The sequence below is a fragment of the Liolophura sinensis genome, chromosome 2 (genome assembly GCF_032854445.1).
Source record: "Liolophura sinensis isolate JHLJ2023 chromosome 2, CUHK_Ljap_v2, whole genome shotgun sequence".
Taxonomy (NCBI): Eukaryota; Metazoa; Mollusca; class Polyplacophora; order Chitonida; family Chitonidae; genus Liolophura; species Liolophura sinensis.
In genome coordinates this window covers 27,500,683-27,572,771 of record NC_088296.1, presented here as the reverse complement: position 1 = coordinate 27,572,771, position 72,089 = coordinate 27,500,683, and the positions used below count along the sequence as shown (strand labels likewise).

Genomic DNA, 72,089 nt, shown 5'->3' with positions numbered 1-72,089 from the left:
CTCCGTTAGAAGTTTGAAACCATCCTACAGAGCTATCGTCGTGTTTAGTTTCGTACCTAAGAAGCGGTCATATTGACAGGTGAGAAATACCTTTACAGGTGTGACATGAAAAGTCAAAATCTGTCAAAACGTAATGACTACGGATTAATATCGGTGTCAGGGGTGTCGGCATTACTATCTGGGTTACCTACGCGTTAGCTAAAGTCCGAATCGATTGTTTGCTGGGCAAAAATCAACAGTTGTGGAGGGCAAAGTTTTAACAAAGCGAGAGAGGGAGAGACGTAAATCCTAGTGGGAATGACTAACTCAAAGCAGCGTGACTATTTGCCTGTCAACTGACGTGTTTGTGACGGCTCTATTGTGGTCTGTGGCTTTTATGTCGAGCTATTTGCTTATTGCTTTTTTTTTTCTTCTTCTACCAACTTTACTCTAGTTCTCAAATTTTCTCGCAGTTTGTTGTAGTTGTAAAAAGTTTTCATACCGTATCAAAATCTTAAAAAGCTAGGCAAAGTCACACGTTCAGCCCGGCTAGGTTTTATGGCTAAAAATATGCCAACATCGATTTTTTTTCGCTATTTTGGGAACCATAAAATAATAGCATGAATGAGAGCTAGCATGTCGACGTAGATGTAGGCCTACACGTGAAAGGAATTCCGACACATCGGTGTAAATTGGAACGTAAAAACACACCGAGGCCTACTTCATTTAAAATTAATTGGTAAGACAACTAGTGCAGAAATTAAGTTTTTAACATAGTGAGGGGAAAAACACATAGGCCTACAGATGCCTGTATTTACGAGCTATCAAGCTTAAAGCACTATACATACATATAGGAGGCAATGTTTAAAATAATCAGCTGGAATTACAGTGGCTCAAGCCACACATGGGGCCCCTGTGGCCATGGGGTTCAGCATGCCAGTAGGGCACAATGGCCCAGCAGCCTCTCACCAAGGCGGGTGCGGTGAGTTCAAGTCCAGCTGATTTCCTCTCTAGCTGTACGTGGGAAGGTCTGTCAGCAACTTGCAGATGATCGTGGGTTTCCCTAGGGCTCAGCGTGGTTTCCTCCCACCATGTAATGCTGCCGCAGTCGTCTAAGTGAAATATTTTTGAGTACGGTGTAAAATGCCCAATATATAAATAAATATATTAAGCTACACGTAGCTAAAATTATCATTATGCCGTGTACAACATCAGTCATATCGGTCCAGCCTACTTCCATGCAGAAAATTTCTCTGACATCAACAACTCAAACCCACATTTGGTGTGAACAAATTCCCTAGTAAGTCAAAACAAGTGTAGATTTGTCAAAATGATGTGACAGGGTGCTAAATGAGCCCTGTCTATACCGCCAGGAGGGAAACTCCCCAGTTGGTAGTCACAGTAAACATCGGGGATTAGGTGGTTTTTTAACAGGAAAACCCAGCCATTACACATCAAACCATCATTGAATTACTCAGGTTTTCAACACATTAAACTGACCCACTTGATGATATAAGTAAAAAAGTTATTGAACACTAAACAGCAATCAAATAACAACAAATATTTTTTGTACCAATAGGCTCAGGTACTTACAGTGGCGTAGAGCATGAGTAACGACATCAGACCATCATCATATGTGCAAGTGGCAAATGTTTAAACAGCTTTAAACACCAGTTAAATAAGTGAAACGAAATACATATACCCTAATTCCCTCCCTGGCTCAGTTGGTTAGTGCGCTGACGCAGCGTAATGACCTAGGAGCCTCTCACCAATGCAGCCGCTGTGAGTTCAAGTCCAGCTCATGCTGGCTTCCTCCCAACGTAATGCTGGCCGCCGTCATATTGGTGGAATATTCTAGAGTACGGCATAAAACACCAATCAAATAAATAAACAAATCAATATTTTGAAACATTCTGAGAGACTTAGAGATGTATAGAGAAATAATTTGCACGTTTTTTTTTAAGCTTGCATCTTTGGTGACACAAAGAAATCGTTATTAGCATAAGATTGATAATAAATGTGTGCATATTTAACTAAAAAAAAAATGCTTTAGTGTTTCTTTTTCTTTGTTTTTTCTTTTGCCTTATTATCTGAGGAGAACATAAATGATGTGATGAAGTTAGGGCTATTCAAAGTGCCAACCAAAACTGACTCCAAAATTTCATTTGCTTTTTATTAGAATCATTATTGCACCATAAAAGCATAATATAAAGTATAGGAGAATGTACGGTGGCCCTTTCAGACCACATTTATGTGATATGACTTCGCATCACATTATTCATGAGAATTTACATGATATGACTTCGCATCACTTCATTCATGAGAATTTACGTGATGTGACTTCGCATCACTTCATTCATGAGAATTTACATGATATGACTTCGCATCACTTCATTCATGAGAATTTACGTGATATGACTTCGCATCACTTCATTCATGAGAATTTACATGATATGACTTCGCATCACTTCATTTATGAGAATTTACGTGATAAGACTTCGTATCACTTCATTCATGAGAATTTACGTGATATGACTTCACATCACGTTCCGTAAGTGGGAAGGTCTGTCAGCAACCTGCGGATGGTCGTGGGTTTCCCCCGGGCTGTGCCCGGTTTCCACCCACCATAATGCTGGCCGCCGTCGTATAAGTGAAATATTCTTGAGTACGGCGTAAAACACCAATCAAAAAAAAAAAAAAAAAAAAAAAAAAATCACATCACGTTCATGAGAATTTACATATGACTTCACATCACTTCATTCATGAGAATTTACATGATATGACTTCACATCACTTCATTCATGAGAATTTACGAGATATGACTTCCCATCACTTCATTCATGAGAATTTACGTGATATAACTTTGCATCACTTCATTCATGAGAGTTTACATGATATGACTTCACATCACTTCATTCATGAGAATTTACGAGATATGACTTCGCATCACTTCATTCATGAGAATTTACGTGATATAACTTTGCATCACTTCATTCATGAGAATTTACGTGATATGACTTCACATCATTTCATTTATGAGAATTTTTTGTGTGCAGAATAGTTCTTGTTCTATTTTTAGCTCACCTGTATAAGGTACAGGTGTAGCTTATGTCGTAGCCCGCGAGTCTGCGTCCAGTAATAGAGAAAGCAATGTTAAACAAAATGTAAGGGGTGCTATCTTAAAAAGTACTGCAGGTGTTGAGCTCAGGGTTGGCACACATGTAGAGCAAAATAGCACGAGGCGGACATTCCATCGTTGGATGGGTGCATATCAAGTGCTGTAATTAATGATTTCCTGACTTAGTGACTGTATTGTGTGGAAGAATCAGTGTTAAGCAAAATGCTTGGTGGTTTCTTACTGTAAGTAAAAAGTACTGTATGCATTGAGCTCAGAGCTTGCACATAGGTGGAGGGGAGGAGGGGGGGAAATTGTTGGAGGGGGGTGTATTTCATCATTGATTCCGTGTGTACATATTAAATACCATAAATTATTGAATTCCTGATTTAGTGTATTATGTATAAGAATCATTGTTAAACAAAGTTTTTCACACATGTAGAGCTGAATAGCACGGAGGTGATGGGGGTCATTTCCCATCATTGACTCAGTGTGCATGTTTAATACCGTAAATTACTGAATTCCTGACTTAAAATATTGTGTATTAGAATATCTGTTAAACAAAATGCTAGGGTTGGTATTTACAAAATACTGTATGTATTGCCCTGAAGTTTTACATGCATATAAAGTACAATGACACACAGGGGATGTTCCATCGCTGATGCTCTGTATTAATATTAATTATCATAAATTACCAAATTACCAAACTCATGATTTCAGTTCTTCATTCATTGAGCTGAAGTGTTGCGTTCATGTGTCTCATACAGTTGAGCTCTTTGGTAGCCTTGTTACCAGGTCTAAATATAACATACACTGAACTATATCCAGATCAAATCTAGTAATGGATCTTCAGACACTCAAAACAATATCAAAAACTTCTGGATATTGTGTTTCAAAACCCCGCCAAATGAAAACATCAGTTTTGTGGAATTTCTTTTTTTGAGAGAAAAAAAAATACATAAAGAAAATAATTTAAAGTGTTTCTGGACACAGTTCTCTCATTGCCTTTCATTTTAGGCATGCATTTTTTCTGACTTTTTGTACACTTTGATTTAAACATCCAATTAAAAGTTAATTGATACATGAAAATAGGTGTTTATCATGTATATGTTGTTAGGTGTTTATCGTGTATCTGTTACTAGGTGTATATCATGTATCTGTTATTAGGTGTTTATCGTGTATCTGTTATTAGGTGTTTATCATGTATCTGTTATTTTGTGTTTATCATGTGTCTGGTACTAGGTGTTATTAGATTTTTAGCATGTATCTGTTATTAAATGTTTATCATGTATCTGTGACTAAGTGTTTATCGTGTATCTGTTATTAGGTGTTTATCATGTATCTGTTATTAGGTGTTATTAAGTGTTTATCATGTATCTGTTATTAGGTGTTTATCATGTGTCTGTTATTAGGTGTTTATCGTGTATCTGTTATTATGTGTTTCTCATGTATCTGTTATTGTCGATGAATTCATCTCTGTGTATCTTTGTAGAATTTGAACAGAAAACGCTAACAAGAGTTGTTTCCATGTGACTACATCTTACCTGGATCAGGTGACAAAAACCAAGCTTTGGTACAGAGAGGAGGTGCTAGGGGTGGATTCCTGACATTTTGATTGGTAGAGAGCACCTGACAATCACCACACTGGAGGGAGCGAGTTCGGAGGATTTCCGCGAGCTCAGCGGAGAGAGTGACCAATATGACTTCATTTGGAAAGGTAACCTCTTATAGCTCAGTGTAGAGGTAAATTCACCAAGAAATGTCCTGAATTTGGAACATGTAAATATAATGTCGTACAGCTTTATTTGAACATATTTAGAAATGACGTCCTCGATGAACAAACTGAAAATGCTCAAACACACAGAGTTGTTTGGACGGCTATGACAATCAACGTCACCACTGCGGTCTATTTTGATTCCTGGACCGCTGGGGCCAAGGAGAAACTGCTTGTTGTTTGAGCCATTTTTATGTCCCTGGAAGAAAGCTGAGAAGGTTAAATTTTCGCACTTTTGTCAGTTTGGCCACATCTTATTCTGGTCCATATCTTATACCCAGCATTAAAAAATGAAAATCAAGCATTTCACGTATCCTTTTAAGATAAAAAAACTTTATCATGAAGTTTTATGAAACTGGGTCCTTTTGTTTGCTTCACTAAGCAGTTTATCTTTGTTTTAGTTGTGTTGGTCGGAGACTCGGGCGTCGGCAAAACAAACCTTCTATCTCGCTTCACCAGGAACGAGTTCAATGCAGAAAGCAAAAGTACTATAGGGGTGGAGTTTGCCACCAGGTTTGTGTAATGTTTGGTGTATATAGATGTACCATTATATGAAGAGATTATCTGGCCTGTGAGGTTTGAGATTCAAATCCAATTTGTGTTCACCCGTGTGTCATAATGGAGATCCACCAACTTTCATCCACCGACAGGGCCTGTCAGTCTGTCAATCAGTGCTGATGAAAGGGGGGATTTGGTGGGAGGGGTAGAGGGGGTGGTGCTGATGAAAGAGGGGATAGGGTAGGAGGGGAAGAGGGGTGGTGCTGATGAAAGGGGGAATTGGGTAGGAGGGGAAGAGGGGTGGTGCTGATGAAAGGGGGATTGGGTAGGAGGGGAAGAGGGGTGCTGCTGATGAAAGAGGGGATTGGGTAGGAGGGGAAGAGGGGTGCTGCTGATGAAAGAGGGGATTTGGTAGGAGGGGTAGAGGGTGGTACTGATGAAAGAGGGGATTTGGTAGGAGGGGTAGAGGGGTGGTGCTGATGAAAGAGGGGATTTGGTAGGAGGGGTAGAGGGGTGGTGCTGATGAAAGGGGGATTGGGTAGGAGGGGAAGAGGGGTGGTGCTGATGAAAGGGGGATTGGGTAGGAGGGGAAGAGGGGTGGTGCTAAGGAAAGTGGGAATTTGGTAGAAGGGGTAGAGAGGGGAGGTGCTGATGTCTTTGCAGTGTTGCTGGAGTTTGCTGCAATAGTCTGTATGCCACCCCTCCCCCCATCATCCCTTCCTCCCTGCCCCCTAGCCCCTCTCGTACAGTCCCAATTTATCACACAGCCCCCACCTCTGACCTTCCAAAGCCACACCCTATGTCACGCCTATGCCAAAGTCCCCCCTTCCAAAGCCACAACCTATGTCACGCCTATGCCAAAGTCCCCCCCTTCCAAAGCAACAACCTATGTCACGCCTATGCCAAAGTCCCCCCTTCCAAAGCCACAACCTATGTCACGCCAATGCCAAAGTCCCCCCTTCCAAAGCCACAACCTATGTCACGCCTATGCCAAAGTCCCCCCTTCCAAAGCCACAACCTATGTCACGCCTATGCCAAAGTCCCCCCTTCCAAAGCCACAACCTATGTCACGCCTATGCTAAAGTCCCCCCTTCCAAAGCTACAACCTCTGTCACACCTATGCCAAAGTCCCCCCTTCCAAAGCTACAACCTTTGTCACGCCTATGCCAAAGTCCCCCCCTTCCAAAGCCACAACCTATGTCACGCCAATGCCAAAGTCCCCCCTTCCAAAGCCACAACCTCTGTCACGCCTATGCCAAAGTCCCCCCTTCCAAAGCTACAACCTCTGTCACGCCTATGCCAAAGTCCCCCCTTCCAAAGCCACAACCTCTGTCACGCCTATGCCAAAGTCCCCCCTTCCAAAGCCACAACCTTTGTCACACCTATGCCAGAGCCCCACCTTCCAAAGCCAAAACTTTTGTCACGCCTATGCCAAAGTCCCCCCTTCCAAAGTCACAACCTATATCACGCCTATGCCAAAGTCCCCCCTTCCAAAGCCACAACCTTTGTCATGCCCATGCCAAAGTCCCCCCTTCCAAAGCCAAACTTTTGTCACGCCTATGCCAAAGTCCCCCCTTCCAAAGCCACAACCTATGTCACGCCTATGCCAAAGCCCCCCTTCCAAAGCCACAACCTCTGTCACGCCTATGCCAAAGTCCCCCCTTCTAAAGGCACAACCTTTGTCACGCCTATGCCAAAGCCCCCCCCACTTCCAAAGCCACAACCTCTTTCACGCCTATGCCAAAGTCCCCCCTTCCAAAGCCACAACCTTTGTCACGCCTATGCCAAAGCCCCCCCCACCCTTCCAAAGGCACAACCTTTGTCACGCCTATGCCAGAGCCCCCCTTCCAAAGCCACAACCTTTCTCACGGCCATGCCAAAGTCCCCCTCTTCCAAAGCCACAACCTTTGTCATGCCTATGCCAGTCACATGATTATATGTGAAAAAATGTAATATAACAAATAAATATTTTAATTAGCAATATTATCTGTCTTAACATAAAGTTTTTTTTTACTTTCTCGTCCATAGATAATATCATCATGCAACCATACAATGACTGGATTTCCACAGATTCACTACCATTTTCAAAGCCAGTGCAGTATTAGTAGAGACCTTTAGTTTGAAGTTAGAACAGGTCAACTAATTCAGATTTCAAGTGAGAAATTACATGTTACAGTTATTATGTAACTTCTAACTAAAGGTCTCTATTATTAAATCTGTCGTGTCTGTATGACAGATAATTTCTCAGTCAGATTTAGTAAGTCTGCAGTTAGCTGGTATACATAAATGTTGTCACAATAAATCCTCAGCGTGAGGAGAAGACTTGATAGACTCTAAGACTGTCACAAGAACACTTCATCATGTGTGTCTACCATCACTCAACATGAAATATAGGCCCACTCAAAGACATATTGACCCCTTCACAAGATAAGCTACTTGTCTCTAACTGATATATAGAGATAGCTGTTGTTGTTGTTGTTTTAGAAATGTTAATATCAAGGGCCGTACTATCCGTTCTCAAATCTGGGACACAGCTGGCCAGGAGAGGTACAGAGCTATCACCAGTGTGTGAGTAGACACATTTTCGTATTTGAAATCTTTTGTGTCTATTACCATGTGATAACTGCGATGGCTTGTTGATCCTGGATGACTTCTAACAGTCATGCGATCAAACTGGACCAGTGTTTCATTCAGCTGAGCATAAACAAACCTCACAAAAACTGTTAATTGTTACCCTAAATGACCTAAAATTTCATCCTTGAACACGTTGCTCTTTTTTCCACATTCTGGGAGTTCTGTTGAATTTAGAAAGCTGCTCTGAGACGTGTTTGGAAGGTAGGGTGATATCCTTCTGGGAAAATAATATCTGATGACATTTATTATCCTCCAGATGTGTTCTTTGGTGGTCAGATTTTTAGGTCATTTAGGGTAATTCAGGGTATTGTGAGTGTTGGGAAGATGACATTGGTATCAGGGTAAGGTTTTTATTAAGGTCAGCTCTCTAGTTCACTGAAAATTCCACAAGCCCAGAGTGAAGTGTCATGCTTATGTAGATATCAGTACATCTTCTTGATAAACATTGTTTTACTGAAACCAAACTTTTGGAAGTTTTGAAAAAACAAGATATGCTACACAAATAAAGACAGAATAAAGACATCTTCAGCTCTTCAGTTACAAAATAGGGTTTTGGAGATGAAGACCTCTTAATTCTGAGATGATATATGATTTTTGTTTTTCAAAATGACTTTTGACTCCAGGTAGTGGACAGCCATTTTCCATGTACAATATCTTCTGATTTATGAACATGTTTGGACAACCATTTTCTGTGTACAATATCTTCTGATTTATGAACATGTTTTGAACATGTGTACCCATTCAATTTCAAATACCGTAAATCACATAGAGTTTGGGCGAAAATTTCTAGCCGTAAAGTTTAGCCGATTTGAGTTGCCGGAGGAGATGACAGTGGAGAGTGATCAGCCCTTAGCTGTGTAGTACTCCCCAGTGATGGTCTGGCTGCTGGCCCTCGCCACATGGGGTAAACTCCCCAGGCGTGAACTGAGAGAAGGGTGATTATATACCCACTAGTCCACCTAGACTCTCATTGAAACGTCATTGGTGGCGAGGAACAAACCAATAACTTGTTCTCAAGTTTGGGTCCATCATTCGTTGAAAAAAAAAATTTTTTTTTTTTTTTTTGACTCATGAAATGACTTGCCGAAAATGATTTCCCCGGTCGGTTACTTCCACACAGTCTGAGTTGGGGGTGTCACACACAACACACGTAACCCATTTACAGCGAGTAGAAGTAAAGACAATTGCCTGAACATCGAGTGGTCAGATCTGGTCTCTGCTGTGATTGACGGGTCTCCTAAACTATGTTGAAACTTCAAAGACTATACCCAGAGCTGTGCGAAAGGCTGGGATTAGCCATGATATTAATACAACTCAGCCGTTTCTGAATACTCAATAGGTTATAGTTTGGCACGTCCTCCCCCCAAATTTCCATACAATCATCAAGGCCTACACAGGTAAGGTGTGATCATGAGTTCTGATCATCGAGTGCAAGCCTGTAAAGTTTGATCTAATCGCGGTAAGTCAGAGCAGTGAAGTGTTGTATTTATATTTGTAAATTATCTTCTCAAACGCATATGGGTTTTTATTTACATTAGACACATATTTGTTGTTCGGTGATGTTTTGAAAGACTTGCACGCTTATCAAAGTGGGCCTGTTTCTTACCGGTTCACAGTCTAACCTCAGTCCGCCTGTTTTGGCACGACATACTCTCACAGACCATACGTGAAACCATTCTGGTAGAAGATATATAGGGATGGTTTTAGTGCTAACATTTCGTTGCTCGCTGAAGTGCTTTGGGGCAACTCACTTGCCCCACCAGATACCTGTACTCTGTGTAGTGATTCTACTGGAGCTATCAGTTACCTGTTCAGTGAAGTGTGAGGGTGTTAACTGGTCACTGATATGTACAATCCTGGGAACACACACCTCAGACCCCCAGCTGTGTCCAGTTAGCAAGAATCACAACCAGACACCAGGAATCATGGGATAGACTTAAAATCATAGGCTAAATTGCACATGACTTCTTATACTTGTAATACTTGTATATAAATTTTTGAGAAAATGTTATGTTTTGGTCTCCTTGACTTCCGAGGTTGTTTGTTAAAATCTGTGTCAGGTAAGTGTATAACGAGGTACCTGTGGTTGAGAGTTAGAAATTACTACAGGTGTCAAACATTTGATCAACTTAGGCTGCTAGTTGAACCAGGGAACTGTAATCGGTGTCGAACTGCTGGGTTTGAGATGAACCCTGTTATGATGAATAAATCAATGACGCCACAATGTTCTGCAGAGATTTTTAATACAACGTTACATATTCCTATTGTAGAGATTTATATCAGAATACTTTATGAATTATTTTAACGCAGAAAATAGAAGTATTTGAACGTTGACAGCACTTTTTGTCAACAGTGAAAGCATTGTGGTTTGACAAGTAATGACAAGTTTGACATTTTCCTTTAAATGGCGTGTGCTCAAGCATCAAAGGTTAATGCTCAAGCATCAAAGGTTAATGCTCAAGCATCAAAGGTTAATGCTCAAGCATTGAAGGTTAATGCCCAAGCATTGAAGGTTAATGCTCAAGCATTAAAGGTTAATGCTCAGGCATTTAAGGTTAATGCTTAAGCACAGGACATTTAAAGGAAACTGTCCTAACATTCTCTAAAACTCAGTTACAAACTAATTAATCATAATTCACACAAATCAGGTAATTAATTCCTCATTATGATGACAGGTACTACCGCGGGGCCGTGGGTGCTCTGGTTGTGTTTGACATCACAAAGCCTCAGTCCTTCGCTAATCTGGACAGATGGGTACAGGAGCTGCGGGAACACGCAGACCCGTGTGTCAGAATCATGCTTGTGGGAAACAAAACAGACCTGAGACATTTACGGGCAGTTACCCTTGATGACGGCAGGATATTTGCAGGTAAGGCATAAACCAGAAAGTTGTTTGTTTTGGGTACATGAGGAAAACCACCCCTCTCGATAGTTTTCTTGTTTTTTTTTTTGGTCGAGACTATATAAACCGTGCTGTCTGTCCTGAGGTGGGTCGATCAGTGTTTTGATCAGTGGATCGATAAGTGGCTTGATCAGTGGTTCAGAGTTTTGACATCCTGTGCAATATAGACATGAGCCATTCATTTATTGAGGGTCCTTAGAACAAGATGACATGAAATCACAGGGTTTTTTTTCTTTATGGCATAAAATCGGTAATTTCTCTTTTGGATTTTTTTCTTTTAAATGATTTGTTATTATTGGTTAAAAGCTTGTAGCTGGTGGGATATTTGCTCGAGTCAGTTGCTGTGAGTTGTCATGTGAGTGAAGTATTCTGCACAAACACCAGTCACATCAGTACATAATCTCTCAGCCTGTTAGGAAGCTCCAGCTGCCATCACAGTTCAAGTCCAGCTCATGCTGGCTTCCTCTCCGGCCGTACGTGGCAAGGTCTGTCAGCAACCTGCGGATGATCGTGGGTTTCCCCCCGGACTCTGGTTTCCTCCTCCCCCATAATGCTGGCGGCCGTCATATAAGAGAAATATTCTTGAGTACGGCGTAAAACACCAATCAAATAAATAAATAAATATTAAGATTGAGATCAGACTGAATGGCTTAGTTTACAGCATGTATGAGACATCTTTTGAATGCATCTCATGTGATCCTGTTATGATGTGTGCACTCAATGTGACCGTGCCTATATTAGGGTGCAGATCTGATTACATGCAAACAGTTTGTAAGGCCATACATCAAAAATTTGATGTTGGAGGTAACTTAACCCTATCAGAAAAAAATAGGGTGGGGTGGTAAGAATATTAGGACCTCCTTTTTCCTAGTGGTGAGCGTACTACCACAGCAGGGCCGAGGAGCCTCTCACCCATGCCGTCGCTCATGCTGGCTTTCTCTCTGGAATGTCCGATCATTCGTGGAAGCCTGTGGATTTGTGGGGGTTTCCCCGGGGCTCTGCAAAGTTTCATCCTACCACAATGCTTGCATATACATGAAATGATGTTACAATGTTGTGTTTGTGGGTGAGGGTAAATGAGAAGGGGCTGAGGGCGGTAAAGAGGTTCTCAGATCAAATCTCTGTGTCTCACCCACCCTGACTGGCACAGTTGGTAAATCGCCTGCTTCAGGGGTGGTACATCAACAGTCAATCCAGGGTTGTCACACCTAAGATCTTAAAACAGGAGTTTGTAGCATCCTCGCTTGGCGTTCAGCATTAAGAGGGTAGTGCCATGTCTGGTTGACCCGTATCAGTATAATGGCTTGGGTGGGGCGGGTTACTTGTTTTCAGTAAGGCGTCTCTGTGAAGCAGCACTAGATAAAAGAGCGGTAGAAATCCGTCCTGCAACAAGGAGGCATTCTAAGGATTCCTGCATCGTCATATGACTGAAAAATTGTTAAGTACGACGTTAAACCCCAAGCACTCACCCACTCACTCAGTCACTCTAAATATCTCACCCAACCGTCTGTAATCAGCTGTATTGCATAAGAATTGAATGTCATATATGGATAGTTTATATCGCAATTAGTCTTTAAAGGCAAAGACCACTCAAAAATGAAGTATGTATCAGATGAAAAACGATTAAAAACTGTGGAATCATTTTTGTTATAATTTTTCTGACCAAGTAAAATTGTGTTAAATAAGTCAGATTTGACTTTTGTCTGTTGTGACCCAGAAGATATCAGTTATGTCATATCTATACTCTTTGTCTGAAACAAATTGCTTCAAGGTCAAATCAGCAAATGCATTCATAGATATATATATATGAAGTGTAGCATTCTGATGAGTGTTAACTAGCATAAACCTGATGTGATATCACTGGTCCTTTTATGGTCAGAAAAGGCCACCATAGAATAAAATATCCCAATCCATTTTTATTACTAGGTTAAACAAATTAAAAAAAAAAATAAATCCAATTATTTTCCTGGGCAGTTTTTAATGGTCTTTCATCTAGTACATACTTCATTTTAGTGCTTTCTTTTATATACATAAATATACATGCATTGCTCTTTATCTTACTGTTTTCTCAGACTTTAAATCTTGTAAATTCTCTGTTTACAGAAAAACACCACTACTCTTTTATAGAAACCTCAGCTTTGGATTGTACAAATGTTGGAACTGCTTTTAACAACCTCTTAGTAGGTAAGTAATAGACCAGGACCCCATGAAATCAAAACTGTGACCCCATATCGTCAGCAGAAAATTGAAATATGTGAGACTGTCATACCTAAATAGCTTGTCCATTATTCTTCATTGTTTCTTGTTACTTGTTATTGCTCCATGTATATTTATTGCTGTATGTGCATTTATTGCTATATGTGCATTTATTGCTTTATTGCTATATGTGCATTTATTGCTATATGTGCATTTATTGCTACATGATTCATATACATTTATGACAAATTTAAACTTAAACTTATTGTAATTCTACAGTCCACCAATCAGAATAAGCTATATTATTTGTGCTAAATCATCCATATACATCTACATGAATGTATCACTTCTGTATATGAACACTGTTGGTCTTACAAGATCATTCTAAATATTGAAACGTTGTTGGTGTTTTCACTTTGTTGCTACATTAACATTGTTGGTGTTTTCACTTTTTGCTGCATAAACATTGCTGGCCTTTTCACTTTGTTGCTACATAAACATTGTTGGTCTTTTCAATTTATTCTTGCTACATAAACATTGTTGGTCTTTTCACTTTATACTTGCTACATAAACATTGTTGGTCTTTTCACTTTGTTGCTACATAAACATTGTTGGTCTTTTCACTTACTTGCTACATAAACATTGTTGGTCTTTTCACTTACTTGCTACATAAACATTGTTGCTGTGATGACATTTATCCATTTTCTTTCACAGATATATACAAGGCTCAAGTTGAAGATCAACCCAACGTCACCAAGAACGGGGATAAAAGTTTAGACTTGAAGAAACCCGAAGAAGAATCGGCATTTACACCGTGCAGTTGTTAAGACAGAATATATGGCTGCTGTATAACTTTCCTTCCTTACCTACTGAAGAGTGCTATACCTATTCCTGTCACTGTAGGGAGTTTGTCTCGCCTGGTCCCAAACTGTGTACATGTACACGAAGGAGCAGCTAAATGTGCCCAGAATGGGACCAGGGCTTTACCTAGCCGGTCACAGTAAGTTCCCTGTGTAAACACAGCCCTGCTGTTTTTCTCTCCACCAGAGGGCCGTCAGTGGAGGATCAGTGTTTAATTTGACAAATTGAAGTTAGAAGGATTTGATGACGGTTTTTGCCACTAGATGGTGCTCTGCATACACACTGGTGTGCATTTCTTTCGGCGCCATCCAATGGCTTTATTTCATTGCCATTTTTTTTCTCCCATTTGAATACACCAAAATCTTTTTTCCCAATTTACAGTCCATGTGACCACATGTGACAGTATTAAAAGCAACCTGAAATTTGGGACAGTTTTATCAAAACGGTGAGAAGTTCTGACCTCTGTTTTATGTATTCACTGTGAGTCTTCTAAAAATCTGTCATATCATTTGGAATTTTTAAATAAGGCTGGTTAAAAATCTTAGTTTTAAGAGATGGAATTTTTGCACTGATTACATTAGCACTTTTAGTAAATGACAAAAAATTAGAAATCAGGATGGTGTCACTGAGGCAAAACTGACTAAAATTACAGTATTTTTCAAATCTTGGCATTATGCATTGAAAATTGAAGTCTCATTGATAGAAAGGTCTCTACAAGAATAGGCAGTGGTTATTGGGGACTCCATGAGACAGTTCCCCAGTTTGTTACCATGACAATAAAAGCACCTGTTTTTATAATGTTATTTACATAGCTTTGTTTTTTGAGAGAAATCTCACAAGAATGCCAAAGCATGTCAAAATTACGAGGATTTAATATTTAATTATTTTTTCTGGTTTGATAGTATTCCAATATATTAAATTAGACTCTCAAGTTCCCTTACTGTAGGGGATATCTGTCCTTCAACGCATAGTCTGGCATTAACGGTCATCTCTCTGTGACATGGCTTACACTTAAAGGGGAAGAAAACATAAAAATGATGCCAAAATCAGATGAAAGAGCATCAAAAGTTATTTGCATATTTAATCTTTAATATTTTTTTTTTCATTTTTTTCTTTTTAAGAAAAAAAAAAGGTATATGAAAATATTTATGTATGGTGGTGAGATCACCTTTGGGTATTTATCCTTGCTTAATAATGTTCTAAATAAGGATATCATGCATTTCTAATAAATATATTTCAATATGAATTTGTTGTTTATATCCAAATATATGCATTTAATCTGAATTATAATAGTATTTATGAATATGTTAAAAATATAAAAATGATCAAAATCCTGGTTAAGCACAGTTGCTAGCAGCTAAAAATACCAAATTCTAGTGCAGATGTATTTGTTAAGTATGTGTTATAGACATCCTTTACAACATTATGACCCAAAGACTAAAGACTATATAGAAAGGTGGTCCCAAATACCCAGCATACAAAAATATTTTAATGTGTTTTTCTCATTAAAGAAAAATTGATAAACATGTTGAAGACCACATTCACAAAAAACTTTTCGCATTCTTTCATCTGAACTTCATGTGATTTTTATGTTTTCTCCACCTTTTTTTTTTTTTTTTGTTTGCTCCCTAAACAAGCTTGCAAACAAGCTTATGTTCAGAAAACAGTAAAATGAATTCTGGATTTGTTCACAAGATTGTTTTGGAGAGCCCAGTGCCTTTGGCGTATGAGAAGTTTTCATGCTGTACAGATGGGCCAGTTTGGGCCAGATGCCATGTACATGTACACTCTCAGCTGTACTTCTGAATCAATTTGTGCTGCACCCTCCTTAACTGTTTTAAACAAGAAATTGCTTTTTAATAGAGAGATATTAATTCTTGTACATGTATATAGTGATATATATATATATATATATTGACATGTGTAAATATATTTGTATAGTGTTTGTTTACTGAGACTTAAATACCTTTGTATAAATGTTTATTTTTGTGAAGTCACATATTTGCATACAACCTGCACATCATATTCTTCCAACACTAATTATATTTTCTTGCAATTTGCCTAAAATGATATCGACCTTTTTTTTTAAGTATTAAATAATTTATTACCAACATGTAATCGAAATGAAAAAGTAAAAAAAACATAAACATTTTCCCAATTACAATTGAAGGACATCTTGATGCCTTCTAGAACTGTATGTGACCTTTTTATTACATTTAGTCACATCTTGCTTTAACTCGTTTAAAGGCTGAACGTTTCCTGCAAATATGTTAAATTTTATTCAAATTAAATATACAAAATATGAAGTAAATCAAAAATTACATATATCTAAAACATACTCGGCAACAGTTATAATTTATAAGTTGAATTTATATCATACAATCAAAAAATCACAACATTCAGCTAATTTAAAAATTTAAGATTATTCTCATCTGCTATTAAAATTGATGAGCATTTTCATACATGTATAGCTTTATAAAATTTTAATTTGCATAGATCAAGAGTTTCGATGGTACCAATCTTCAGGAGAAATGTTTTAAATAGAAAGAAACTTGTGAAGCCTGACGTTTTCCAGAGACAGAAAATGCCCATGGGAACGGGGTGAAAACGAACTATTTGTGAAGATACATTCTAAGGACAGGCCAAAAAACTGTATGTATTGCCAAAAAATAAAGATAGGTTTCAAATAATTATTTAGCCAAAGCTGTTACCGTATACTCTGGGCAGCCGGTTTTACTGTCACAAGTCTTTTTATGCTGTGTGCATGTTGCTACATGTTGTTCTGGCTGATAAAGTTTTAAGGTGTAGCCTGTGTGTGACTTCACGGTTCATAGCATTTATAAAAACACGAAAACACTGAACCACGAAAACACTAAAACACATGCTTATCAGTTTTGATTTTATATCAACTGAAGTACCGATCACTTTGACTGTGATGATATGCATCCAAGCAGATGCAACCTCAAACTTGAAAATGAAATGTAGAAAAAAATTATTTATATATGTATATTTTTTTTTTTGGAATATATCAAAATACAACCATGACTAAGTTGCACATTTTGCCTGATTCTGGGAGTTCTGTTGAGCTTACAAAGCTGTATTGAGCTTACAAAGCTGTATTGAGCTTTCCAAAGCTGTATTGAGGTTTTCAAAGCTGTATTGAGCTTTCCAAAGCTGTATTGAGCTTTCCAAAGCTGTATTGAGGTTTGTTTGGGAGCATAGGCTTAGCCAGTGGAGTTGACTCAGTGTCTTTGAGACATTACCATGGGAGAGATAGGGAAAATGGGAGGAAATTGAAGATGAGACAGCCTGATTTCAAATAAAAGTAGAGTAGCAGGCTTGAGTTAATGTTCATTTCATCAGCAGCTGTATCTGGCCTATATATCCCGTCAGCTGTAGTACAGGTGTGACATGTGTGACAGGAAACGATAAGACTCAAGAGATATTTGCTGCAGAGTACAGTAAGTCTGAACAAACAGTAAGTCTGAACAAACATCACTGGAAATTAGATTGTTCAGATGTATAAACGAAGTAATCTGGTATTAAATTTGTTTGTTTGGATTGATATATATATATATATATATGTTTTTTTGGAATTTATGATCTGAAATTCTTAATCATGAATGTACTTTAATCACAATTGCATATCCCAGAGACTTCATTTTGCCAAAAGTTATACTGTATGAAAATCATAGTATTTCAGTCCTTCATGACCCTGATACAAAAGGTCACTAAAGCAAAGAATTTTCTGTTGTATGTGTCACAAAAATGCGGATTTCTTACATATTTTATTTTTAAAATATTTATGCAGAAATATTTTGGAAATGTTCAGGGTATTATAAACATCTTGAAAACATTAGCCATACATGTAAACCTGGAAAACAAAATCGCTTCTTTCTAGAAATATTTACAAGTTGTTTGCCCATTTATTCTGGCAACTTTGTAAGAAATTTGTTTGTGCATATTTGTTCGTCAAAATTCAAATATTTTATCCGTGTAGGCCATCCTTAAAACATTCCTTGTTGGGTATAACATGAGCAAATGAAAAAAAAATTTGGCTAAAGAAAATAATAGACATTTAAAGTAAATAACGTTTTATGTAATTTTATGTAAAGGTCATTAAATATGTTTTACAGTTGTGGTACCCTTTTTTGAGAGTTTGTCAGATCCTTCCCAACAAAAATATTTTTGATGATGGCCTAAAGTATATACCATGGATTTACAGCCATGCAGGAGATCCACAAAAGTAACAGTTTATGTATACATTGTGGTCATTCAACAGAATAGCTAGAGCTAGAACAAATCAAATGTCAAAGCTTGACCCAGCGCTTTGAATATTTTGGGTATGTAGTTATTTTTTTTTTTTGTCACTGTTATGGCAGTTATCACCTCCTGATCAGTATTTAGTGTTTTAGAGGCAATGACTTTGGGTAAAATTGCAGAGCTTTATGTTTTTATAGTAATATATACAATAGTATACATTGTACCTGTGCTGTTTGCTAAACATTTATATGGTTGATTGATCACATGACTGTGAGTGATCACATGACCATTGCATGCTGTAAATCTGAATTGAGGAGGAGGAGGAGAAATTTGATAAATCACACATTTGACCTGATTCTGGGAGTTAGGTTAATCTAGAAAGGCGTTTTGAGGTTTGTTTGAAAGACAGGATCGTATCTAGTTACCATGCCTACAGGAAAAATTAAAGTTTCAGCACCAAATAAAACATTTTGTGACATTTGTTTTCCTCAAAAAATGCACGAAAAATTTGAGGTCATTTGCCGTATGTATGTATACAAGCCTGACCAAAACATCGTATGAAAAGGCATCAAAGAGATCCTGTGAGATACAATCTGTGTAAATGGTGCCGGACAAACAGAATATGTAAAAAAACATAGGGAGTCTTCAGTTGTGTTTAATAGGTTTGTGATTTGCCAGTACGAAATGTCATGCATGTTTCGGTGTTAACGAACGAAATTTAAAACCTTTGCTTAACAAATGTAATGAAAGTTTATTAGGGATATTTAAGGGGATGCAGATTCCAATCTGATTGACTTGTGTGAGGGACAGGAAAGTCCAGGCTATGCCTTGTCTAAGCTAAATTTTAGGTATGGTACATTTATACAAGCGTGATTTAGGCTGTAACATTTAACCCAGGAAACCCTATCTCCATTGTCAGCCAATCAGCGTCGATTCTGTACCCCATTTATTCATTTGACATTTTTTATGTAAAAAATCATGATTTGGTATCATTGAAAGAGAAATTTAGTGACATCAGTTAGATTTAATAGTTACATATATGAAGAAGTATTAACAGCTCTGAAAAAATTAAGATATTTTCTATACTGTTCAAGAGTATTGAATTTCTGAATGACATTAAATAAGATTATTGTTAAAAAAAACTCAGTTAATTTAATATAAAGAGATTAAAATTTTTTATTACATCTACAATTTCTATACATTGTGTGCTGTACACGATTTTTAAAAAAGCATATAATTTTAAAATGGAATGTTTGATTAAAGTCACAGTATTTGTGGTAAAGAGATGTGACTTCATCACCTGTAAACCAGACGCCCATGTAAGATCTCCCAGAATAGACATTTTTCATGACTGACAGTGTGTACAGATACCCTATTTATAACCATCTCAAAATAGGGTCAACCCTACTGCCTCAGTGGAGAAGGCAAACAAACCTTCTATCTATACAGCCATCTTGTTTTCACCAATAGGCCTCTGAAGTCCTGGTCACAGCTTATATATTCTCCATCATTTCAATTTGAATTGACTACTTATATATCCAGGTGTCATATCCAGGTAAATTTATTATGTACGCCTGCTACCTTTGTGTGTCTTCAATGCAAAAGTCCCCTCAATATTCCAAAGCCTGGTTAATAGTAGCTTTTTTAATATGTAAATATCTGGCATATGAATCAAAAGACAGTTTGTGAGAATTCGTCACTGCCCCCCATCCCCGTCACCCCCCACACCCTTCCGTGTTCAAGGCTTCAGACATCTGTTTCAAAATCCAAACTGTTGTAAAAGTATAGATCAGAAGGTGAAATTTTCTGGGTTGCCATGACAACTTTATTCATGTAGGTGTTTCTGTGTGAATATTTGGGAATTGCATGTGTTGGTCTGACACCTGTCATGGATGCTAAAGCACCTGTATGTCATCTGTAGCAGCTAGTAGACAATTTCTAACATTGTATTTTTTTGTACGTTTTATTTTTGTAGTGGATTATTTCAAGTTATATACCCTATATTTTAGTTTGTTTTGTTTAGACACAATGTAGCTGTATGTTATTGTTTTGCTATGAAACTTCCCCAGACCTTTACAGAGTGAACAAAGAAAATTGTGAAGGTACCATATACAAAAAAACCCTGCCTGTTGTCGATAGTTTTGTGTTGCTTTACTTTACAGAGAATTTATTGTTTGGTATTTTTTGTTGATGTGTTCACCAGATGAGGAGCTTTTTGACAAAGTGTAACAAAACTGACAAACAGAGAATTTATTGTTTGGTATTTTTTGTTGATGTGTGCACCAGATGGGGAGCTTTATGACAAAGTGTAACAAAACTGACAAACAGAGAATTTATTGTTTGGTATTTTTTGTTGATGTGTTCACCAGGTAAGGAGCTTTTTGACAAAGTGTAACAAAACTGACAAACAGAGAATTTATTGTTTGGTATTTTTTGTTGATGTGTTCACCAGGTAAGGAGCTTTTTGACAAAGTGTAACAAAACTGACAAACAGAGAATTTATTGTTTGGTATTTTTTGTTGATGTGTTCACCAGGTAAGGAGCTTTTTGACAAAATGTAACAAAACTGACAAACAGAGAATTTATTGTTTGGTATTTTTTGTTGATGTGTGCACCAGGTAAGGAGCTTTTTGACAAAATGTAACAAAACTGACACAAGCTTACAGTGAATGTAAGACTGAGAGATGTCAGCTGATATAGTTTTCTTTGTAGTCTGCTTAGTTAAAACTTTTGCTTTTTATTTTTTTTTTTTGCCTGAACTTTAAAAGAATATATTTTTGTGTGGTTTGACAAAGAATTTATTTATAACACTACATCTTGTACTGCATATTGAGGTTGATATGAAATGGTTTGTCCTAATTGTACTAGTATATCATAAAACTGCAGAACATATTCAATCATGTAGAAAAATCAAATATTGCATTGCCCAATTCTGTTATAAAATCTGTATGTTACCTTGCACAGTCCAAATCCTGTAAAAACCCTGATTTCCTACGGATCCTGTTGATTCTGTATGTCACTGAGAATTTAGCAGTTTTCAATTCTGATTGATTTTACCTTTTAGGCATCTTAAAGACTGTTTTGCAAAGTTTGGTTAATTTCTTATCAGAAAACTTAAGTGTTCCACCCAAAGTATCATTTTACGTCTGTGTACTTCTGTCTGAAAGCGCATTTTTGCATACCTCATGTTAGTCAGTAGAGAGTTAATGGCCTATATTACATAGCCCAATTCAGGGAAAAATAACAGGTGTACTAATTATTACTCAACAAGACTTCACAAACCTGAAATAATACAAGTTAGTGCATTTCACCTAAACTTTTTATGTCAGAATGCACTATCAGACGTACCTAAGACTTAAAATGCTACTTTTGAAGCCAACCATTGAGTTTTTCTAATAAGAAATGAATCCGACTTCAGACAAAACTCCTAAATGGCCTTATGTAAAGGTAGATGAATCAAACCAGGGCCATGGAATATTATCACCTATAAAATTTTAAGCTTTACTTTAGATAAATTACCATTGCTGGAAAACACACATGTGCATGTGTTCTTGAGTGACATAAAATTGCATTAAAGTTGATAAATACATAAATTTGTGTATATAGTATTCCTAAAAGAGAACATTCACCTGATCTTTGCAATTACTCATATACAGGTAAAATGAAAGTTTGGAGGCTGCAAATGAGCAATTTAATAGTGAAGGTAACATACCACTCACCTGTGATTATCAAAATTGGTCAGGTGAGTTAATCAACTTATTAAAAGGCATGTTTGATAGTAAAGGTAACCTACCACTGACATGTGATTATCAAAATCGGTCAGGTGAATTAATCAAGTTATTTAAGGCGTATTAAAGGAAAGTGAATTCAGACAATAGAGTACAGACCTATTGAAATATGTGACTTGTCAAAAAAAGTTAGGCAGCTAATTTGGGCCACATTTGTTATAACGTGGATGTCTCAAAAACAGTTTCACAGAAAGTGATTTGGAGTAGACAGATGATGGTGATAAGTGACATGATTGAAGAGGTAAACGTTTGTGACATTGAGAAGTTCCTACATTGTCCAGAAAGGACAGAGGTGTCATTTGTGCCTCTTGGACACTACGTGACAGGTGATTGGTAAATTAATGTTAATTTTTTCGCTGTCTTGTAGAAGCTTGTCAAGGTCATCCCACTCATGCAACAAATCTGGTAATAATCTTTGTACTTTTTATTTTTTTTTTTTAATCAAAGTGAAATTTTGGGTGAATTTTTCTTTTCATCATATTGCTGGTAATGAACAGATTAATGTTTTGAGGTAGTGAATCGTGCTCCAAGTTTTGAGTATCCATTATTCACATTGCTTTGATTGGAATGTGAATATAGACAACTGAATTCAGCTGAACTTGTAAAACAATAAGGACCATATCATTAGTAAATTGAAATAGACTCTCCATGCACAGGTACATTAAAAGATGATTTTAAAAAATTTGGTACATTTTGTGCTTTTTTTTTCTAGTCTTTTCTTTCTCTTATATATTAGTTGAGATATTTAGATGTTTAAGATACATTATTGCTCTATTTGTATATTTAAAATACCTTATAGGTTTGTTTAGTTGACAACGTGCTAAGGATGTGTTAGTTATTTGTATTTGTGGTTCTTTTTCAGTGTTCATATTTCATACATTTATTATTTCTTGTGGAGGAGGGGTGTGATTTCTGCATTTTTTTTTTTTACAAGAGTTGCTTCCCTTTGTAGAAAGTAATGACATGAATATTCATGTCTTCTTACTGTCGTCCAATAAGAGAAAAGGGATGATTGCTCCCTGCACCAAATATCATCCAATCTTCCCAGATGCTGGTGACGCTGTTAGGGACTGATTTGACCGCTTTCTTGCTTGCTTGCTTGCTTGCTTGCTTATTTTAAGCATGCTCGTGCCTCATGATCAAGAATAACAGCTGCTTCTGTATAAAAACTTCCGTGAATGACCAGGCATATGAAAATGTCCGCTGGCATGTCTGTCTGTCTGATACGACTGTTCAGACACTTCTGCTGATTTACTCCTGTAACAAGGAACTTCTATACACATGTACATTTGTAACTACTTTTCTATCATTTTAATAAAAATTTGTGTTTCAAGGCGTGATTTATTGTCTTCCTTTTATTATTTCTCAGCTATCACAATAGTGTAATCAATTAGATAGTTCCCATGTAGTCATGACAACCGGCTGCTGACACCCACACCTCACCAGGTACACGAATAACATGGCCTGTTGAGTTTAGCAGGGCAACAGGTCGTGGTCCAGTGGTTAAAGATACAAGCCATCAGTTGTGAGGACTCGCGAGGCTTTGGCTCAGGGGAGAATCCTCATCTCTCAGTCCTCATAATGAGGACTAGGTGACCGTTTGCGTAATGCTCGTTGAAGACCACACTGTCTTTGACCAGTATGGTGTGCAAATCTGTACATCACTCATGGGAAAGTTCATCTGTAACTTGCCAAAGGTCAAAGGTTTTCTTTAATTGAGCACAAGACAGAACCTGGAGGAAACCATCACACCTGACCAGGTACATGAATAACCTGGTCTATTAAACTTGACAGCCAGGTGTGGTGTGCACAAGACAAAACCTGGAGGAAACCATCACACCTGACCAGGTACATGAATAACCAGGTCTGTTAAACTAGACAGCCAGGTGTGGTGTGTACAAGACAGAACCTGGAGGAAACCATCACACCTGACCAGGTACATTAATAACCTGGTCTGTTAAACTAGACAGCCAGGTGTGGTGTGTACAAGACAGAACCTGAAGGAAACCATCACACCTGACCAGGTACATGAATAACTTGGCCTCTTAAACTTGACAGCCTGGAGGAAACCATCTGACCAGGTACATTTTTAAGGGGTTTTCAATTCATTTAATGCTCAAGGGAATATCTTACTCGGACTGTGAATGATGTAATGAACTGCTAAAATATTGACTGCAAAGATGGTGTCTTTTACACTGCTTTATCTCTACTGATAAAGGGGTCAGTTTAATTTTAGCGTTTAGCGAAATTGAAAGTGTTAAGACAAGAGCTGTCAAAATTTCATCATTTTGGGCAATATTCTGATGCATAGTGAGACAGCTAGTATATATAGAATTCAGCCCATAGAGGTAACACCTGGAGACTGTGCGTTGTGTAAATTCCAGTAGCTTCTAATACATGTGTATGAGTTCATCTGTAATATATATGTGACACACATGTGACACCTGCATGGCTACAATGTGTAGGAGTTCATCTGTAATATGTATATGTGACACACATGTGACACCTGCATGGCTACAATGTGTATGAGATTATCTGTAATATATACTACTGGAATAAAGTAACTGTGCATCATCTGCAGTTATGCCATGTTCTAATGAATTAAGATAAGAATATGATATTTGGTATTCTGTTTAATCACTGTTTAACTGTTGACAGGATAATTTCGAAATCTTTATGATTTGACACTAGGCATCATGACACGCCCTCGAGGAGATGTGGTGTCAAAAGTCAGTTCACAAACTCAATATCGTGTGTGTCCACCATTGGCGTTGATGCAGGCTTGACAACGACGACGCATAGACGACACTAAGCGAGTGAAGAAAGCTTGGGGAATGTTGTTCCATGTCTGAAGCAACATTTGTCCCAAATCAGCTAACGTCAATGGCTGATTCGGGCCCTGACGTAATCGCCGTTCCATTTCATCCCATGGGTGCCCTATAGGGGACAGGTCAGAAGAAACTGCTGGCCAAGGGAGTACCGGAATTTTGTGCTGTCTCAAGAAATCCGTCACAACACGAGCGACATGTGGACGGGCATTATCTTGCTGAAGTGTGATGTTACGTCCATGTCCTTGAGTGAACGCTTGCACATGAGGCAGAATGACCTGGTCCCTGTATGGCAGGCCTGTCAGATTGCCATTCACAATGACAAGTTGGGTCCGCCCATGAGATGTGATGCCTCCCCATACCATAACGCTGCCGCCACCAAACGCTCGACGTTGAACAACGCACGCGTCAGCATACTGTTCACCTGGACGTCTGTACACCCTTGCCCTGCCATCTGAGCCGTCCAGATGAAATCTCGACTCGTCAGTGAACAGAGCACAATCCCAATCTTGTCTCCTGTACCGTAGATGTTGTCTGCACCAGACAAGACGTGCCTGTCGGTGACGTTGGAGCAAAATCGGACGTATGGCAGGACGTCTGGGCCGGATGTTGCGCTCCCGCAGTCGGTTCCGTACAGTCCTGGAACTGATTGGGCGTAAGCCAGGAATGGTCCGAGCAGTCACACTGGAACTCTGGAATCGATTCCTTAGATGGGTCAGCCGAATATGGTTGTCTTGCTGACGTGACGTCACACGTGGACGGCCGGACCGGGGCAAATCTCTCGTGTTCCCATTCTGTTGAAAACGTCGCCATAGAGAGGATATCGTGTTTCGATGGACACCAAAATGTCAGGCAACTTCATTCTGGGCCATTCCAGTATCCAGCATTCCCACGGCTCGGAGACGCTGATTTTCTGTAAGCCATGGCATGTTGTACGCACAGTTTATGTTGAAGTTAACGTGTTTTCCACAACATTTAGAGGCTAAAGAATAATCAACAGTTCTTCAATTTTCGAAATCAGGTGTGTGAACTCCATGTGTCAAACATCATGCAGAATGTGAGTCATGTCATTATACACGAAGTGCACGTGCCACGCGCGATACGTGACATGACATTTCATGAAAAATGCTTGGCTAAATGTTTATTGACGGTTAGGTTTATAACTTTTCAAACATCTTTTGTTTTGTCTCATTTTCTGTGATGCACAGTTACTTTTTTCCATTAGTATATATGTGACACACGTGACACCTGCATGGCTACAATGTGTATGAGTTCATCTGTAATATGTATATGTGACACACATGTGACACATGCATGGCGACACTGTGTATGAGTTCATCTGTAATATATATGTGACACACGGGTTTTGCACATGTATACTACAATGGGGTACACATTGCACCAGTGTATAACACACGTAACAAAGGGTTGTGTATGTATACAGACACTAGTATATGGGATGTGCACTGTGTGCCTACAGATAAGCCTATACAATGCTATTTCTAACAGCTAATGTACGTAACCTACAGTGGGAGGTATTTCAGCAATGTGGAGTCTTGCATTAATAGTTTATTTTGGGGAACGTATATTGATAAATCTGGATTCCTACTATCAAAGCCATCAGTGCATGTGTACTGTTTACAGGCTGTGAGGGTCCGGAGGGTTGAATGATTTGTTTGTTTTCGTTGTTGTGGTTTTACTCTCTGAGCTGTAAGTCTTCTTTTGTATTACACGCGATATTTTCGCGAAAATCATACATCAGCGCAAATTGACCAATAATCGGCAATGAAGCTCATAAAAATTAAAGGCCTATTGCACGTCGCTTTGTAACTTGTTCAAGCTTGAGAAGCATTTTTCAACGCTGTACATAAATGGTACGAGTTTGATATTCTTTGATCTTCAATAATTTTAGCTATGTGTAACAAAGACAAAAAATTATATTTGTTCAGAAAAAATGCATTATTTTGTCTCCGGATTATCTTCTTTAACAACGTGACTGAATATTTCACTGTATGTAAAATGGCGGTCAAGTTTAAGCATGGGTGAATGGATTTGATTTGATTTGATTAGTGTTTTACGCCGTACTCAAGAATATTTCACTTAGGCCCTATACGACAGTGGCCAGCATTACGGTGGGTGGAAACCGGGCAGAGCCCGGGGGAAACCCACGACCGTCCGCAGGTTTCTGCCAGACCTTCCCACGTACGACCGGCATGGGTGAATGGAACCGGGCATGTGGGAAATCGGAACTCCAAACATTGATCTGTTAATTTTTTTCAAAAAGTCTGTTGTCTGAGTAACGCTGTGTCTTATTCAACACCATACCCTGTTATTCTAATACAATCTTCATGTTGAATTAACAGAATATGTGTGTTATATTTATCAGAGTAATCTACTGCAATAACAGAATACATTCTTGCATCACTCAAAATGAACAGATCAATGTTTTGCGTGTGCATTTAAAGGAGTCTATTATATATGTAGAGGCCTATATAATTCACCGGCACACTTTGACCAGTCCGTATACCAGTTACACGTAGTATCATGTTGGGTTACCAATAAAACTGCCTGAACTGTCAATCAAGAACTGGATAGGCCCCAATAGCACAGTTGGTACGCCGTCAGATTCGGTGACGTTAGATCCAGGGTCAGTCCTGGGTAGGGTCACACCTCAAACGTTAAAGGAGGAAGTAACTTCCTCGCTTGGCGTTCACCATGAAGGTGATATGGCAATGACTGTTTGACCTGTATCAGTATAATGCCCGAGGCGGGGCAGCTTAATGCTGACAGCCTTCGGTAAGTCGTCTCAGTGAAGCAACACTAGATAAAAGAACGGTGGAAATCCGTCCTGCAACAAGGAGGCACATGCGCTCTAACGACTCCTTCGTCGTTATATGAGTGAAAAATTGTTCGGTCAGACGTTAAACCCCAAGCACGCAATCAATAAATCAAGAACACGCAGTTGACCAATCATAAGCAGCATTGTAGCAAGTAGGTCAGCCGGATGTCCCACGCATTATTTTTGTCACAAATGTTCAAACTTTCTGTGACGTCATGACATCACACTTGCTTTTACCGGGAATGGAATGAAAAGCAACATTGTCACGAGAAGGGGTGGTTGGATATTGGATACGTTGGACCCATCCATTGTTTCTGTACTGAGAGGCATAGGCCTATACTACAAGACAGATCGGGCCGCCGCACAGTACTTATAATCGGTTTCTCGGGATGTAAAACATTGGTAGCTAAACGGTTATGTTGGCATGGCCACCACCATGTTTAATCATACTGTATAACGAACTGGTAGCTAATCATTTACAACACAAATGCAAGGAACACCTATATCTTCCGACGCGAATCTGTTCAGTAGAACGAATTCGTTCATTACTGCAGAAGTGAATAGTTCTCATCACCGGTATACTAGGTATAAGTTGGCTCTGTACCGCATGCCTTCCACTAATACGGCATAAGCCTACACACTGAGCTTGCCGATGTGATTTTTGGCAATCTGTGCATCAGCTGTGGGAATGTTTGTCATTTAGATTACAGTACTTTGATAAATGCGGCCGCCATATTTACGTGTGAAATATTCTTGCACACGTGTTTGTCTTGTTTAAACAATCACACACGTGAGCAATACATTTTTCATCCACATTTAGCTGAGAAAAGTAACCTTCGACGTCACCACTACAAGGCTGAGCTATGTTTAATATATACTGTATAAAAGTCAACCGCATATTACAAGACAGAACGTCCTGGTTCGCACTTAGCCTAATCTCGTGACCTCCTTGTCTGTCGTCAGCTTCACGATTTGACCGGTCTCCGCTGTCATGTTTTGCATGTGCGTTATCACCGACACGGGATCATGTGTAGCGTCTCTTTCATCCCACGAAGCTTCTACAAGGGATACGTGTACCCAAAATGACCTCAAGTTGCCCAGAAAAATGGATTTTTAGAGGCAAATAAATGTCGCTAAATATTTCTTTCGGTGTTGAAACTATTTTCCAGTGGTATATCATCCCATGTTCCAAGCAAACCTCAAAACATCTTTCTAAAATCAACAGAACTCCTAGAATCTGGGGAAAATGGGCAAGTTAGTCATGGACAAAATTTATCGTCATTTATTGTTGATTTCACACCGTTCTTAAATGTATTTCACCAATACGACAGCGTCCACAATTACGATTGAAGGAAGCTGGTCAGAACAATGGGTAAACCCACGACCATTCGCACGTTGCCGCGAGGCTTAGGTTTTGAAATCCTCTTCACGCAGTTCTCACCTTGTTATACAGGTTGTATGACAGCAGTCAAGTTTAAGTGAACATGGAGGAACCCAAGGGCCCATAGAGGACCGTTTTCCTTGAACTCACCTGGTACCCAATAAACCGTCAGACGTGAAGCTGAACCTGGAGGAGCTACCTGTAGATTTGAGCTTGCAGTGTCACTGGTCAGGTGCAGATCGTCCCGAGACAACAGTTTAAATGCACCAGCCAATCAAGTCGCAGGTATGCCACGTATAGATCTGTTTGAAAGACTTCTTGCATACATCCAAGTCTGAGTTCGCCAGATTTACATGTGGACAGACCAATTCACGTTTTGTTCAGTTTTCTATCTGTATGCAGTACGTCTGTTCGATTGCAAGAAACATTCACTGATCACGTCCGGGTTTGGATGAGTGTGCCACGAAGAGATCAATATACAGTTGTATTTGGACGAGTATGCAAATGTATGCACGGAATGAAAAATGTACAGTTATGTTTGGATGAGAGTGCCATCTGTATGCACGAAATGAAAAATGTAGTTATGTTTGGATGAGAGTGCCATCTGTATGCACGAAATGAAAAATGTACAGTTATGTTTGGATGAGAGTGCCATCTGTATGCACGAAATGAAAAATGTACAGTTATGTTTGGATGAGAGTGCCATCTGTATGCACGAAATGAAAAATGTAGTTATGTTTGGATGAGAGTGCCATCTGTATGCACGAAATGAAAAATGTACAGTTATGTTTGGATGAGAGTGCCATCTGTATGCACGGAATGAAAAATGTAGTTATGTTTGGATGAGAGTGCCATCTGTATGCACGAAATGAAAAATGTACAGTTATGTTTGGATGAGAGTGCCATCTGTATGCACGAAATGAAAAATGTACAGTTATGTTTGGATGAGAGTGCCATCTGTATGCACGAAATGAAAAATGTAGTTATGTTTGGATGAGAGTGCCATCTGTATGCACGAAATGAAAAATGTAGAGTTATGTTTGGATGAGAGTGCCATCTGTATGCACGAAATGAAAAATACACGGTTATTTGGAAGAGTGTGCCATCTCTATGCATGAAAAATATACAGTTGTTTGGATGAGCGTTCCATCTCATCTTTGCAGATAAATATGCACAGTTGTGTTTGATGAGTGTGCCATTTGTATGCACAGAAAGATGAAAAAAAAAAGTATCCCCATATTTGGTTGAGTTTGCCATCTGTACATGTCTGCACAGCGTCAGCCACTTTATTCAGAGAAGACTTTCAGGTATTCAATATTTAGCAACAGAGAAATGAACGGGGTATGAGCAGGGGTTTGCGGACATCTCATTCTTACACACTGAAGCAACAGGTGACGTTCATAACCGCTTCCATGGGCCGTACAGGTAAAATGCTAACGAGCTAACAACTGGAAAAAAACAACAACAACAGATATACAGGTGCAGTTTAATAAACACAGGTATTAAGAATAAGTCTGAACACACCGGTGAGTCGTATTCAAACTAAGCCTGAAAATTTGACCTTTTGCATGAATATTTTTGTCCGAATCATTTAACCCCTCGAACAGTGCATCTAAAAACAGCATTTTGTCGTCCTGAACGGCTTTTTTTTTTAACATATTCAATGCTCATCAACACAACAATTAGCACTGACAACGGAAATTTCCCGTTTTCCCTAACATAAAAATGTTGCCCAACACCATACCATGGAAAATATTTCTTCTTCATTTTGGATTTCCAAAATAGTCCAAGACAAATACACGTAAGGAAAAACAAAATGCATTTTCAAACTTTAACTGGTGTTTCTGTGAACATTTCAGGTTCTTTTTTCCGCATAGTTAAAAAAGAAAAAAATGACAGCACTCGGATTTGAACCGTCACCCTGCAGAACAGTTTGTATCACAAGATGTCCATGAACTCCTGGTGATATAATAACGCCTTGAACATACACACATACACTCCTGAAAAGTGCCAACTGCAAGCCTCAAAGGAGAGCCTCTTTCAATACAAAAACTATTTACAAAGTTCGACAAAATACATCGAGTTATTAAATGATGCTTCATACAAAAAGCTGATAATTACATTTGATCAAACAACTTTTTTTGTTTTCTTTTCCTTTTACGTGTTTTCATCAGGTTAAGTCAAATGATCACACATTAAAAATGACCCCCGGACTACCATTTCTTCGCTGTCCGAATATCATTCAAATATTTTTTTCATTTTTTTTTTCTCCTCAACACATATATTATTTTCTAACAGGTTAATTACACGAGACTAGCATAGTGTGAATGGAGGTACATTTATGTCCTGGATAGCCTCCCTTGAATCTTTCATTTCATCTCTTCACTAGGGGGATAAGATGGTAGTTCTGTGTGGGAACACTATACAAACCACTGAACTAAATTTGCAGTACCTTAACAAGAAGCACTAACGAAAGCCACTTTATCACTCGTCCTAGTTCACTTTCCAAGCGCTTAGGTTTTTGTGTTCTCTATTACAAACAAGATTTCCTTTTGACAAATTATTACATCACTAACTATAGGACTGGTACTTTACTCTATCATCATGCAACGTGAAATACGAAGGAAATGTACCAGTCTACTGACAGGACTGGCTTGTTTCACACAAAGGCTATTATGGTAAAGTGCCAATCAAGGGGCCACCATAGCAACAGCCACTTCCCCAAATCGCTACGTCATAAATTCCATGTGCCAAACAAGACAACCAGAACTTAACGCCCTGGTTTGGAGGAGGAGAAATTGGTCAACTGTCAGAGCCCTTGTTTACAACTCACAGGCCAATGAAATGTCGCAAAAGTCAAAGGTCTTCACTGACAATCAAGAGAAACGGGCAAATTTGGTGGAATGTACATATACACGTGTCTAGAAAATGAATAATGAACACTCTGCTAACACATTTCACTGGTTTGCTATTGGTTCACACAGATCATCACCATTAATTGATGCTCTAGTTTTTAAACCAGTCGCCAGTTATCCGTTGAAACTTGAAAGAGCTAAATTTTGGCGAATTTCGTTATTAATGTGATTCTGGTCTTGTGTAAAGTATCAATTAGGATAATTGTAATTTTCCATTAATAACCATTCTGAGGCCTCCTCACATTAAATTCCATACAAACATTAGCCTGTATGTGATAAATTTACAAGTACAATGCTCATCTCCTCACCAGGGGGTTTCAGTAGAGCAGGAAGAGCGCTTCGTGTCCGCTGTACAGTAAGTGATAATCTCCATTCTAGAAAGCTACAACCACCTGCAGATTCACGTGACTCTGGGAACGGGGTAAAGGGAATGACGTGACGACAATGACAAAGACAGGATGGTAATCTAGCTTTTGACGCAAATACATCATTGGAATTGCATTCGGGATGCTGGAGTACACGCAAGTCTGACAGATTCTGACAACATTCAGCTGACCAGTGCAAACTGTGGTATTCAGCCAACTAGACGCATCAAGGTACTTATGCATGTACCGGTAGTTAACTTTTACGCATCAGTTGCGCTGCTAACAGCCACAAGGAGTGATACAAAGACTAAACTGTCAACTTCCAAAGTAACCAATTTTTGTTTGTTGTGGCGCAAAAATAAGCAAAGAGGCACTGAAAATTCTTACAGTTGCACACTGCACAAAACTTACCTTTAAACTAACTTCACTAACATCTTTTGGTAGCAAAATACTTTTTCATAGACACAGCCCACAGAGACTATATAAAGCTGGTTGAGATTTTGTACAGGGATTGAAAATGTGGCTGTATACAGAGATCTTGTGATGAATCAAAACCACTTTCACAAAACCACGTAAATCAATTTTTTCGTAACTTTTCATTTTCGTAAATCAAGTCGCCTTATAGCACTATAACCTAGAAAACGTCTTTTATGGAAAAGTCACGAGAAATGTGACTTAGGAAGTTTTGTGAAAGTGACCCCAGAAGCCTAACTTCCACTGGCAGCACTATTAGCATTTGCACATCAGACGACAACAGCCAACAAAGACGACAACAGTCGTCGTCACAAGAACATCTGGTTCAAATTCATCCCCAGCTACACAGAAGTAGTAATCTTTCATATATCCAGACACAGTAGCCATGTTTGTCAGATTGTGTCGGGAAAGGACACGACCAAGGAAATCAAAATGAAGCAGTCGAGCAAAACACAAGCAATCGAGCACAATTGCATATAAGCTTTGGGAAAATATACACATTGAATATGATATCAATTGTCAATGGGAGAATGGTGTCCGGACTACACAGAAGGTCAAATGAGAGTAAAACGCATCGTTTTCTCCTGTGACATGCACTGCGTGTGTACTTCATAGATGTTCGTATTTTGTGACATAATAAAGGAAAGAACAAATGAGTTCATAAATTTGGACCGCCATGACACTGGTGGGGGGGGGGGGGGGGGGGGGATTTTTTCGAGCTCCGCATTAGAAGATGATGAAATGTTAGTTATGCGTGCATTTGAAGGCGGGCGTGGGGATGGGGCAGAGAGAGTGGGGGGGGAGAGGAGCGATTGTAATAATACAAACGGTAGCACGAGAGCAGTCTCTCTTAAAAAACAAATTTACAAAAAAAAAACGAAACATGCTAACATAAATTGTATGTCCAACACCCTCACCAACCCTTTCCAAATTGCTGAGTTATCTCCTCTTGGAATTTTTTCGGAATGTTTCTAGAATCTTGTTACAATTGGGGTTTGAACCGTATTACCTCTTTATATTCAAACCCCTTCTATACCCAATTAAAAACACAACACCAAGAGTTGTCTTCCACATGGCAACATCAGCGTTTCCCCCACAAGATGGCGCCTCTTCCACACTACACCGAGATAAAAGACCGATGTTACAAACAAAAACGTTATCCATGGTGGGAGACTTGGTAGACAACAGTTCATAGAGCAACTGTTCTGTACACTGATTGAAGCAGTTGATCACAAAGCCCTTCTACAGAGAGGAATCCGAAACACGGAGTAAATGAGGATACAGAGATTAGAACTAGATACACATTTACAAAACTGTGGTACAAAAAGCATGGGAAATGTACAGGCCAGTACTAGCAGTGACACACCCAGCAGCACTTTGATACAGTAGCGCTACGTGATATGGTCTCAGCATGAACAATTAACGTGGTGCATGTACCTCCCCAATGAATAAACCCTCGAATAAAAGAAAATTCACCCTGCACTGTGAAAGTGGGCTGCGCCCAAGGAATACAAGTCTTAGGTCTGGTGCCGATACATTACCACAGTGTAGGAGTGTTTTTGCCTACTCGCACGCGGAAACTTTACGGACAGAAAGAGAAGAAGGGTCGGTAGAAACCCAATTCGAGCCACAAGGTAGGGCAGTGTGAGTTTGATTCCTGGATCATGTCTGCAGAAAAGCACAGAACATGGACAACACAGATGGTTAAGAATACAGAAGAGCACTGGAGACACACATCCCACTTCTGACACCAAATTTGACAGGTAGCATTTTTTGTCGCCTTTTTTATCTCGATCTGACAGCTTCTCTACAATCTGGACATTGACCTGTTCCACTGAATTACACTACCACTAATATTATGACATTCACCGACGAAAGAAAAAAAAAACCACCAACTCAACTGGACGGCCAAATCTTCAGGTAAGACAAAAGGACCGGGTCAAAAATTGCACTAGTTGAAACTAAGGTTTAGCTTTGTTTTTACTGAATAATTCTGCAATTGCAAGTTACCACTGCCAGCACAGCTCCATTGGAACTGTAGACGAAAAAAAAAACAGTCGTTTTTAAAATCAGGATTTGTTTATCTATCTTCAAACATTTGTATGCTGTCCCCTATTTCTAGTTCCATATACAATTGACAATTGTCTATCAGTAAAATGGCTGGGTATCACAGAGATTGAATTCTTATAGGTTTAAATGAATTCAAACAAAAAACACATTTTACTCCCTTCATGTATCTGGAGTAAATTAGTACGTCCAAGCCTTTCGTATACAGGGTAAGTTTGACTTGAAGCCACATTTAAACCTTAGACTTAGTGCAGGACATTGTGGCAAGCACACAGAGAATAAGTATGGTAAATGGCCTATAAATTTGCTTTCAAAAAAAAAACTTTCAGAGCCAAATAAACTGTCACTACTTTTGGCGCTAAACCTTTAATTTTTTCCACTAGGGTATCCCCTTACCTTCCAAACAAACCTCCAAACACATTTCTAAGATAAATAGAATTCTCATATCCATTCAAAATGTGGAATTTATGGGCAAAGTTTAAGGTCATTTATCATATGCCAAGGTCATGGAAATGACCTAGGTGTAATCAGGTCAAGGTGAAGTGACCTTGGCAACCTTCATCTAATATAGGTCAGAGACAGAAGCTTGATGGCCAGGATATTTGTAGACATGAGCGAGTGTACCTCAAAGAGAAAAGAAGGCGGGGAAGGGAGATTGATAGGAGCTTGTTGAATGTTGAGGGCATGGGTGCGTGTGGAGGGGTGGTAAACTGTGACTGAGGTGATTGAAGAAGAGGGTGCGAGTGAGGCCATGCCTCAGCCCACACACACATGCACACCGATGGTCGAACTAACCCCTGGAGCAGCTGAAACTACCAACATTCGCATGTTATGTGTACAGTCACATATACATATATATTTATATATATATATATAATATTTATATAACGTAAGTATGTAACATAATTACAGCTTTTATAATCGTTTGTTTTCTTTTTTTCTTTCTCTCTCTCTCTCTTCTGCCCCCCAGCTTTAGTTTGTGTTTTGGTTGCCGTGGAAACCGCCGACGGATGGTTAGGCGCGTCCCCGCCCTGGCTTATATATTACAGCACTGTTTCTTGGCCCCTGCGGAGGTGTCTGTAGGTGCCACAGTGATGGTCTGGACATTGTTACTGGGAGAGTTCTCATTGTCTGGGCTCTCCCGAATCTGTCGCTGAGACACTATCTTGTAGATTTCTGAAAACATACACAGCAGTTAAGGTCAACAACTGACTTACTATATTCCCTCTGAAAACTCATCCCAAAAAGTGCATTTAAAGGTCATACAAATATCACTCTTTGTGCTGAAACTTACATATTTCGAGCAGAATATCATTCTACCCTTCGAACAAACCTGAAAATTCCTTCGCATTAAACATCAATATGCCTCAAAAGCAGGCAAAATGTGTATCTACTTCTTGGATGATATTTTACATCAAATACAACATTCAGCTATTTGACTGTCATTTAGAGCCACACTCAAGCCTTTCTCCACTTTATACGCTACATGTGGTCAGTTTTACTGAAGGGGGAAAATGGAATTCCTGAAGTAAACCACTGACCACTGACAAATTACTGACAAACTTTCCTACATGTGACATAGTCAAATACTGTGGTTGTCAAGATCAGAGATTTGGGAATGGTCGAAATACAATACAAAATGTCACTGGCCGAAAAGACCATTCGAAATATCCTCCTCAATATAAGTTGGTTAAGCAGTTAAATAAATGAAATCACTATCAAACTGTTCTACAATTCAATTTCAATTTCATGTGTAGAACCCAGTAAAGCCGTATTTTTTAAGGATTACTGTCTGAGTTAACTGTTAACTAACTCTAGTGACACGAATGCACTGATCACAACTCCTCAAAGCACTGGGTACAGAATATCTGTCACATGTCTTACCTGTTAGTATGTTTTGGAAGGCAGTTTCTACATTCGTAGAATCTAAGGCCGATGTCTCTATAAATGATAAATTATTCTTTTCTGAAATGAAAGCAGAACAGATTTACCATTAGACAATGTACACTTTAATTTATTTGATTTATTTGGTGGGTGTTTCACTCACACTCAGATGGTCTTTTACAGGTACTGTAATTCCTCAACATTTTGTCATGTGAAAGAGCAACTTTTGGTCAATTTATGCACATATATAATTAGATTTTCCAAACAAAACTACACTGGCTGGATCGTCCAATTTCAGGACGTTATAAAAACTATAATTTTATCAAATAAAACATAATAATGCCTTCTGAATATGCTTCAATAAACACCTTGCAACCATGTGAAAAGGCTGCAGTAACAATTCAGGCAATGGCTAACAAAGGCCAATTCTTCTCCAATTTAACCCACCACATCTTTCACTACAAACAAGGGGCTTAACTCTTGACAAAATTACCTCCCTTTCAAATATAGCAATACAGCACTGTTATTCACTACCATCCGCCAACATATGGGTCTACCATTCAATACGACATTCAATGTGGCCTGATTTTGCATTTCAATGTCAGGCTTTATCAGAAATGAGTACGACCAAAAAAAATCATAAAACGTAAAGCATGTGAATGGAACAGAATAAAACAAGACCACATGTACTAACCACTCTTCTGCTGCTAAAGGTAAAAATAGTTCCACTTGTCAGACATGTTAGAAAACTTTTGCTGACATTAATTTACCTATCATTTGTCTTGCTGTGTTCCAGAGGCACACATGACACCCCTTTCTACCGTTAACTTTTTAACTAACCACAGGCCCAAATCCCTAATTTTCTCCATCATTCGTCTACTCCAAATAACTTTCAGTGAAACATTTTTGGACGCCCATCTCATATTACATGTAACCTGAAATAGTTGCTCAACATTACTGACAGGTCAAGTGGTAGAGTAGGACTTCTTTTACCTTCCTGCTCCCCTTTTATGCCCACAGGTACATGTAGGGGCCCTTAAAACTGAACAACTGTTAGCATTCGTACTAATATCCTTGACGATATTCATGTACATCTATATAACTGTGACTTTTGAAGCTGTTTGTTATTTGTTATATTATAGCCACATGTTTAAAATATCTTTTAACTATTTAATTTACGCACTGTCAGTGAAGCTGTCAAATAACTGAATAACCTCCATTGGATACCAGCAAACTAAACACAGTCCACAAGAACCTTCGCTGGATACCAGCAAACTAAACACAGTCCACAAGAACCTCCGTTGGATACCAGCAAAATAAACACAGTCCACAAGAACCTTCGCTGGATACCAGTAAACTAAACACAGTCCACAAGAACCTCCGCTGAATACCAGCAAACTAAACACAGTCCACCAGAACCTTTGCTGGATACCAGTAAAATAAACACAGTCCACAAGAACCTCCGTTGGATACCAGCAAAATAAACACAGTCCACAAGAACCTCCGCTGGATACCAGTAAACTAAACACAGTCCACAAGAACCTCCGCTGGATACCAGTAAAATAAACACAGTCCACCAGAACCTCCGTTGGACACCAGCAAAATAAACACAGTCCACAAGAACCTTCGCTGGATACCAGTAAACTAAACACAGTCCACAAGAACCTCCGCTGGATACCAGCAAACTAAACACAGTCCACAAGAACCTCCGCTGGATACCAGCAAACTAAACACAGTCCACAAGAACCTCCGCTGGATACCAGTAAACTAAACACAGTCCACAAGAACCTCCGCTGGATACCAGCAAACTAAACACAGTCCACAAGAACCTCCGCTGGATACCAGCAAACTAAACACAGTCCACCAGAACCTCCGCTGGATACCAGCAAACTAAACACAGTCCACAAGAACCTCCGCTGGATACCAGCAAACTAAACACAGTCCACCAGAACCTCCGCTGGATACCAGCAAACTAAACACAGTCCACAAGAACCTCCGCTGGATACCAGCAAACTAAACACAGTCCACCATCACACAAGAGACAATCAGCCCTATGATCCTTAAGACAAAAATTATGTTTCAGTCAGGAATGGAGTATTCTGTTCACCAGGCACCCACATCAGAGCTGACATCATGCTTGCCTGAGGAGCTGAGGCTCGAATCGAAATGAGGGGCAATACTGCGTCTGTGCCTTACCTGCGAATGCACGCGCCTCGTCTGTGGGAACTGCTCTCAAGTGGCGCAAGTCGCTCTTGTTTCCTACTAACATGATGACGATATTGTTATCTGCGTGGTCTCTCAGCTCCTTCAACCATCGCTCCACATTCTCATACGTTAAATGTTTGGCTATATCGTACACTAGTAACGCTCCTACAGCTCCTCGGTAATATCTGAAAGTGAAAGTGGAAGCGAAAATAAGCACGTCCAAAATCTTTGCAGAAACATCTGGGTTTGGCCAACTCTGAATGTTATTTTTATATTATTTGATTTATATGATTGTATTTGATTCACTTGACTGGTGCTTTTATGTTATTCTCATTCTTGACACAATATTAGGTGTTGGAACAGGGTCTATCACCAGAGACTATGTTTAAACTGAGCCAGCGAGAGGTCAGAATTCACCTAGCAGATCATAACAGACTCTGGTGCCAGACAGTTTAAGCTGTCTAATGAACTACACGTACTTAGTCAATAACAAGTCGGTTAAATCTAATCTAAATTTTTGTTTATCATCGCTGCGATGAACTCGAAATATTGAATATTTTGACCCCTTGGTTTAAGGTACATTTGGCATTTATAGTCTATTTTGGGACACCAAGAAATGATGATACTACAGTTCCTGTGAATATGTGTAGTCACTGCGGTATTGTGGGTACTTACGCACTAGTGATGGCCCTATACCTCTCCTGGCCGGCCGTGTCCCAGATCTGAGCTTTTATCGTCTTCCCATCAACCTGAATACTCCTGCAAACAGTTCATTCGTTAGTGTGAAATGTAACACAGGAACAAATGTGATGTCCTGTCTGTCCACCGCTCATTAGTGCTTAAACACTGATTAGTGTTTGTTTTATTCAATTGATTAGTAGAGTACTTCAATAACACAACGGCAGCCAGCATTATGGTGGGAAGAAACTAATTAGTGAAATAATACTAAATACTGAACAAAAGAATATTTCATTTATAACAACAGCTTGCAGTCTTGCAGAGGGAAAAAAAGGTGAAACAGTGCAGAGTAAAACCACCAGCCGTTGGCACGTCATTGACAAACTTTTCCCTCATATGATGAATATATATTCTCCTGCATGTTTAAGGTCACCAAAACAGCCACACAAACACTCACGACCGTAAAGTTCCAGCTGCAAATCTCAATGGAGAGCCGCTTTCAATACGAAAACTACATATAAAGTTTCGACAAAATACACTGGGTTATTAAATGACATTTCTCTGCCTAGTATTTCAGCATGAAGTGAAAACTTCATTAAACAATAAACATCTTTGATGCAGACACAACAAAACATCTTTGATCCAGTAAATCTAACAAAGACAATGTCTAATACTCTTAACATCAGACATTTTAATTGTTTTCCACAGAACAATATATTTACGAACTTCTTTACTGAAATTTCAAGCCTTCTGCCACTGGATAGCCAGTGACTGTCAGGTATATTTTACCTTCGCTCTAGCGGACTTTACTACCTGAGACTGCACCCTGTGCTCCAAGTCTCGGTCCGTAAAGTCCGGCAAGAGCTGAGTGTTCGACAAGCGGGCCCCCGAAATGATGACGTAGTGTCAACATGGCCATCCGGGACGAAAGACTTTCAACATGGATCTACCATTGAGGAGCTTTGTACCTGTGTGCATTTACTAGAGACTGTGCGACCAGACAACATGGGACAACGAACACTTTAGACATGTTGGTATATGGACATGAATGTTTTATTGATGACAGCATCCAACCGAGAGGGACAGCACGATATTTATTTATTTCTTTATTTGATTAGTGTTTTACGCCGTATGCAAGAATATTTCACTTATACGACGGCGGCCAGTATTATGGTGGGAGGAAACTGGCCAGAGCCTGAGGAAAACCCGCAACCATCTGCAAGTTGCTGACAGACCTTCCCACGTACAGCTGGAGAGGACACAGCACGATAAGTTGGTAAATTAATGTATTCCAGCATGGTAAAGTACGGTTGGAGGGAGCACCTAGGGCTTAGCCTCTGTACATAATAATCTATGGTTCCGCCCACTACGGCTAATTTTACCTGTGCAGGACAGGCAGACAAAACACAATTTGTATCATAAAAAACCCAATACAAAATATGATGAGAATTCATTTATCTGACTTTTCTCATTCTGGTCTACCATGGTCATATGAATAGGGACAAGTAAAACAGCCCGAATACTGACAATGGCCATGTTGAGAACACTCGTGGTGCTAATCTGTATTAGACAGGGACATAAACGTTTCCTTTATTTACTTCAGAGCATGCAACTCATGTTTTGCAGAGCGAATCAGCTCGGGTAGTTAATTAATGAGTACTCACCTTGTGGCAAATTCTACTCCAATTGTACTTTTGCTTTCTAAGTTAAACTCATTACGTGTGAATCGAGACAGCAGGTTACTCTTCCCCACTCCTGAATCACCAATCAGGACAACTAAAACAAAACAGAAAGTGAAAGTCAAATCAGCAACCAGCTACAGTAGCATCTCTAATGGGTGAACTGTTCAGTCAGTACTCAGGCAATAAAGAACAACAGGGATTTTACAATGTGTGTACTTTTAGGCACACGTAGTGCGTCTCTCAATAATGTAGTCCCACAACTTGAATGGTGGTACAGAGCTACAGGTAGTCCCTCAACTCGAATGGTGGTACAGAGCTACATGTAGTCCCACACCTTGAATGGTGGTACAGAGCTACAGGTAGTCCCACTACTTCAATGGTGGTTCAGAGCTACAGGTAGTCCCACAACTCGAATGGTGGTACAGAGCTACATGTAGTCCCACAACTTGAATGATGGTACGGAGCTACATGTAGTCCCACAACTTGAATGATGGTACGGAGCTACATGTAGTCCCACAACTTTAATGATGGTACGGTGCTACACGTAGCCCCACTACCCGAATGGTGGCATGTAGTCCCAGTCAATGATGGCCATGTGTCTTTCAGATTAACATATGGCCATATTTGAGGCATACATGTACATCCAACGGCTGGAGTTCAATTCCACTTGAGTGATGTTATTTCCAATAAATGAGTAGAGTTGGGTCATCAGCTCTTGTGTAAGCCAAGCTTCACATGGCCTACCCACACTCATGTCATGTTCATTTATTTATTTATTTGATTGGTGTTTTGCGCTGTACTCAAGAATATTTCACTTATAAGAAGCCGGCCAGCATTATGGTGGGTGGAAACCGGACAGAGCTGGGGGGAAATGAATGACCATCTGCAGGTTGCTGTCAGACCTTACCACTTACAGCCAGAGAGGAAGCACACTCACATGATACTGACACTTTGCCAAATGCTTGCTTGGCCTAATATCCATATATTGCATTCACAATGACAAACTGTATCTAAAATCTTTTAAACACCATTGGTCAATTTCAGGACTGAACCTGGATCTCCTGATGTCCGAGCACAAGACTTCAAGAAGGAGGTCTACACCTCATACAACAAACAGTAAACAGACAGAGTTAATGATGTAAAATACTGGCCAAATAAAGTTCAGGTCTGAGACTTCAAGAAGGAGGTCTACACCTAATTATTTATTTATTTATTTGTTTGGTTTATTACACAGTATTCAAGAATATTTCACTTATATCACAGCGGCCAGCGTTATGGTAGGTGGAAACCGGGCAGAGAAGGGGGGAAACCAATGACCATCCGCAGGTTGCTGGTACACCTTCCCACGTATGGCCGGAGAGGATGCCAGCATGAGCTGGACTTGAACTCACAGCGACCGCATTGGTGAGAGACTCCTGGGTCATAACGCTGCGCTAGCGCGCTAACCAACTGAGCCACGGAGGCCACTCTACACCTAATACAACAAACAGAAAACAGATATACTTAATGATTTGTCCAAATAAAGAAGTCTTATGGCCTGTGACAGGTCTTATTACAGCTTTCTAATTTTAGCACAGGTCTTATCACAGCTTTCTAATTTTAGCACGCTTAGGGAAGGTTAATTTAGTCTATATTATCTACAGACAATAAGAAACCAGAAAGCAATGCATTACAGATGTACTGTAATTTATACAAAATTTCAGTGTCAAAAATAAATTACTCCAATTTTTCTTGTCAGTACACATGAACATAAAGAGGATCTCCTCGAACATTTGAGTTAAGTTTATCGTTTTATGGGGTAGGCTGTAATTTGGGCATCTTTAAAAAGATATCAAAATGTCACTGTATTTGGCTCTGTTCGAGGCAATTAAATGTCACAACATTGTTCTCGTTATGCTGAAGCTTATATTTCTAGTATGACATCATCCATAGATCCACCTTCCAAACACCTTTCTTATAAAGAGCAGAGCAGCAGAGCCCTTTGAATCAGGAAAAAAAGTGCAAAATGTCAGGGGTAAATTTTCAGGCCCTTTACCGCATATCTGCATCGACAGATTTCCAAAATTATCAGCTACTTACCTTTGAACAACATATCATAATCAGATATGAGCATAGTTCTGCTAAATTCTGGTCTTAAGAACTTGAAGTCGTGCATTTTTTTTTCTCCCAAAGGTGGCATTTTTCTAACGATACACAAGACTATCCTCACTGAGAAGCTGAAGTAACACTAGCAAACAACATCAAGTCCTGCTTTCTATATTTCAAACCGGAATGTCTCTTAACAGCTTTCCACAGCTGCATAACAGGTGCATAAAACAGGACAGGGTCAACTGACATACACCTCAACATATCAGCTTTATATACTGTAAGTCCACAGTGTGCCAAAACTGCACATTGTACAAACTGACACACCAAGGGGAGACAACTTTAACCAGATGAGTCACGTGAAGTGTTTTGAAAGGCTTTAGGGAGTCACAGATTAAAATAAGGCTGAGCACGTGGTGACATCAACCTGTACAGCCTGGCAGTTCACAGTACCTCATGAACCTTTGGCAAAGGAAGTTTTATCACGGACAGAAAAAGCATGACACATGTACAAGACTGTAACCAGACATTTTTGGTTTTACAAAATCGGCTAAATGTGAACATGTGTAAGGCATAAAACTGACTGGCAAAATGGTTTTATCCCAGACAATACTGTATGCAAGCATATGAATCAGCTACTGACATCAAAGACACGTCAAACAAAATCAGCCACTGGCATCAAAGACACGTCAAACAATATGGAGCACATCCCATACCTCACTCTGGCAGTATAACAATAAATCTTGATGGGAGTTCTCCTCTCCAGGAAAACTTTTGTGAGTGTTACAAACTTTCTTCTCTTCTTGGGCTTGAGATAGAATAATTGTGAGCTGGAGAGATTTTGGGATCAGGAAGTCCCTGTACAGGTGTGTCACATAACTCTGCCCAAAACTAAGACAGGCACCTTAGGTACTATTATTAAACAAGTCTAAAGCGGTCTCAGTCTGGCTCAGTTTCCTATTGTCTGCATTGATTTATTTGATTGGGGGTTTACACCTTACTCAAGGATATTTCACTTATATAAAGGCAATCAGTGCTATGGTTAGGAGGAAACTAGTCAGAGTCCAGGGGAACCCAACGACCATCCGCCAAGTTGTTTCCTACATGTACAAAAAAAATGCACCTTTCCACATACGGCCGGAGAGGAAACCAGCATGAATTTTTTGTCTAATTTTCATTTTCTGCGACTAAAGCTTGCTGCTTAATTGAACTGATTGATAAACTGGTAAAATATAAATTTTGAATAAAAAATGGGTTAGGAAAGGTAAGTATGTTATGATGCAGACTCATATTTAAACGTTGTCGAAGCATTAACAAGCTTTGCTTTCCTGCTACTTACAAAGAGACCGCTTCCACATCAGCCCGTATTCATTCAAAAACCGTTAATTACATATTTATTTGATTACAAGTGTTTAATGGGACAACAATGAATTTTCATTCTACTACAGAGGTCTGGTTTATGGGTGAAAGATGTACCGGAGCTACCCACCCACTCACACAATGCCTTGTGGGTGGAAGATGTACCGGAGCTACCCACCCACTCACACAATGCCTTGTGGGTGGAAGATGTACCGGAGCTACCCACCAACTCACACAATGCCTTGTGGGTGGAAGATGTACTGGAGCTACCCACCAACTCACACAATGCCTTGTGGGTGAAAGATGTACCGGAGCTACCCACCCACTCACACAATGCCTTGAGGGTGAAAGATGTACCGGAGCTACCCACCCACTCACACAATGCCTTGTGGGTGAAAGATGTACCGGAGCTACCCACCCACTCACACAATGCCTTGTGGGTGAAAGATGTACCGGAGCTACCCACCCACTCACACAATGCCTTGTGGGTGGAAGATGTACCGGAGCTACCCACCCACTCACACAATGCCTTGTGGGTGGAAGATGTACCGGAGCTACCCACCCACTCACACAATGCCTTGTGGGTGGAAGATGTACCGGAGCTACCCACCCACTCACACACTGCCTTCTGACAAGTTGACAACAAACCTACTCTTCTGCTAGGCTTTCTTGAAAAACACTGAGTAATCTTGTATCATTCAACTTGCGAAATGCCAGACTAAAGATTTTCTTTCAATTTTGCTGACCTTCTGCAGTGGAGGAAAATATTATAAAATGTCATCAGTACGTATCATAATTCCTCAACCTTTTTGCATTACAAGAGCAATGGTCAGTGCAATTTACGCACATTATTTGATTTTGGAGACAAAAATATAGAGGTTGGGATTGACCAATTTTAGGGCTTAACACAGAATAGTGATTTCAGTATATGCATGAATAAACACCTTGAAAACATGAAAAGAATTTATTTATTTGATTGGTCTTTTACGCCATACTCAATAAAATTTCACTTATACGACGGAGACCAGTATTATGACGGGAGAAAACCGGGCAGAGCACAAGGGGAATCCGACGACCATCAGCAGGTTTCTGACAGACCTTCCCACGTATGGCCGGGGAGGAAGCCAGCATGAGCTGGTCTTGAACTCACAGCAGCGTAAACGTTGAACAATTATGGTGTACATGTCTGTAAATGACCTAACAATTTGCCACAAAGAATGCACATTTTCACAGACAAACACAAGAGATTAACAATACTTCTGGTGCTGAAACGCAAAGTTGCTGAAAGTTCTCCTAGTAGAATATTGTCTTATCTTTATAAAGCAAACCTCAAAACACATTCCTAAGGTGAATAGAATTCATTTGACGCACAAAACAAGTAACTTGGTCAAGGACAAAATATTAGGTCAATTATTGTCACAGTGCTTACATTCTGCTGCATAATCCAAGCATTACAGAACAAATATGTACACCCCTATATTACTACAGGCTGCTCCATAATCCAAGCATTACAGAACAAATATGTACACCCCTATATTATTACAGGCTGCTCCATAATCCAAGCATTACAGAACAAATATGTACACCCCTATATTACTACAGGCTGCTCCATAATCCAAGCATTACAGAACAAATATGTACACCGCTATATTGTTACAGGCTGCTCCATAATCCAAGCATTACAGAACAAATATGTACACCCCTATATTATTACAGGCTGCTCCATAATCCAAGCATTACAGAACAAATATGTACACCCCTATATTGTTACAGGCTGCTCCATAATCCAAGCATTACAGAACAAATATGTACACCCCTATATTACTACAGGCTGCTCCATAATCCAAGCATTACAGAACAAATATGTACACCCCTATATTATTACAGGCTGCTCCATAATCCAAGCATTACAGAACAAATATGTACACCCCTATATTGTTACAGGCTGCTCCATAATCCAAGCATTACAGAACAAATATGTACACCCCTATATTGTTACAGGCTGCTCCATAATCCAAGCATTACAGAACAAATATGTACACCCCTATATTGTTACAGGCTGCTCCATAATCCAAGCATTACAGAACAAATATGTACACCCCTATATTGTTACAGGCTGCTCCATAATCCAAGCATTACAGAACAAATATGTACACCCCTATATTATTACACGCTGCTCCATAATCCAAGCATTACAGAACAAACATGTACACCCCTATATTACTACAGGCTGCTCCATAATCCAAGCATTACAGAACAAACATGTACACCCCTATATTGTTACAGGCTGCTCCATAATCCAAGCATTACAGAACAAACATGTACACCCCTATATTGTTACAGGCTGCTCCATAATCCAAGCATTACAGAACAAATATGTACACCCCTATATTATTACAGGCTGCTCCATAATCCAAGCATTACAGAACAAATATGTACACCCCTATATTATTACAGGCTGCTCCATAATCCAAGCATTACAGAACAAGTATGTACACCCCTATATTGTTACAGGCTGCTCCATAATCCAAGCATTACAGAACAAATATGTACACCCCTATATCACTACACGCTGCTCCATAATCCAAGCATTACAGAACAAATATGTACACCCCTATATTACTACAGGCTGCTCCATAATCCAAGCATTACAGAACAAATATGTACACCCCTATATTGTTACAGGCTGCTCCATAATCCAAGCATTACAGAACAAATATGTACACCCCTATATTGTTACAGGCTGCTCCATAATCCAAGCATTACAGAACACATATTTACACCTCTATCCTATTAGTATTATAGGCTGTTCCATAACAATGGATCCTTTTACCATGTAGAACAAAATTTGGTTGTACAGCGTACAAATACATGTAGGAGAACTAACACAGTTTGATTGCATATTCCTAAGAAACAAGTCAGTTATCAAATATACTGTAATTCTTCAACCTTTTTGCATCTCTGCAAGGTGTATATTCAAGCATACTTTGAAGGCATTATTCACTGACTAATTAAATTATGCCTTTTGCTAAGCCCTAAAATTTGTAAATCCAACAAATATAGTTTTGCCTCAAAATCAAATTATAAAAATAATAAATATGCATAAATTGTACTGGAAGTTGCTCTTTCATGTGCAAAAAGTTGGAAGAATTCGGGTATATCTGTCTTCAGAGTGCAAATCGAGTATTTCAATCCCTACTTTGTGGTCTGCCTACTGGTTACACCAACTGTGTAAACAAGTTTTATCATGTAGAGACAGTCTAACAATAAATGCAGGCCTATTCAAGAGGACATACATGCATTTGAACCTCAATTAGCCAATCTAATGCAAACCTTTCTTGGACAAGAGCAGAGAGCCTCACAATGGTGTGTTGAAATGCTTCCATGAGCACGCCGGCCGAGTCAAAGCCAATGGAATTACCCTAAATGACCTAAAATTTCGCCCACAAGAACTGCATTGTTAGATGCAAATAAACGTCACAAAATATTATTTTTGGTCCCCAAACACACAATTTTACGGTAGAATATCATCCTGTGTTTCCAGTAAACCTCAAAACAAATTTCTAAAATCAATAAAACTCCAAGAATCAGGAAAAATGGGTAAGGCAGTCTTGGATGAAATTTACTGTCATTAAGGATAATCAATGACCAGTTTTACCTGAAGGCTTTAGCTACATGTATGTGCTCTCAGCCACAGTGTCATCCAAAACACACAGGCATTAACCCCTTCTGCTGCGTCCGAGCTGAAGGCTTTAGCTACATGCTCTCGGCCACAGCAGTACCCAAACCACACTAAGGGATTAACCCCTTCTGCCCTCAGCCATAGTGTCACCCAAAACATAGAGGCATTAACCCCTTCTGCTGCATCCAAACCACACAGAGGCATTAACCCCTTCTGCTGATCTGACCTGAAGGCTTTAGCTATGCACTCTCAGCCACAGCAATACCCAAACCACACGGAGACATTAACCTTTTCTGCTGCATCCAAAACAGAGGCATTAACCCCTTCTGCTGCATCCAAACCACACAGAGGCATTAACCCCTTCTGCTGCATCCAAACCACACAGAGGCATTAACCCCTTCTGCTGCATCCGACCGTCTTACAAATAAAATACCATAACACTTCAATATGTACAGCCACTGTAAACATAACTGATCACAGGGTTAATCAGCTACCAATCCATTTAGACACCCTGTTTTCAGGACCTTTAACATGGGAGAGATAGAAGAAAATGAAATCTAGACAGACTGCTTTAACAAAATGGCTCAAAAAAAGGGATGTTTGGACACCCTTTTTCAAAAATTCTAGGTAACCACCTGTGGTTGATATTTCTGTTTTCACAGCACAGAAAACCCCAAGATTGGGAGCCTCAAGAGTTGGGGGTTGGTATCCATTTTCATCATGTTTCAATAGCTCAGCTGTGGCTAAATACAGTTTCATCATGTTTCAATAGCTCAGCTATGGCTAAATACAGTTTCATCATGTTTCAATAGCTCAGCTATGGCTAAATACAGTTTCAACACGTTTCAACAGCTCAGCTGTAGATAAATAACTTTATGGTGCAAATGTCTCGTTCAAAAGCTCTGAATGAAGCAGCTCTGTAGATATACTGTGACAGCTGAAAAGTTTACAGACGGGCGAATGGACAGACAACACCACACCACAATTTTGACCAGTCATTAATGAGAAGCATTCTTATTAGCGGAGTCCCGAAGATATTGATGGGACAGGGTGGGGGCTCACACAAACTAATCCACCCAGAAGGCGAGATTTTACAGTACTGAATATACAACTTGCATAGCAGGCTATGTCAGCTCAACAGCATCGGTCGCAGGTACCATAAAATCAGATATTTTAGCCGTGTTAGTTCACGAGAGCCCCACCCTGTCTCCTCCCAGCCTGCATAAACTCATGAGACTCCTGAAATGCTGACTGGGATTGTTGTTACAGTAATGAAGTGATAATGATCAGGTGCAATTCAGTTCTGATTACCAAGGACACAATTAATACATGTATAGGAAACCCACAATATTGGTAATACCTTAATAAAGCCTTTTATGAGATTATCTCTCTACATGCATTTCTTAAGCATTCATCTTAGAGAAAAAAGAACATCTAGCCTTATTTACAGTAGCCTTGTAACAGGATCGAGCAAAAAGAAATTTTGGTCCCTCTCACTTTATCCTGATGGTACAAATGTATTAGTCATCAATCAATATGAACAAATGAACACATCAAACCATCCACTGCAGAGATACATGTACATGTATGCATGTAGCCTCAAACAACACTATACCCTCAAAACATAACAGACATTATTTCACTGTCTTGGTGGAAGGCGTGGCATCACACATTCTGCAGATAGGTGGGGGCGTGGCATCACATACTCTGTAGATAGGTGGGGGTGTGGCATCACATACTCTGCAGATAGGTGGGGGCATAGCATCACATACTCTGCAGATAGGTGGGGGTGTGGCATCACACACTCTGCAGATAGGTGGGGGGCATGGCATCACACACTCTGCAGATAGATGGGGGGCGTGGCATCACATACTTTGCAGATAGGTGGGGGCATGGCATCACATACTTTGCAGATAGGTGGGGGCGTGCCATCACACACTTTGCAGATAGGCAGGGGGCATGGCATCACATACTTCGCCGATAGGTGGGGGCATGGCATCACATACTCTGCAGATAGGTAGGGGCGTGGCATCACATACTTTGCAGATAGGTGGGGGGCATGACATCGCATACTCTGCAGATAGGTGGGGGCGTGGCATCACATACTTTGCAGATAGGTGGGGGGGGGGGGCGTGGCATCACATACTCTGCAGATAGGTGGGGGCGTGGCATCACATACTTTGCAGATAGGTGGGGGGGAGGGCGTGGCATCACATACTCTTCAGATAGGTGGGGAGCATGGCATCACATACTCTGCAGATAGGTGGGGGCGTGGCATCACATACTCTGCAGATAGGTGGGGGGGAGGGTGTGGCATCACATACTCTTCAGATAGGTGGGGAGCATGGCATCACATACTCTGCAGATAGGTGGGGGCGTGGCATCACATACTTTGCAGACAGGTGCGGAGCATGGCATCACACACTCTGCAGATAGGTGGGAGCGTGGCATCACACTCTGCAGACAGGTTGGGGGCGTGGCATCACATACTCTACAGATAGGTGGGGGGCATGGCATCACATACTCTGCAGACAGGTGGGGGCGTGGCATCACACACTTTGCAGATAGGTGGGGGGCATGGCATCACATACTCTGCAGATAGGTGTGGGCGTGGCATCACATACTCTGCAGACAGGTGGGGGGCGAGGCATCACATACTCTGCAGATAGGTGGGGGCGTGGCATCACATACTCTGCAGATAAGTGAGTCCCTGTTATAACACTAAAATCCCCAAGCAATCACAGTATTATGCCAACAGTCTTATAGATGTGAATGACCTTTCTCCCTACCTGCCCCACCCACTTTATAATAAACACCACAGGGAACATGTACTAGTGAACACATGCATCCTGGTTTAAGCTGTAGTATACTGTACATGTGGCAGTGACACTTCACACCATCTACATGTAGCACAATACTTTTTAGTCAGAATGATCTCGGAGTACATCAGCATAGAGTGCTAATTTTTCACTACGCATTTAACCTACTGGCTAAGTGCTTCTACAGAAAAGTATCTGTTTCTTTGAAATTCTATGTTAGAAATCGTATGCCCATTCACCATATAGTTAAAACAACCAAGAAACTGAAAATGCCCCAGCAGAAATTCGTTATTAGTACTTTTGAAATGTTGGCATTTTACTGGCCGTAGAAAGTAGCTGTAGCCCCTGTCCACGACCGTGCTCTACCGTGGCGACTGTAACAGCACTTACATCCTGAAATGTCTATGTGCACAAGTATGTGTGTATATCCATGTATGTACACACAGGAAGTCTGAATAGCATTAGATACGAGGGGTGACTTTAAAAGCTGAGTATTTAATACAGCTAGATTTATGGACGAAAGCGGTTGTTAAACAAAACAGACGGAAATAACGGATGTGGAAATTTGGATGTATACCCTGAAGCTGGAGAAAGACATCATTTAAAGATCATCTGGGCCAGCACTTTAAAAGTCAGCGCATGTACATATACATCAGAGATTTGGCCAGAATATAAAATCAGGTTGTCTCATTTCATTTTTTTCCCCTCCTTTTTCTTACATCTCCCATGTTAATTTCGTCAGAGACCCCGTGATACCCTCTTCAACTAGACCAAACCTGTGGATGAAGTACATGTAACAAACTGCCAAGGCTTCATAGGGGCCAAATACAAGGACATTTCCATTTTTTAAATACTACTGACGATATTATTTGCTATTTAGGACATTAAAGTAAAATTTCCTCACATCTGAATACATTTCAGACCAAATCAAAAATGCCATGTGGGGCCCTGCTTTGTGACAAAAGTATTTACCAATGTACTAGATTGTTTTAATAACACTGTTCTCAATGACATGATGCTTGTCCGACCTATTGGTGCAGACTGACATTACACAGCATGACCAGCACCTGGACATCAAATCACAAGGTTTTGTGCCCGTGCCCTCTAAGGAAGCCCTGTGAAGAGCAAATTGTTCAATTTGGATGTTGCTCTATTTAAGTTAAAGGTTTGACTGAATTCAATGCTCTGGTCAGATCTGCGATAGATATAAAAACAAGGGTCCATTCTTTCTCCGATTTACTATGAACTATTACAGCAGAGTGTTCGATACATTCTGACAGACAGAAGTCAGGTGTGCAAACCACAGGCTTTGTGAGGCTATAAATGCATGTACATACACCCCTGGCTGCTAATTAAATTCTTATGCAAATTAGGTGCTTTAAATAGCTCAAAAACCCGCATAATCTAGTTAACCTGGCTGCTTTGTTAGTACAAATCCAATACCAATTTACTTCCTGCATAATGGTGATGAATTAGGCTAATACTAAGCTTTCCTTTATCAGTATCAAAGTGTCAAAGGTCAAGGTTACTGCTGAAGCTATACACCATCCGTAGTTTACTATTAACAGAGCCATAACGTGTACCTGTGCACATACTTTTAGCAGGCAGCCCACAAAGAATTGTCTATTCTCCTTCCACTGATTGCAGACTTTGGATACTGTGGCCTCTTAACCATAAGGTTTATTACAACAGAATCTACACTTGTACATTCCGATCACCCGCCTACTTTTCACCTGACCTTCCAAGTCCTTTGTAACTGTGTTTATGAAATCCCCATGTAAAAGCCAATGGCCACTTGTTGTACCTGTCATGATGCTGTCTTGGGCATATTTTTGTGACCAATATTATGCATATGTGGATGTGTTCATCCGTCACCAATGCAAGAAGGCAACCAAAAAAAAACAATAATTAAAATGTATTCTTTGTTAAAAGACATGAGTTCTAAATATTCCTGTAAAACAAATTACAGATCAGCCCATAGTATATTTTGTAAATTTTTTATGAATTTAGACTGTGACGGGTTAAGTTCACAAAACAGTATTTACCGGTTGTGGATCTGACTAACTACAGCTGGTAATTGTACAGTAGCATCTGTGATTTTAAAGTGAAATTGTTGATGAGAATTGTGATAATCAGGTAAAAGTGGTCTTAAAAATATTTTATTTATTTATTCGATTGGTGTTTTACGCTGTACTCAAGAACATTCCACTTATAAGATGGCAGCCATCAATATGGTGGGAGAAAACCGAGCAGAGCCCAGGGGAAACCCACGATCATCTGCAGGTTGCTGACAGACCTTCCCACTTACGGCCGGGGAGAGTCCAGCATGAACTCACAGCGACCACATTAATGAGAGGCTCCTGGGTCATTACGCTGCGTTAGCGTGCCAACCGAGCCACGGAGGCCCTGTCTTAAAAAAAACTGAGACACATGAAATTCCTCACTCTGAAAAAATTTTTAAAATTACAAAATAGTTAAAAAATCGTTTTAGCGACATTTTTTTAACAATTTGTATGCATAAATTCCACTGGAAAAAGTGCTTTAAAAAATTTACGTTAAGTGATGAGGAATTAATAATTGATAATGAATCGCTTATTTTCAACATAAACTACATCTGAAGTAATGAAATATATGTATGTATGCTAGAGCTTTAACATTACGTAAGGAAACTCCCATCATGTCAGTGACCGCTTTTGGCCTTTTTCAGATTTCAACTAATTATGAGCACCCATACATGGGTTTTAAACTTGGAATTGGTAGCAATTGAATGCACACGAACACATGAATGCACAACTTCAGCTCAATACATAAACAGAAACTGTGAATCTGGTAATTTAGGATAATTAATATGCTCACAGAGCACCAGAGATGAAACATACCCCTTACATCATTGTGCTTTACATGCATGTAAAATTTCAGGTCAACACGTACAGTAAGTTTTAAGACACAAACCTAATATTTTGTTTATCATTGATTGTTTTACACAATACAGTAAGGCAAGAATTCAGTATATTACGGCACTTAATATCTACATATTGCGTAAGCGATGGAATATCCCTCTCTACATGGGTGCAAGTCCTGAGCTCAATACTTTTAAGATATCAGTACGCCGACGCTCAGGGTACAATATAAGCTACGTCTGCGCTTTATACAGGCAAGCTAAAAACTGCCTGCATTTGACCCCAATTGCATCCAACTTAAATAGGGAACATGCTGAAGGGTAACAGATTTATTTGTTTGATCGTGTTTACATGCCATACTCCAGATTATTTCACTTGTATGATGGCGGGCAGCATTATGGTGGGAGGAATCAGCACAGAAGGATAAGAGAGAGACCAAGATCAATCACCAATGAGACGAGAGACCAAGATCAATCACCAATGAGGCGAGAGACCAAGATCAATCACCAATGAGACAAGAGACCAAGATCAATCACCAATGAGACGAGAGACCAAGATCAATCACCAATGAGACGAGAGACCAAGATCAATCAATAATGAGGCGAGAGACCAAGATCAATCACTGATGAGGCAAGAGACCAAGATCAATCACCAATGAGACGAGAGACCAAGATCAATCACCAATGAGACGAGAGACCAAGATCAATCAATAATGAGACGAGACCAAGATCAATCACCATTGAGACGAGAGACCAAGATCAATCACCATTGAGACGAGAGACCAAGATCAATCACCAATGAGACGAGAGACCAAGATCAATCACCAATGAGACGAGAGACCAAGATCAATCACCAATGAGATGAGAGACCAAGATCAATCAATAATGAGACGAGAGACCAAGATCAATCACCAATGAGACAAGAGACCAAGATCAATCACCAATGAGACGAGACACCAATCAGACGGCAGAATATGGTTCAATTCCGTGAGGTGGCACTTGGACCTGGAGCCATTGTTACGTCAAAACTGGATTGTCGCAGAGTCTTTACAACGTTATAATGTATTAGTTTCAATGGGATGCCGGCAAAAGTCACGAAGCAGGACGTACATGTACTTTGTCATTTCAGTCGCACTGGACATTCCACTGCAGCGCCAACAGCGCGACGTCACAGTGAGTACAACAAATACATCACAGATGTAACCGCAGCATGCAACGAAGGACTTGAGGCAAGCACTTGGGCACCAGCGCCACCATTTGTGAGGAAAACCTGCCTGTGCTCCATTGTGATGTTCTCTTTTGTCTAATATGACGTCATCACGATGAGCTTGCAATGAAATATTTTGACGTCTATAACATGATATCAATTAAGGTCCTATCACCGGGCATCTGATAGGTCCCCAAAACTCCCCTCGGTGTTATGAAGTGGCAGTACCTACATGTCCGTAGAGAACAGAAAGCTGCATGCCGTGTTATAAAGCATCAGAGAATATCCTCCACCTGCGCCTAGCCAGTGTTTTTTCCAGTTTGGACACATGTTATCCTCTCTACTACAAGTAATCCCATTAATAGGACACCACCAAGAACACACATGACAGAACACACATGACAGAACACACGACAGATCACACATGACAGAACACACATGACAGATCACACATAAAACCTCTCATTTTGTCAACACTAAATCTACACAAGAACTGATCTGTCAGAGTGGCAATTTGTCCTACGATGTATTTTGTCACACTTTGGGTCAGAATTATAAATTTTCTTCCCAGCTAACTGGTACTTCATTTTGGACAACAGAGTAAGTGCCTTATGGCACAACAACCTAGACGACGTTATTTCAAGCATAAAAGTCCCCAGAAATGTGACTTACAAAGTTTTGTGAAAGTGGTCCTAGAGTATCTTGAGATCTACTGGTCTTTCTCCATATTAACTGGTGCTTCAGTTAAATACAGCAAAACATGCTCAAACTGTTCTATAATATACTGTGATCTACATAATGTAAATACACAGAGATTGGTAGCATAGGATTAGGTGGGAAGGTAGGAAGGTGGGAGCGGGGTCTCAGTGTCTTTGAGACATCCTATTCTGACACAATTAACATAGGGGAGATAGGGAAATTAGGAGAAACCTGGAAACTTGTCTGATTTCAAATTCTGGCTAAATCTATGAACAGGCATGAGAATCACTGGTAAAAAAACAAAATGTCTTAACATGGAAGGTGCTTGTGCCTCACTCGAGAGCGTGTATGTGTGAGATGTTTGAAATTAGGGCATGGCCCCTCTTTCTGAATGAAATTTTTCTTAAAATCATATGAATCAAAATGAATTTGGTGCTCAAAGAGGAAAGGAAAACACTTATCTTACTGAACCTTACTTGATTATTCAAAACATAAAACCAATCATTTTTTACATCAATTATCAAATTCTCAGTTGTTACTTCCATCAATGCGTTTGATTACCCTGACCGTTGTGGCTCCATGCCCTACTCAATGAGTATTTCACATAATTGATGACGGCTCAGTATTTCAGTACCAACTAGGAATTGAATCCAGCACCTCTGGGTAGGCAGCCTTACGTGCTGACCACAGAGCGATCAAGCCAATTCCCTTTCCATTTATTTTTGACACTGCCATCAATAGCCTTCACATCCTGCTTTCCTCTTTCAACAGTTAGTCCATCAAAAGACATGATAATTACTTAAACCTTTTAACCAATTATATGAAAAGTAAATAAATGTTGCCTAGATGCATAGCTGAAATTCTTCGGTCTTCGGTAGTTTTACTAAAGAATCCAAGAATGTGCAAAGCACTGGTCCGACAGACCAGTAGAAAATACAAACACTTTCAGTGATAAGTCTTTGTCTTATTTTTTTTAGAAATAGGGACGTGAAATTTTTTTTTCTTCATACATCGGCAACAAAAATGTCACTTGCACATGGAGTGCGGCTTGCTGCAAAACAGCAGTCGCCCTCGTCACATTATGACGAGATTCTGTTCCACACTGGTCGGAGTTTGGTACAGGGAAAGACGCGAGCGGTGTACGAAGATTTCCAATCTTCATCATTATAAAAAGGAAGTTTGATGTGCGGAAACCCCCGAGCCATGTATCGGGAGCGTCCGAAAAATGATCTGACTGGAAGGCAAGTACAGTCGATAAAAAAACTGCCTCTCTCACCATATGTATATCGTATTACATACACACAGCCTGTGCAAATTATTGATATGTATGTCTCTAACCGCAGCAATAAATCAACAACAACATCACAATGCGGCGATACTAAGATGGAGCCAAGCCTCGATTAAGTAGACTAATGTAGCACAAATGTTGTGTGTAGTGACTGTGCATATTTAGTGTGAAAATAAAGGCATCCATTAAGTGACATTTATTGACTGACCAGTCACCGTAGGGTTATCCAATTAAACCTGAATGACCAGCAGCTCACTGTCTGCTGACATAACTGAAGTATTATGCTTAGAGTTACTAGTAATACATTATCGCTTGTTATGGATTTTGCATTGTTTTAATTAATCATAACAAGACAATTGCTTTGCTGATGAGGGAAAATCAGCTACATGTATTACTGGATGTTTCAAGCATTTTTCAAGTGACAAATTTTGCCTGGTTGTTATTGACTTATACTTTTATAGAGTTTTTGTGTAAAGTTTGATTAATTTCTTAAAAGTGAGCGAGTGCTTGGGGTTTAACGTCGTACTTAACCATTTTTCAGTCATCTGAAGACGAAGCAATCCTTAGAGTGGACGTGGTGCCTCCTTGCTCTTTTATCTAGTGCTGCTTCTCTGAGACGTCTTACCGAATGCAAGTAAGTCACCCCGCCTAAGCCATTGTACTAATACGGGTCAACCAGTTGTTGCACTTTCCCCTTCATGCTGAACACCAAGGGAGGAAGTTACAACTTCTCTTTTAAGGTCTTAGGTGTCACTCAACCCAGGATTGACCCTGGATCTACCGCTCCCGAAGCAGACTAATTTCATGTCAGTAAAAGTGGTGTGTTAGCATCAAAACTGTCACTTTAAGGTTTGCACGTGTGCTGAAGCAAGTGCATTTTACATACCAAAGCTAAAATACAGTACTTATGAGCTCGTGTAATTTGTAAATGCAAACTTAGGAATTGTTTTGTTTCAAGCAAGACTTACACTTGTAACACCCAATGATTTGTTTCCAAAGAAATGAGCCGTTTTATTAAAGTGCTTGTTATGGCGGTATCAAGCGTGTCCTTTTCATTTTGTAAGGACCAGTAAACCTACGGTCAGACCAGTAGAACTTTGAGAATACTCGTCCTGCTGGCTCGTTAGACTTTCTGCTTAAATTCTAGCCCTGGAAAGGGAACACTGTCTGGTGGTATAATAGAATCAATTATTATTGTACCTGAAATATGATGCCTCAGGCCTTCGAATTGTCCACTTCTGGTATTACAACGACCGAAAACCAAAATCTTGTTCACACAGTCTCGTGTACATGTGTAAAGGGTACACAGTTGTGTCGTTCAGTCTCGCATCAGTCTTATGCCAATCGCGACAACATTACTGGTTTATGGTACTACAGGATTTTCGACACAGAGACCAGCTGAAGTCACAGACATCCAACGCGAGTAAATACATGTACGTCAAATGAATTATTAAATGACGGCCGTTCTTGCCAAACTTTGTTCCCCCACCCCAAATTTTCTCCTTGCATTTGCACAAATCTCAGAAACGATCTTTTCAACCAAAAAAAAAAGACAGAAAATTCTCATGCCTGTATGGCTGGCAGAAGCATGAAGTGCTTCGCTTCGAGACTGTAGCCATCTGGGCATTTGCCATTTTACTCACGCTTACACATTGTGGTGAAAAAAATTGTCTAAATAACATGGGAGTTAATACAGAACTCAGCTTTGCACAAAAAAAAACAGGTTTAGCTGACGATCACAAATTATATATACTGTGCACATTGTTCAGTTGTGTTACAAACTATAATGTCGGATTCTTATTCCCTATGCATTCTCATTTTATCTTATCTTTCACCTCATCCTCTGCTGGCTGCTGCATTGCATGAACGATGTGCCCTCATGTGTGCAGTCTCAAATTACAGTCTTCGTTTTTAAACTCTACTGTTCAAAACAAAATTCCTATGGTCTTGGGCCAGTGTTAATTTCAAGACCTGGTTTGAAACTACATTTTCCTGTGTAAATATGCAAATAAGCCATGCATCCATTAGTTACAACAATATGTACAAAATTCACAATGTTTTTTTTTTCTTTTTTCTACTTCTAAAATTGCTGCTGCAGCTGCAATGGCTGGTTTGGCTCCTGGAAGATGTTGTTGCCCCATTACTTCAATATCCCAAAAATGAGTCAAATTGACTACGAAATAGAACAATGGCCACAAATTAAAAACAAACATTTCAAACCCTGTAGTGGAATGCAGAATATACAATTGATCCTTGGGAACCGGATTACATGTGGTGGGCTACCTTTATCTTCCACAATCACAACTGTTACAAGTTACAACGCCTGTGAAACTAAAAATTTCTACTGGGGTCTTAGTAAGACATGATGGATAAAATACGACGTTGAGTATCGTCATTTTAACCAAATACGCTTCCGAAATCAATGACAGTTTGTCATACATGATTTTATGTCGTAAATACCACTGACAACTATGTCTCGTTTGAATTATGGTTAAAATTACAACATCTAGGACAACGAAACTGCGATCTACGATGTCATGGCATGAAAACAGGCCTTTGATTCACAAAAAAGTGTCGATTTCTTTTCTTGGTACAACTGTTAAATCTCGCAGTATCTTTAACAGACTTCATTTCCGCCTTTGGGTTTCTGCATAACAAATCACTTCCTTAAAAGCAACCACGGTGACAAGAGCAACAACGAAGAGTGTCATTTTTGATGTTTACCTTGACTTTGATTTACCATGCCCTGCAAGAAAATTTGCTCTAAAGCTTGTGTCAATCTCACCTTTGAAGAGGTAATCGTATTCGTCATCTTTGGTACCCATTTTGAAAGGTAGATATCACAGGGAGGGTACCGCAGACAAACTGCCCTTTTCTTCGAAACCAACAAAGTTCTGCGACAAATATAGGCCCCAATAGCAAGAGAGCTGATTGGAAATTTCAAATAACTTGTTTACTTGACGACTTGGTCAAAATTAAAGATGATGTTGACCGATAAAGCCGTATCAAAACAAACCAATAACAGGCAAAATGGCGGCCTTTACGCCCCTTCCCTTCGCGCAGTGCGTGACGTCACAGCGCGCAGGCGGAAGTGCAAGTAACTGTCATCACCCGACCAGGTCCACGTGGCAGTGTTTTGATTGTTTCTACTGCGTCAAATTTCTATTCGCGCGAGCCTGCATGCTCACATTGACCATACTGGATAAAGATATTTCTTTTCATTAGGCCTCTCTCCTCAACAGTTTTCCACTGAAAAGAATGGCCTCCATGACCACATATACATGTATATAGCTAGACGTGCAACACATTGTTATGGTAATATTTTTCTCTCAGTTGATTTCTAGCACGTCATTAATTGGTATCGTTCCTCACACGTTACCAATGATGTAACTCTCCTTAGAACGGCATTGAATGTAGCTGCATATTGAACTGATGTCGATCATGTTGAACATGTTTGTCCTATTTACTATGATGCGCAAACACAAATTAATTCAGGCACAATTAACGTATGAGCATTACCGGTACATTACTGCGGCCACTGATGTACCCTATTTCTTCTAATTTCTGTGATACTGGTCTGCTCATTTTAGCCAATATACATGTAATTGTAGCAGGAATATTTAGTTTCTTTTTTCTCACGTGGTTAGACCATCTAATGAACAACAATATCTTTACTTTTCCAAAAGACGTGTAAAGAAATGTAATATTCCGCGCTCAACACTCCTAATAGCTGTCCTAAAACTTAGAAGACTTAGGGTAAGCGTCGTGCCGAAGACACCAGACACGGCACCCTACACAGACAACTCTCTGTGTGAAAATAAAATTTCCCTACATAAGTCAAACTTTTTGCATAATATGTTGTTTTTGAGGTTCAGACAAAGACTCCTTCGTGATCCCGTGGCCTGCATGCACTTCATACCTACCTAGCCTACATGTACTAAAATAGGCCCGATTTTATATGTACGAAACCGGACTATCTCAGATGTATGATGTATGATTAAGATATGTAGGTCTACTCATTCTAAAACAGACATGTACCTACTGCCTCCGTTGAGATTGCCTCGGTACCGTAGGATCACGTAGAAAGGCGCGTGATCTCAAATGTAGGTCTACTTTGTATGATTCATTCTACACTAATCGTATGGTTTCCCCACATGCGGCCAGTCGGTGCTGATCAGTGAGGCCAAAGGTTCGAATTCGCCCGTAAACATCACCGCGGCTGTGTTTAAACCGGGTTGTGAACCTCTTCAATGTCGTGAACGAAAATGACGTATGCCAACTTCGGTGTCCAAGACATGCGGGACATACAGCTACTACTTGCAAGTAGGAATTTATTTCTTTATACAAAACCCAAGGTGAAGTCAACTGTACAACATTTCGTCCGGTCGGTGAGTGTATAGACCAGTATACAATTAGTGTGATGTTACAGTTATGCTTCCATACTTTACCACTTGACTTGATGCAATAACAATATGGCAGTGATGATCTTCCATAAATATGCTGTTGTGCAGTTCCATACATACAGCCCTGTTACAAACTCTCATATTTTCTTTATTGTATTACATATTTATTGCAGCTAAATATAGTCAGACTCTCAAATGTTCAATGGGAAGAAGAAAAAAAGCATCACGCAGACATTCAATATTGACACACAACGATATTACACACCTGTAATGGTGTAGTTGTTTGCGCACGTACCCTCTCAGCTTTTGACGACGAATTAATAAATACCATGCAATTAATACAACAAATTCGTCTGCATAATGACTGATTACTATATAGAGGTGTAGGCCTAACAGGAAAGCTGCTAAACTCTGACCATAAATATATGCTGTCTCAACTTAGCGAAAGATGATAATCAATCTTAAGTAATCTGGGCCGAGCCTGATATTTTGCTTCAGTATTATTAAATACACCACATAAAGCTATGTATAAATACACTTTCGTTTATTTTCTTAAGCTTTTTTGTGAAAAGAGTTAAAGGAGCTGGAACATTTCATTTCTAAGGCTGGCCTCATGTACCATACTATCAGAGTTTACGAACTCAGACGTAATATGAAGTTTTCCCCACTCTAATCACGATACTGAATGTCGGAATAATTCTTTTTATCCATGAGTTAAAGACTGAAGAAACAATGTTCCCCAGAAATCCTTCCATTTGGTGAACATCAGGAAAAAAGGGTGACGTCATGTCAAAGTTCCTAGGTACCGTTAGTATGGCTCATAAAACCCACCATGGTATTCAAATATTTCAATGCCTTTCAACACTTATAAAAAAAAATCTGAAAAAATAAATAAAATATTTTCACGCATAGTTTTCAGTTGTCTGTATGATGAAACTTACTTCATATTTTCCGGGTCGGGTCATACCAAAGTCTCTTAAAATGGTACTCGCTGCTGCCTCGCTTGGCGCTCAGCAGTGAGAGGTAAGAGCAAGGGAACATGACTGGTGTAAACATAATGTGACTGGATGGGGTGTCATGTCTGGTGTCTTTGGCATGATACTTCAGTGAAGGCAGCACTTTGGCGGCATGGACTAACCCAGTCACAAGAAGACACAGCAAATGTACACCTCGTAATGGCCCCTGGCTGTCATATCACTGAAAAATTTTTATTTACCACGTAAGACACCAATATACAAACGCAGTTCATATTCTAGCTTTCTTTTACTTTAAATGGTAGTTCTCGAAGTAGCCCATCCGTCGTGTGGATCAGTGAGGTCACAGGAATGAATCCAGCTCTCGCTGGGGTACGACGGAGGTTTCAAATTTGATGGGAAATTTCTCCGGTGTTTTGATATGGTGCGATGTTGTTGTTTATACTCCCAGCAGGCGGAGTAGGCCTACATATTCACCGCCAAAGTTGTTTAACTAACACTGTTATAGCCATTACAACCGCAGTTACACATTTCTTTGTTGTTGTTGGTTTTTTTTTGGTTTTTTTTTTTGTCATTTTCGCACACTGAAATATGCGTTTTTATTACATGCTTTATACAAAACGACTCGTCCGTTTGTAGCTACTGAAAGAAAAAATGTGGATTACAACTATAGTAGTCCCATCCATGCACTCCACAATGTATCTAGCGCGCGGATGGAGACGTGTCTACATGTATAGACTAATCTATACTATGTTCGGTTCAGCAGGAAATTAATCTTAAAGAGCATATATTCATCCTCCAGTCAAAATGAAATAGATCAACCTTGCCATGTGAAATTTCTAAACAACAATGCTCCATGGAAACGTAAATTGGTATTTCTGAGCAAAACCTGCTGGAATGTGTTTATAAACTTCTCCCTCAATGGAACCGGGAAGCGGGTTTTCAAGGTTTTTTGTTTTTGTTAACATGTATTACATATATATCAGGCACAAACTATACCTGCATGAGCAGAGACCTGCACAAGCAGTGCTGTACAGTTTTATTTATTTATTTATTTTTATTTGATTGGTGTTTTACTCAAGAATATTTCACTGATACGACGACGGCCAGCATATGATATACAGGAGGAAACCGGGCAGAGCCCAGGGAAAACCCACGACCACCCGCAGGTTGTTGAGATCTCCCCACTTACGGTCGGAGACGAAGACTTGAACTCACAGCTACCGCAATGGCGAGAGGCTCCTGGGTGATTGCACCGCGCCCGGCGTGCTAACCCCTCGGCCACGGAGGTCCTTGGCAAGTTCAATAAACCGGTGTGTCTAACACGAGCGCCGATGGTTTTTGTTCATCTCCGTCACACTGAAGTCAACAGACGAGTAAGGAATGCTTACTGAATCTCCGCTCAGATCTTGGGCTGGAGTCACTGGCGCCTCAAGCGTCAGTCCATTTCGTCCTCAACGTGCTCAACTGGTGCTAAATCAGGTGAATTTGCAGGCCAAGGGTCCACATGAAAGGTCAAGGGTCCACATGAAAGGCCAAGGGTCCACATGAAAGGCCAAGGGTCCACATGAAAGGCCAAGGGGTCCACATGAAAGGCCAAGGGTCCAGATGAAAGGCCAAGGGTCCACATGAAAGGACAAGGAATAAAGGCCAAGGGTCCAGATGAAAAGCCAAAGTTCCACATGAAAGGCCAAGGGTCCACATGAAAGGCCAAGGGTCCACATGAAAGGCAAGGGTCCACATGAAAGGACAAGGAATAAAGGCCAAGGGTCCAGATGAAAGGCCAAAGTTCCACATGAAGGCAAGGTCCACATGAAAGGCCAAGGGTCCACATGAAAGGCCAAGGGTCCTGATGAAAGACCAAGGGTTCTGATGAAAGTTGCATCCATAAGTGCTCGCCCCCCCCCCCCCTCCAAACCTTATGAAGACGTACATTGTCCTGCTGAAGTGTGATTCTCGGAGCGTGACGTTGCAGGGAAGGGACGACAACGGACTGATGGATGTGGTCTCGGTCACCTGCAGCATTCAAGTTTCCGTCAACAAAAACATGGGGAGTCCAGTGGCGAAATGTGAAACCTCCCCACGCCATCACTGACCCGCCTCCAAAACGACAGCACAGGCGACAAAGCTACGTTGTTTCACAATGTTGTGGCGTCATTGACGGACGTATCGGCGGACGAAGTGCTCGCAGGTCAGTCTCCCGCAGAAGATTTCTTACGGTTTTTGAGTGCTCTGGAATGATTCGTCTGACGAGCGGTTTCTGCGGCTGTTAGACGTCTGTTTCTGACGTGTGTCAAACGGATCCACCTGACCTTGCGCAGGGGTCGTTTCCTGTGGTCATCCAGAGCACGGGCAATCCCGTAGGTCCTGAAAACTTCTCTGGCGTAGGCTGAGCCCCGCTATAGTGTTTCTGTGACAATGCATCCGACTCGCGACCTCCTGTTGCGTTAATCCGGCGGCAGGCATACCAACCACCCGATCTTGGCATGATGTCGTAATGCCTTTAATAATGAATGAGTGAGCATTTTCAATGGCCAAAGTGTGACTATCCAATGACAGTCAAAACTTACAAATTAGAGCATGTAGAGTGGTTAAATACCCACCACGTGGCATAAGTATCCCATGGAGCAATAGTTTCCTGGAAGAAAGGGTCCCCTGGATGCACGGGTTCCCTGGAGGCGAGGATCAACTTGAGGCAAGGGTCCACTCGGGGGGGGGGGGGGGGGGGGGGCCTCCGTGGCTCAGTCGGTTAAAGCGCTAGCGCAGCGTAATGACCCAGGAGTCTCTCACCAATGCGGTCGCTGTGAGTTCAAGTCCAGCGCATGCTGGCTTCCTCTCCGGCAGTACGTGAGAAGGTCTCTTCAGCAACCTGCGGATGGTCGTGGGTTTCCCCCGGTTTCCACCCACCATAATGCTGACTGCCGTCGTATAAGTGAAATATTCTTGAGTACGGCGTAAAACACCAATCAAAAAAAAAATCCACTGGGGGCCAGGATCCACCTGGGTCCGGTGGATGCAAGTATCCACATGTAAAGGTCCCTTGAAGGCAAATGTCCTCTGGAGGCAAGGATCCATTAGAGGCAAGGGTCCACTGAAGGCAGGGCAACGGTCCCCTGGAGGAAACGGTCCCCTGGAGACAAGGATCTCCTGAAGACAGGATCCACTTGAGGCAAGAATCCCCTTGAGGCAAGGATCCCCTGGAGGCAAGGATAATGGAGACAGGGTGCCCTTGCCATAAATGGATCGTTTTGCCTCTGGAAAACCCTTCGTTTCAAGGACTTTTGCCCGCCGAAAATCGTTCACCTGTGGTAAGAAACACAGGAATTGCAGTCCTTCAACAAGTTCTCCAAAAGCCGATTTCCATGTACCTCATACAGAATATACGCTTTCTGTTGAAGTTGTGAAGGAAACGAGCACTCACCTCACAGCGGTGTGTATCAGCGGTTGAAGGGATCGAGCACTCGCCTGCACAGCGATGTGTGTGTCAGGGGTAGAAGGGGTCGAGCACTGACCTGTACAGCGGTGTGTGTCAGCGGTTGAAGGGATCGAGCACTCACCTGCACAGCGGCGTGTGTCAGCGATTGAAGGGATCGAGCACTCACCTGTACAGCAGTGTGTGTCAGCGGTTGAAGAGATCGAGCACCCAATTGCACAGCGGTGTGTGTCAGCGGTTGAAGGGATCGATCACTCGCCTGCACAGCGGTGTGTGTGTCAGCGGTTGAAGGGGTCGAGCATTCACCTGCACAGCGGTGTGTCAGCGATTGAATGGATCAAGCACTAACCTGCACAGCGGTGTGTGTCAGCGGTTGAAGGGATCGAGCATTCACCTGCACAGCGGTGTGTGTCAGCGGTTGAAGGTATCGATCACTCGCCTGCACAGCAGTGTGTGTCAGCGGTTGAAGAGATTGCAGCCACCTGCACAGCGGTGTGTGTGTCAGCGGTTGAAGGGGTCGAGCATTCACCTCACAGCGGTGTGTGTGTCAGCGGTTGAAGGGGTCGAGCATTCACCTCACAGCGGTGTGTCAGCGATTGAAGGGATCGAGCACTAACCTGCACAGCGGTGTGTCAGCGATTGAAGGGATCGAGCACTAACCTGCACAGCGGTGTGTGTCAGCGGTTGAAGGGATCGAGCACCCACATGCACAGAGGGGTATTTCAGCGGTTGAAGGATCGAACAGCCACCTGCACAGCGGTGTGTGTCAGCGATTGAAGGGGTCGAGCATTCACCTGCACAGCGGTGTGTCAGCGATTGAATGGATCGAGCACTCACCTGCACAGCGGTGTGTGTCAGCGGTTGAAGGGATCGAGCACTAACCTGCACAGCGGTGTGTCAGCGATTGAAGGGATCGGGCACTAACCTGCACAGGGGTGTGTGTCAGCGGTTGAAGGGATCGAGCACCCACATGCACAGAGGGGTGTTTCAGCAGTTGAAGGATCGAACAGCCACCTGCACAGCGGTGTGTGTGTCAGCGGTTGAAAGGGTCAAGCATTCACCTGCACAGCGGTGTGTCAGCGATTGAAGGGATCGACCATTCACCTGCACAGCGTTGCGTGTACTTACCTGAAAATGATTTGCTCATTCATTATAGCTGATTCTCACTACGAGTTATGAATTCAGCAAAAAAGGGTGATTATTCACTGATCCAACCTCCGTGCCCGGCATAAATCACTCAACCGTAAATCACTCAACCATAAATCACTCAACCATAAATCACTCAACCATAAATCACTCAACCGTAAATCACTCAACCATAAATCACTCAACCGTAAATCACTCAACCATAAGTCACTCAACCATAAGTCACTCAACCATGGCAAGTTACTAACGTTACTTAAGTTCATTTTGTTTCGTGTTCTCAGAAGTATTCGCACAGTTTTTGAAAGAAGCTTACAAATCCTTCAATTCTTTCTACCGGGATCTAACAATTCTATGATATACTGCACATTTTCGAAAGCTATAAGAAAGACACTGGCAACATATTTTGGACTGCTTGATATTCATACATCTTCACTGCTTTAACCCTTTTAGAATATTATCTAATCTTTCAATCAATCACAATGTCACACATGTCCCATGCATGGACTAACCTAAATTTTTAGGAATATTGCTTCATGCTGCTCCACCAATGACTAAAGTGCACTAGCTGGGTGTTGACATCTTATTAACAACTGTCACCTGCACTGTCGTGCGGCGTGCAGCTAAATTGGGCCATTTATACGGCTTACTGGCTATTCGGCACGCATGCGTATTGGGCTGTCAGATGTCCAAATAATTATATATTAAATTAATCAGATACAAATAGTTATATGTGTAAATAGTCTGAAAGCTTGATTGTTTTTTTTTCTTTTCAAAATTACTTTCAAAAGTTATAAAATTTTGTATTACTGTAAACAGATGAAATGATTAATCAGGGGTGATGAAATACCTTTTTTGACCTATTTATGATGGAAGCAACAATTCCTGCTTCATCTTAGCAAAACCTGCTGCAAAGTATTCATTAACCTTTCTCCAGGTGGGCTGGTCAATATGATTGACTAATATTAGCCTGGAGACGTGTATTCACAGCAGGACCCCCCCCCCCCCTCCCTTTAGCCGGGATTAAGAAAACACAGCTGCCTTGGATCACAAAGAATTCTACGTTTGGTCAAACTTAAGATATTTATAACTCGAATTTGGGTTTCAACTTAAAGTGGGAGGAAAAACAAGGGAATGAAGAATTAAGATGTAAAATGCAAATAGGCCACATTTCACGCCTAAGGTGATTTTAGCTTCATTTACAAAGAAAGGAAAAATACCAACAAACGCAAGGAAAAATTTAAACTGCTATCAAAAAGCAAGAAGTAATTATACATGGAATTGCTTAGAGACAAACTCCATCATTTGGCCACTGTAGCACCTTGCAGCTCCCTGTCACTCATGCCTTTAGGGTTTTGTACCATCATCAATTCTATGCATTTCCTGTTATATTTTTCAGTGAATCGTTGACAAGGGCAGTCAGGGGTAAAATCACAATGGCTGTATGTTTGCCGGCTTCCATAGGTGTATGGATGTCAGGAATAGTGGGATACAGTACGGTGGCTTATTAGTGCCTTGCATTTTCATCTGAATTTTTGGGCATTTTCCTACACTTATTAATGAGGTGGCTTATCAAGCTGTTTATTAGTAAAGTTAGTTGATCGGTTTGCACAGAAAATTAGTTTTAAACAAAGAAAATTCTTTTTCGCACTTGCATTCTTTTTTTTCTTTCAGTAAATTATTTTTTTTATATATGCGAAATCATTTTTTTACGAGAAAATCATTTTTTTTTGCAAGGAAATTGTTTATGATGAAAAATATTTCCACCGCGGTAATTTCTATGTGAAATAATAATTTCCTCTTCAAACTAATTTCCTCGCAAAAAAGACTTCCTCATAAAAATGAGGAATTTTCTTTGTTAAAAAGTAAACCGAACAACAAACGTTACTGAGAAAACAGCTTGCTAAGCCGCCTTACAAGCAAGTACATATACAAAACTGCCAGAAAATTCGAATGTAATTGCACGGCAATAATCAGCCACCATAGTACAATGTTTACACGTCCGATTTACCCAACCCCGTTGAGCCACATTTTCGCCGTTACTCCAGGGCCTGGATCCGTCCATCTTGTAGATCATATTTAAATCTTTCATTTTCTTTCATTTCTTTAAATAAACGTTTCACGTTTACCTTATCCATCATATTACGCATTACTGTGTCTGCGGTCGCGCTCCCTGCCTTTTCATTTGCAATCCAGAGTACAAGTGCGAATTTATTTTTAGCCTTTGCAGTCGAGGTGAATATGTATGAAGCCCTGTGTGACGCGCGAGCTATTTATAGCTTGACAGCTTATGACGTTTCCAGCCGGAATCCCCTGGTCACGTGACGGAGTGAAGGCATCTTGTGCGCCGAAATCGTTTGATTTCATTGTGCGTATTGGAGTAGGACCCGTGCGTGTTTGTTTTGAAGCATCCCTTTGAGCAAAGCGTTGGTCGATTTGCAATCGCCGTAATACAAGCAACTGTGTACAACCAGTCCCAGTCGACCTACGCGTAGCGCCCATGTCGAAAAGTTCGACGAAACCGACTGGCAGCGCCTGATCAGATACAGTTTCAGTGCGCATGGGTCGAGTACGACTGGCGGCAAATGTGAGTAGCTACTTATAACGTGACAGTCACGAGACCTGTTCATGATGGCGAGGCCCTTGTACATGATGCGTGGATGTTATTGATATAAGGTCTAATATATTTGTCGTTTCTTTCAAAATTTGAGGTTTCTTGGAAAATTTTCTTGTCCTTTTATTTCAAGTTTTCACTTTATACCCCCACTGAGTGAATGGACAGACAGATTTAATCTGCACGGGCTAAGCCTCCACATATCCATGAGCTTACTTTCTGCCTCGTTGGTCTACTTGATGGTCGCCATTTTCATAGTATAACTCATGCATGTGATGCACCACGTGATGCATCACTGAGAGCAACCATGACCAACAGGGCGCAAGCACACGTAGATCGACGGAGTTGGGTACAAGTCGATGCTTCGAGTCGCAGAAAAATAGAACATGTTCAACTCCGTGCAACTGCTGACTCAGCAGTTGTCGGTGATCGCAAGCGCGCGTAGATCGACAAAAACCATACGTCTCATCGTATGCACCCGAGTTGCTCCCAGTCACAAGGCCGATCCACGCCCGGCTTTACGTGTTGTGCCTTCACAGAAACCAGTTTTACGCATGTTAGGACAAGGTCACATCGTTAAAAACCTAATGTTCCACAGCCGACAAGTCAGTGTGGCTCTGTCTGCTCTGCACGTCAGAGCATCGTTAGACCAGTAGAGCCAGATTCGTACGACATGGATGCCCCAGACCTGAAGGTGTCAGATGAAATCTACATGGCTTGTAATCTGGTCCGGGAACTGAGAAATCAGGCCTTTCATCTTTGAACATTATTTATATACTTTCTGTCAAATCAGCGATGCCTTTCACAGCAATACGTACTCTTCATAGCTCGATATTCTGGCAAGGTCATCCGGTACGTATATGAGTGGGCATTGAAGGCATTTGTATGATAAAAGTTTATAGCACGGTTTAATTTAATGACATACATAAAATACATGAATGAATATGTACTACTAACTTTTAATGAAATGCCCGTGGTAAAATGTTACAAAGTATCTTATAAAATTAATCTAAAAAGAGTGTAGCCCCCAGTTCCCGCTCCTCATTGGGACAAGGTTTCGGATTTATGTCAGTTTCCCGCCACAGTAGACACGTGGTCAGTTGCAAGTGGAAAGTCTGCCTACAAGTCGGACAACTGTGTTTTATCCACCAGTTTAAGGCCGCTTCATTAATTCAAAGATCAAAGTTCAAAGAACGGCAATCATCCATGTTCCATTCTTATATGGACCCCCACACACGAGAGTGTAGGAAGACAAGCGCTGGGTAGATTCAAGACAAATCCAGCTGATGTAATGTCTGATGTCACAGAACTTTAAATACTGGATAGCATAATTTGTAGAACACGAACCGGAAAACGGTATGGTGAGTGTTTTGGGAAAGGAAATACCAAAGATATAGTTTCACTAGATTGACGTTCTGGTATCAGTATTTCTTCTTTTTATTTCTTTAAACAAGCGTGTATATTGAAATATGACATCGTGAGCTGCCTTGTATTTGCTGTCAGGAAAGACAGGCTTTATAGGCCTGCCAGCTGGGCCAGCCGATGTCTGTAATTATTGAGAAGGTACGGTAATTTGTTTTACAATTGCTACACCAGCAAGCGGTAAGAACAAATTCCAGACAATAACACAGCCTACAGTACTGTTTCTGAGAATAGACTACATCGTTTTAACTTCCAAACATCCATCTCTAAACACACACAGCCGTGAGATCAGTTACTACAAGAAATACAATAAAATTCATTTTAAAGGTCATATTATACTAAAATATGTAAATAATTTCAAATATGGCAGTGTGAGAAACAGTGTTTACAGTGAAATCGATATCAGTTAAGGTAACTTAGGTACTGCTAGGTAGTTTTATATCTTAAACACAAATGTAAATTGTAAGAACCCGCTGCATTCATGGTTTAAGCTTACAAAATGGGAAGGGCAAATACGGCAGAGACCACGAAGATCTCCCAGCAACACCAGTTTTTTTTTAGAGACATCCTGACGTAAAGATGGATTGACACAGACAGGGAAGAACACTCGGCAACAACCGGTACGGTAGATCACCGTAACGTCCTTATCCGTTAATTTTGAATTCTCCTGCAAACACTTTGCTAATTACACGTATTCTGTAGCAAAGCTAGATGACATGTTTTATAAACATAAT

The 72,089-nt window shown here is 40.3% G+C and overlaps 2 protein-coding genes across 2 annotated transcripts; one reads left to right on the top strand and one right to left on the bottom strand.

Annotated features, from left to right (window-relative positions):
* The first annotated feature begins 928 nt into the window (after window positions 1-928).
* On the top strand, window positions 929-14,991 carry LOC135462635 (ras-related protein rab-11.1-like). Its single transcript, XM_064739859.1, has 8 exons — window positions 929-961; window positions 3,059-3,072; window positions 4,717-4,811; window positions 5,270-5,381; window positions 7,851-7,934; window positions 10,676-10,869; window positions 13,006-13,086; window positions 13,813-14,991. Exons 1-8 carry the CDS (start codon window positions 929-931, stop codon window positions 13,923-13,925), a joined length of 726 nt encoding a protein of 241 aa, XP_064595929.1. The 3' UTR covers window positions 13,926-14,991.
* Window positions 14,992-35,791: 20,800 nt separating this feature from the next.
* On the bottom strand, window positions 35,792-60,415 carry LOC135462829 (ras-related protein Rab-11B). The gene is made up of 6 exons (XM_064740110.1): window positions 60,152-60,415; window positions 41,311-41,422; window positions 39,644-39,727; window positions 38,960-39,153; window positions 36,764-36,844; window positions 35,792-36,055 (listed from the first exon to the last, which is right to left on the bottom strand). The coding sequence occupies exons 1-6, from the start codon at window positions 60,189-60,191 to the stop codon at window positions 35,916-35,918; spliced, it is 651 nt and encodes a 216-aa protein (XP_064596180.1). The 5' UTR covers window positions 60,192-60,415; the 3' UTR covers window positions 35,792-35,915.
* Window positions 60,416-72,089: the final 11,674 nt, after the last annotated feature.

Excerpts from the sequence above, each read along its gene's own strand:
- LOC135462635 (XM_064739859.1), top strand. The coding sequence starts at position 929 with ATGGCCCAGCAGCCTCTCACCAAGGCGGGTGCG. Across the intron at positions 4,812-5,269 it reads ATATGACTTCATTTGGAAAG|TTGTGTTGGTCGGAGACTCG; the intron begins GTAACCTCTTAT and ends TCTTTGTTTTAG. Across the intron at positions 10,870-13,005 it reads TGACGGCAGGATATTTGCAG|AAAAACACCACTACTCTTTT; the intron begins GTAAGGCATAAA and ends CTCTGTTTACAG.
- LOC135462829 (XM_064740110.1), bottom strand. The coding sequence starts at position 60,191 with ATGGGTACCAAAGATGACGAATACGATTACCTCTTCAAAG. Across the intron at positions 39,728-41,310 it reads GGAGTAGAATTTGCCACAAG|GAGTATTCAGGTTGATGGGA; the intron begins GTGAGTACTCAT and ends AACTGTTTGCAG. Across the intron at positions 36,056-36,763 it reads CTTCCAAAACATACTAACAG|AAATCTACAAGATAGTGTCT; the intron begins GTAAGACATGTG and ends GTATGTTTTCAG.